The 72,089-nt window shown below is 43.4% G+C and overlaps 3 protein-coding genes across 4 annotated transcripts in view; 1 reads left to right on the top strand and 2 right to left on the bottom strand.

Moving 5' to 3' along the window:
- Positions 1 to 4,271: 4,271 nt before the first annotated feature.
- LOC306922853 (glycine cleavage system H protein, mitochondrial-like) lies at positions 4,272 to 13,905 on the bottom strand. Its single transcript, XM_079500718.1, has 5 exons — positions 13,709 to 13,905; positions 6,938 to 7,020; positions 6,781 to 6,844; positions 6,204 to 6,335; positions 4,272 to 4,872 (listed from the first exon to the last, which is right to left on the bottom strand). Exons 1-5 carry the CDS (start codon positions 13,863 to 13,865, stop codon positions 4,775 to 4,777), a joined length of 534 nt encoding a protein of 177 aa, XP_079356844.1. The 5' UTR covers positions 13,866 to 13,905; the 3' UTR covers positions 4,272 to 4,774.
- Positions 13,906 to 16,771: 2,866 nt separating this feature from the next.
- fam107b (family with sequence similarity 107 member B) lies at positions 16,772 to 44,185 on the bottom strand. Of its 2 annotated transcripts, none has more exons than XM_079500783.1 (4): positions 43,928 to 44,185; positions 23,172 to 23,343; positions 18,944 to 19,100; positions 16,772 to 18,339 (listed from the first exon to the last, which is right to left on the bottom strand). In XM_079500783.1, exons 2-4 carry the CDS (start codon positions 23,297 to 23,299, stop codon positions 18,220 to 18,222), a joined length of 405 nt encoding a protein of 134 aa, XP_079356909.1. In that variant the 5' UTR covers positions 23,300 to 23,343; positions 43,928 to 44,185; the 3' UTR covers positions 16,772 to 18,219. The 2 variants fall into 2 exon arrangements, with proteins under 2 accessions (XP_079356909.1, XP_079356908.1); XM_079500782.1 differs by lacking the exon at positions 43,928 to 44,185 and adding an exon at positions 25,069 to 25,244.
- Positions 44,186 to 68,280: 24,095 nt separating this feature from the next.
- LOC306923496 (endosome/lysosome-associated apoptosis and autophagy regulator family member 2-like) overlaps positions 68,281 to 72,089 on the top strand; it is a 30,498-nt gene continuing 26,689 nt past the window's right edge. Inside the window, exons 1-2 of the mRNA XM_079501623.1 lie at positions 68,281 to 68,680; positions 71,579 to 71,699. Of these exons, the coding sequence (XP_079357749.1) occupies positions 68,555 to 68,680; positions 71,579 to 71,699 (247 nt within the window). The 5' untranslated portion in view covers positions 68,281 to 68,554. The remainder of the gene's footprint in view (positions 68,681 to 71,578; positions 71,700 to 72,089) is intronic.

Raw genomic sequence — 72,089 nt, forward strand, 5'->3', positions numbered from 1 at the left:
TAGATTGTGCATTACATTCACCCATTCACACACACATTCATACACCGATGGCGGCGGAAACCATGCAAGCCACCAACCAGCACATCAGGAGCAATTAGGGGTTCAGAGCCTTGCTCAAGGACACTTCGACACTAACTCTTTGAGGGCATCTCTTATCACTGTTATGCCGACGACATTCAGCTGTACTGCTCAGTCAAGCCAGATAAGATCGACATAATCAACACTCCATGAATGGCCAGCAATTTAGTATTAGTTGTTGTTGCCCCAGATAAAGTCGCTGTAGATGTTTCCAACAACCTCGGGTCACTAAAAACAAACATTTGCTCCAACCCTAGAAACTTAGGAAGTATTCTAGATCAGGCCATGCTTCTGAATAAGCATGTTAAGTCTGTTTCCAGTGCCTGTTTTTTCCACCTTCGCAATATCACCAGCCTCAGATCTGTTGTTTCACACCCGGAGTTAGAAATGATCATCCATTCATTTATATCATCTCGTCTAGATTACTGTAATTCCCTTTTCACATGTCTCTCCAAATCCTCATTAGACCGCCTGCAACTGGTTCAGAACGCTGCTGCCAGATTGCTGACCAGGTCCAGGAGATCCTGCCACATCACCCCCATCCTGTTTTCCTTGCACTGGCTCCCAGTAAAGTATAGAATTAATTTTAAAATCCTTGTCATCACCCACAGAACCCTCCATGGCCAGGCACCCACATATATCTGTGACTTACTCCACCTATATGTTCCCAGAAGGTCCTCATCACAAGCCCTGCTGATCGTTCCACCCACAAAACTAAGAACTAAAGGTGATCGAGCCTTTGCTAGTTTTGCCCCCAGGCTATGGAACGACCTCCCGGACCACCTGAAATCTGTGGCCTCTGTGGACCTTTTTAAAAAACATTTAAAGACCCACCTTTTTAAGACAGGCCTTTGCAACATAGTGCTGTATTGATTTCTTGATTTTTACCAGTGCCGTTTGTCTTCTTTTTCTTTGCTTTATATTCTTTATATTCTTAAGCATGTGCAAGTCCCCCCCCCCCCTCTCCATCAACATAAAACACCCAGGGTCTTCGGGTCTTTTTGACCAAACAGGGTAAAATGTATGTCTCTCTCTCTCTCTCACACACACTCTGAAAGGGGTCAAATGAGGTGTGTGTGTGTGTGTGTGTGTGTGTGTGTGTCTCTCTCACGCACACACATGCGAGCGCACATGGCCACGTGCACACACTCACTCGCTGAACGCACACACATGCGAGTGCATGTGCGCACACACACACACACACACACACACACACACACACACACACACACACACACACACACACACACACACACACACACACACACACACACACACACACACACACACACACACACACACACACACACACACACACACACCTAGATGCATTCTGAATTCTAAGGATTCGGATTACGCTCCATCTGAAGATGTTCCTGTTACTCCTTTCTTCATCTCAAAAAATGGCAAAATACAATGGTCATCAACCCCTAAACATCAAGGAAGACTGAATGCTGAAAACATCAAGATACTGTAAAGCCAGGGCCCACCAGGATGGCAGTGACTAAAATCACTGACGTCAGATCAGCTTTCGAGCTGCTCATCCCCAGATCTTTGAAGAGGCTCATACTAGAAATGACCATATTTGCACCATATTGATTGAGAACTTGATCATATTGATTTAATTGAAATTTTGAAATGAACCAATACACAAACTTGAGTAGCTATGAATGGTAGATGGGCATTTGCCACAAAGCCCTTCCATTTCCTGCCTGACACAAAACAATATTGACTGAATTGTTTGTAGTTATTTATGAATAACAAACTAGGCTATATTCATTAGGATTTTGGGGGTTTCTAACTACTTTAGAACGTTTAACATGAGCCGGGTCAAAGTGACCCAAAGACCCTAGGAGGGTTAACTCACTTACCTTAATGTTGTACAAGTTGAAGGGTTGAAGTCTGCATAAATGGGTGGATACACTGCCATCTGGTGGGTGGACAATATAGGCTATTTAAGATTGTTTATTAATATTTGTTAAAATGCTAATGTAACCCCAATGCTGATTTAAAGCGTTTTATCTGTCATATAATGATAGGCTATAAACAAACATTACCCTAGCTCTGGTCCATAGCCTTCTACTGCTTCTACGACTCTGCCCTGCAGGGCAGAATCGTAGAAGGCTATGGACCAGAGCTATGTTTACCCATAACTAAGAAAAAACAATTTCGACTTTATAGTGGGCAAATTATCCTAATTGGCCTGTTGACATAATAGCTTAGCCTCGATCGTTGTCGACAAAAAAAGTCGGACTAAAACCAGGAGTAGATCACACAGTGACAGATAGTTTGTAGTTCTGTAGTTTGCAGTTCCTAACGCAAATCTAGGCACGTAAACCACGTTTGATATACTAGAGGGACTTTTGTATTAATCATTAGGCCTTACCTGGTGCAGTGAGGGATATCACTTTTGTGAGTTCACAGCATGCATGATGCAGCAGATTCGCAGAAGCATTGCATGATCCATATTCCACATGAAGCAGACGAGGAGGCACACAGCCACACACTACACGGGTAGCAGTAGAGATCACTGAATGTTGCTTTAAATCTATAAGGTCAAAGGTCAGCAGCAGTCCAGAAGACTGCAGATCTCAAAAAGCTATTAGTCTCCATTGTCCCTAATGCAGTGGTTTTCAACTCTTTGAAATGAAATGAAATGATTACTATATTTACCCAGGGTATCTGGGCTAAGCTCAAGAACTTGTTTCCAGCCAGGCCCTTCTCATAGAACATTTCATCGTAGTGGTTCAATGCCTTGTTCAAGGGCACTTCAGCGTGGTAATTTTAACGTGTCGGACCGCTGATTCGAACTGGCGACCTTCCGGTATCAAGACCGCTCCGCAATCCGTTCGGCCACCGCTGCCACTTATCAAGGTCCATTATATATTGTGTTTTTGAGCCACGGACCACCATTTGATGACATTTAGCCTCAGACCGAAAACTTTAAAGAATATTGTTGTCGTTATATAAGATTTTGTCCACAATTCCAAGCTTTGATGTTGGTACCATTAGGAGAGATAACAAGCAAACGATCAAAAATAACAATTCTTCTACATTCTAATTGTGTGTAGACTTCTTGTAAATTAACTAATGCAGTATGTTTAGCAATAATTGAACTGTTGAGAACGTAAAATGAAACCAAATGGACCCGTAGGGATCCATTTGGTTTAATTTTACACTCAGTTAAAGATCTTAAGGGTCCATTTGGTTACCAACTATCCTCCCACCTCAAGGACCACTGGTTGAAAACCACTACCCGAATGGAAAAACTACAGACTGGAATCCGTGTGAACTTGTAAATCAGCGTTCGACAAAATTCGGAAGAAATTGTGAAATAGGTCACTCATGAGTATTTTTGTAGTTGGTACTGTAGCCTAAATAAAGTAAAGTATTTTGATGCAAATAGTTTTGTACTCAAACCCTTTACAGCATTTTGATTAGGCTTTTTACAGAACAACCCCAGCTATACACAAATAAATGACAAATTAGCAGCACATTGACTTGTACTGCTGAGCCTTGACTGCTTTATGACTTAACGCAGCACGCCATTGTGCACATGGAGTTCAAGCACCAGTATTATTTGTACGTCTTTAAATGTTCTGATGAATTGAAAAAGGTGGACCCTGTTGTAAACTAGTGTAATGCTTAATCATGGTTCGTCCACAAAGGTACGTTTTTGTATTGACTTGTGCTTTCGTTTGAAATATACCCATTCTGCATACTGTGAAATAAGAATTTCAATCCATCAATCATTGAGACATACATATAGGACCTAACAAAACCCATGCATGAGCCACAAGCAGGACTAGACCACTGCCTGTCTCAGTGAGACTGTAGTGCCAGCATGTTCAAGTGAGTACAGAGAAGAGAGTTTAGTGCTATGGCAACATGGGAGGGATTTCTTCAGCCTCCTGCAGAAATGGGGCAAGGCCAGACAGAGCCCTACAGCTAAAGGTTCAACATAGTTCCTGGAGGAATAGTAAATAGTTACTTTACACAGATTAGGAAAAAAGGTCATAGGCCTCACCTCAGATCTAGAGAATATTTCTGTAATATAGAATGTTCATTGTTTTACCAACCAACCAGCCTAATGGAGTTTTACATTAAAAAAAAAAAGAATCTCCTTCTACAACCCTATTAGTACATGAGGCATAATGAACAAGGGTTACAGTGGTGGAAATCAGACGTAATAATGTGTGTAAAGAAATTTTATTTTCTACTGTACAGGTCTCGTTTCCATACTGTAGCTTTAGTACATGCAGTATAGACCGTCAACGATATTAACATCAAGACCAAAGTGCTTTTGTAAGTTTCACAGCCTCCCATTCATATGAAAGAAATTCACAGTCTTGTGTTTGAAATGCTTACACTAGTCTATTGACTGTGATTAATAGTCTGTCCCTTCAGTTTGGGACGCTGAGGCCACAGTAATCAATACATATTCTTCCACTTGTCTCAACACGGGGTGGTTTGTCAAAAAAGGCTGACACTTGGTCATTAACAGTAGACTGAGGATCGCTAACGTTCACATCTATATACAACCGGAAGCTCAATACTGGTCGAGGCCAGGAGCGCCACGCCTGTGATTGTGGATGTAGTGTCAGAACCGACACAGGCACATCTTATGCACATCCGTGCCAATATAGTGGCTGAATTGAGAGAGAGGGGAGATAGCCGTAGATGAAGTAGCCTTGTGTTAGTCCTCGATGGAGCGGATGTATCTCTCATATGCCGTCTCGTCCATTAGAGAGTCGAGCTCTGCAGGCTTGGCAATGGTCATCTTCATCAGCCAGCCTGCAACACACGTCAGGTTACAGGTCAGAGTGGATGAAACTAGCGTATTCGAATGTCCCATATCAACCAGTACGTTACTTATCAAGACCATGCAATGGAGCCAGTATGTTCTACTGGAGCAGAGAAGTTGTGTTGTCGACTACTAACCCCAACCTCAGTCACGTAAGTAAACATAAAGCTAAGTTGTTGTAGCACAGTTTCACAATGTTTTCATTTCGGCACAGTAATTTTACTTCTGCGTTTCCATATCGCAGGCAGTAGGCTCCAGTAAAGCCTACAGGCTATATTGCATGGTCTTGATAAGTAACCTGCTGGTGATTATGGGTTGATATTGACAGCATTCGAATCGGGTGATGAAACACTATCCTAGTTCAGTTTAAATGGTGTGGCAGTAGCTCAGGAGAATCAGAAGGTTCCGGGTCCGATCCATGGCTACCCCCATGTTAGTGTCGACTCGAGGTCCTGGTGTCCCCGAGGATTCTAACCCCCAACTACTTCCGATGAGCAAGTTGGTGCCTTGGAAAGTTTCCACCGCCCGTAGGGGGTGTGAATGCGTGTGTGAATGGATGAATGTAAAGCAAAACATTTGAAATTTTCAGAAAATACTGATCTACTAGCGATTTACAACAATCTAAAAAGCTAAAAAGGAATAGTCCTATCGATTACTCCCCCCATGGACGTTTTTATTTCCAGGGAGGAAAAAAAAAGAGTCTGGGACCGAGTCCACTTCAATTCGGCATAGAGTAGCACAAACATCTATCACTCTCTGCTGATTTCTGATCGTCTGCTAAATTCATGGTGTATGAATGTGTGTGTGAATGGGTGAATGTAATGCACAATCTATGTAAAGCCTTGGATAAAGGCGCTATATAAATGCACCATTTACCATTTAGATTCTCCCGGCGGATCCTGCCGGGAGCTGCCTATGCCATAGAAAGCATAGGTTGACCCTAGGCTAATAATTTGATAACCGGCGGAGGAGACTCAGGTTGTTGGATCAGTAATGCAAGAAAAAAAAGTCCATGGATTCAAGGCTTCATAGGATAATTCATTGATAGAAAATAAGTCACTTTTGGGGTGAACTATCCTTTTTAGGTGGTTAGTCAGACTACTCAATTTGATCGCTAAAGATAATCGATAGTTTAGATTATTTTTTTTACTATGTAATGATGTTTTATATTGTTTTTTTATTAATGAACTACAAGTCTGAGAAGCTCCCTGACAAATGAGCTCCCTGACAAATTAATTTCACTCTTTTTACTGTAAAATTTTTTTTAGGTGCGACAACAAAGTCTTTCCGATTCTGATTGTTGCAGCCCTAATATCCTCACCATCTTCGAAGCAGGACTTGTTGACCAGGCCCGGGGTGTCTGCCAGTCGGGTATTGACCTCTACAACTTCTCCAGTCAAAGGAGAGTAGAGCTCACTGGCTGCCTTCACGCTCTCCAGTGCACCAAATTCATCTGGAACAGAGGTCTGGATTTTGGCTTGATGCATAATTCAGTGCATAAAAGTCCAAGTCACAGAACTACAGACAGGGTCACAGGCCCAGTGCCAGTAGAGCTGCATGGGTCACAGATGCCTTTATAGAGATGGAACTGATCTAAATGTGATTGTAAAAGTAATTTGTTATATTAGGTTAGAAGAAGCAGCTTGTCCGGCGTTGCCAAGGGCTATTGCACAATGTCTGTTGACAAGCAGTTCTTCGTGGCAATGTTTACAGGGAGGGAAATGCATAATCAGGTGGGCATGCATTGCATTTCCAATTTAAATTGTTCCCGACATGTGTGGTCTCCAGTAATTGAACATTATCTGTAGATATCACAGGCATTCAAGCCTTTACTAATAATCACACTCGAGTCTAAAACAAATCTCCCATGGTGCCAGATTCTGACATGAGATTTTTACCTTGTTGAGACAGCTGTGTGCCCACCTCTGGCAGTCCACAATAAACTACATCTCCCAATGCTTCCTGTAAAGGATGTGTAAGAGAGCAGTGACAAAGTTAGTCTCTTTTAATTCACCCTACAGTTAATTTTAACAGTCTCTGTCCTCTCGGGCTTACCTGTGCAAAGTTACTGATACCGACAGTTCCAAAACCACCCTCTTCTACTCGGATCCATTCATGTTTGTCTGTGAATTTGAGACCTGTGGGATGACAGAGCACGATTAAAGAATGAGTCTTAAATTATTACTGTGGTGATTCCTGTGCACTGACAGACCGTTTTCCCTTAGATAAGTTTATTTTAGATACGTTTATTTTACTTTTATATTTTATAATTATATGGAAGTGACTTAAAATGAGAAATGTTCTCCTTAACACCTGAAAAAGCAGTTGTCCTGTATGAAGATCATGACATCACGGCTTCAAGGAAGTTGCTAGTTGTCAAGTGTATTGATGTACGGTACTTTGTTATTGACCTAAAAATCACGTCTAGCTTTTTTTTTTAAAAGACAGCTATAATGTGCCTCGTATAGTTATTAAAGGTTTAATTAAATGTATATAATAATAAAACTTTATTTATATAGCCCCTTTCAAAATTGCTTTACACAATCAGACAGGAAAATAAGCAACAGAAAACATTTCAATAACTCTTTGGATGATGATCTCAGGCAGCGGGTTGGGACATAGGGGGAGATTAGATCGGAGATGTAGGGTGGAGCGAGACCGGACCTAGCCTTGTATATGGTGAGGAGGAGTTTGAAATCGATTCTGAAGGAGATTGGGAGCCAGTGTTGGGATGCTAAAACAGGGGTGAATTTCCTGAAGCCAGTTAAAAGGCGAGCGGCAGCATTCTGTACTAATTGAAGACAATGAATAGATTTCTTTGTGAGGCAGGTATACAGCTAGGTCAGGGGTGGATAGAAATTATCTGATTTTATGTCAGGGGTGGATAGAATTTTAGAAATGATTTGATTTTAGAGATGTTTAGTGATAAAATGAAGATTGGATGACTTTCTTAACCCTTAGAAGGTGAAAGACGCCAATTGGCGTCTTCATCAGAATTCCGTAAATGATCAATGACGCCAATTGGCGTCTTCACAGTTTTTGATGAATCTAAACATATTAATATGCTCCGAAGCGCTGTTTAAATTCCTGAGCTTATATTCCAACTACATTACCCAGAAAACCCGTGTCACGTGACACACGTGTACGTGTTGCCATTGGAAGCTGGTCCCACCCCCTGTAAACAGTGGGGGCAGAGGGAGTCTTCATAGTTTTCATTGTTTTGCCTGTTTGCCGTCTCGCCCGAGCGATTTTCTAGCAGAAAAAGTTGAAAGCAGTACTATTTATTTGAGCGAGTTTTGTGGTAGTAGTATTGATCCATACGCGTCCCAGTCGCCTTCTCCAGGCGGAGTAGCCCTGGTCCAGTGCTTACAGCGAGACTCGCTGCTCCCTCCCTCCTTTTTTCATTGTCTCCCCATCGTCGTCCGATGAGCTATACCGGGAAACCATTGAAGAAGACGATCAACCCGGAATGTTTTGAGGTAATCTTATTGTAGAAAATGCCCTTCTATAGTGATCAGAAATCATAAGATGATCGCTACAAATAGATGCTTGGATAATTACTACTACTAGTCAGATCATGACGCCAGAATGACTCACCACGATGGCCCCCAGCCATTAGCCAACACCGAAGGTGCTGGCTAATGGTGTTGGTCGGTGCATTGGTGCTGGCTAAGGGCTGGAGGGGGGGGTTGGTGTCGATCGGTTGGTTGGTGCAGTACAAATGTATCGTAGCAGGCATGCACGCATGGCAGTACAAGTATTTTATATTGTAGCGTGCCTTATAGGCGATCTGATCTTTAGAGTAATGTTCGCTCCTTTTATTTACTGTCTACAAAGACGGAGAACAAACATGCATCGTTTACTGAAGCAACGCGTGGTTATGATGACGTTGCTACAAGGATCGGAGGGGGGACGTGGAGTGAAGCTAACAGTAGCGTATTATATAAGATCTGTATGACGTTTCATTGACGTCTGAGCTTGCATGATAATTGCATTCATTGTATATAATCATGATTGTACATTGTTTAGTGTGTCTCCGTGTGATGATGATGATGACGATGATGTCAGATAGCTTACGTCCCCCCCCCCCCCCCCCCCCCAACTGGCTATTGGCCGGGCTGACTACAGCTAAATGTTTATTTTTATATATTTAGAACTGGCATCGGAGGAGGAGGATGATGATGATGATGATGAAGACGAAGAGTCAAGACTGCGATGGAGTTCTCCGACACTGAACCGGATGCATTCATTCATTTCAGTTGTTGTTTTTTTTAAATTTAGCCTACACACACACACACCGTCAAGAACAACTGGAATGCAGTGGTTTGGGGACACTGGGGAGTTTGGGGACAACTGTTTTGTATGTAGGCCTATTTATTTTCTGTAATATTTATTATAATTGTATTATGTTAGTAGTCATAAAAAATAAAAGACAAGCTTTTACAATGAGTTAGACCTGTCATGGCTATTTTGTTCACTAGTCTGAGGTTTATGGTTTGACTAAGCGAGTTTCAACTGTGATTTACTCTGTAACGGTAGATGGTAAGAACCCAATTTTTTTGTTATAATACAGTATACATTCAAGTCTATATTTTGATACATATCATGGGCACAAAGTCATATCAAAACAATGTCCTTGGATGAGTTTTTTATCAAAACTGTTTCTTCACAACAGGTTTTTGAGATACATGCATGAATAGACACGGTACTGGTAAGACTATGTAAACATGGTATATATCAAAATGTGCGTTAGAATGTCTAATTTTACCCCAAAAAAGAATTGAGTTTATATGATGTTCCATTTCAGAGCTAGGGGGACTTTTAGCTGGATAGGTCAGATTGATCATGACTGACCATGCTATTTATAGATGGCAAAATATCTACAGTGGTACATGTGATAAACTTTTTATTTTATTTTAATTGAACTAGACAACTCACCCTTTAAAATGAGATATTGCATGGCTATGTACGCCCAGCAGAAAAAAAGTTATTTAGAAAATAAAACTTCAACCGGTCATAACTTTTTTTGTTGTCCTAGAAACACTACCCAGTGTAAATGCAGGCTCTTTTAAATGGCTTCCAACACCACAACTAAACATTTTATCAACTCAGTTCATTTTTTTCCTGGAAGCAGACAAGCCAAGCTTTCTCTGAAGGTCTTTCGTTGTCACACATTCACAGCAGAGAATTTTCAATAAATCATTCAAAAACGCCATTCTGCCATAGAGAAGTCTAAAAACTATATAGAAATCCTTGAAACTCTCAAAGAGTTAAAGGGTAAGAACACTTTAGAGGGTTGGGTTGTTTTCTTACCTTATTATGGGCAAACCAGCCCATTCCATGAGTTATTTCGCTCCGTTGTGTTGTCTATTAGCAATTTAATAAATAAAAATACCAGCCCATTGACTTCTATTGTAACAGGGAAACAGCTCTCAAAGTCACTCTTGTAGCACGTAAACCAACCCAAAAAAAATAAAGAATAAAAAATAATCAGGAAAACTCATGTGGTTTTATTTTCGTCTTTTAAGATAGATTTATAAAGTTAGTATTTTAGTCGGAGATATACTGAAGCAGTACTACGGTGTCCCCAACTCTGGCGGTGACATCTTGTGAGGTTTCGTTTGTAAACAAGTCTCCACGCTGTTTGAGATACGAGCAGTCCCAGACACAGACACTTCTTCTAAAGTGTCTTCTAAAGTGTCTCCCTCAAACACGTCCATTGTGTATGTTTTTAGTGACAAGCGGACGAGATAAAATCCATTTGTTTACATCCCCGTTGTGGCTCAACAGCATTCCAATAATACGCTTCAGGAGTGGGTGTACAGTTTTGGTCCAATCAGATCGTTTTTGAGTGGTGTAAACCACTCCTACAACTGGCTTTTGTGTGCATAAAAAAATGACCGTGGTTGCTATGTTCAAAATAATTTCTGACGTAATTAAATCACACCCGGGTGAACTGGATGACCGTAGCAACCGTGGTCATTTTCTCTGCGCAAAAAAAGCCAGTTGTGAAATCACATCCAGGTGTGATACATACATTTATCAAAAATGATAGCTTTTTTTACTTAACATATTTTGTGTGATTTCATTACGTCAGACATTACGTCAGACCACAGCTGATCATGCTATATAAAACCTTACACCACTCAGTTCACACGGGTGTGATTTTTTTTTTACTCAACGCGAAGTCGCGAACAGCAGTGATTCGGTCGGTGTAGGCATACCTACCGGATCTTCTTTCTACACAAATTAGTCAAAACAAGACAAAATTGACATTTATTAAAAATAAAACCGCATGAGTTTTCCTGATGTCATTAAACCTGTCAGAATCAGCTTTTGTTGCATTGGTTTATGTGCTAAGAGTGACGTTGAGAGCCGTTTCCCTGTTACAATGGAAGTCAATGAGCGACTTTTTTATTTCTTAAATTGCTCATTTCTAACCACAACGGAGCGAAATAACTCATGGAATGGACTAGTTTGTCCATAATAAGGTAAGAAAACAACCCAAACCTCTCAAAAAGTAGTCTTGCCCTTTAAGGTGCGGTTCAAAGTTGAGGTCGGGATCAAAGGTGACGCCTAGGTTCTTGACAGTGGGCCTGAGATTTAAGGTTAAGGGGGCAAGGACCTTTTCTATTTTGGCGCCGGCGAGAGGGGGGCCAAACACGAACACCCCAGATTTTGAGTCGTTAAGCTGGAGGAATGTATATCGTCGATATAGTAATAAAGTATCCTTGTTTTTTTAATGTCAGGACTCTGAGTGAAGTTCACCAGCCTGGTAAACAAATGCATTATTTGCAGGATTACATGCGCCACGGGATGTTTTCCATTATGTAGAATTGCCTTTTTAGATGAATATTAGTGCTATATAAAATTGCCTTGCCTATGTGATGGTGTGTGGATAGCTGGTAAAAAAAAATTATTGAATACTTCTATTAGCAGTTTGCAAAAAAGCACAGGGAAGTACAGTTCAATAAAAAGGTCTGCTAAGAGGATTTTAAATCTAAGAAAGCCTATGGCTTGTTTCCATTGGGGTCCTTTTGTACTTGATTCACTGAAAGATGAACTATGTTTATGATGAGAAATTATATATTATTAGGTACTATTTTTCCATATAATTAGAATTTTCTGCATTTAAATCATGCATCTGTTGCCGTATTGAACAGACACATGAGTACATGAGTCTGCCTGGCTGTCAGATAATCTCTGTAATATGAATTTACTAGCCTTGGATCAAGACTATCAGATGTATATTTATGAGTCTTGATCCAAGGCAAGACACGAAAGTAAGTCAGACTCGATAAATTACATCTTATCGATAAAATAGTATGATAGTGTTGATCCAAACTAGTAATGTACTAATGTTGCAATTGGTTGCAGGCAGCTTTCTAAAATGTTATTTTTTTTAAAACACACCCGTGTGAACTGAGTGGTGCAAGGTCTTATATAGCCTGATCAGCTGTGGTCACTGACGTAATGTCTCATTCCGGCCAATCACAATGCACCATGCTCATTTTTTGGTACGAACAGATACGTAGACTAACAAAGCTGAAATCACACCGGGTGAACTGGGTGACCATAGCAACCATGCTCATTTTTTGGTACGAACAGACAGACACCTAAACTAACAAAGTTGTAGGAGTGGTTTACACCACTCAAAAATCACACCCATGTGAAGTGACCCATCATACATCATCATACCGTACTCATTCCGGCCAATCACAATTTGCATCCTCACTTTTGTCTTCAATGTTTGTGTTTACGTAATGTGCTTACGTAAAAACACTTGAAAATGGCCATTCATTATCATTTCAATGGCATTCAATGTTTGTGTTAGGACAATGTTTGTGTTTACACACACCCTCAAAGCTGGACATTGGAGGGGCTAGCGCCCCTCAAAAAACAAACTAAAAGGGGGATGAGTGAGAACTAAGTGGGTGGTTATGGTTGAGATACAAGTGACAAGGTTTGTAACATATGCTCGTTTCCAAACGTTACGTGCAATAATCAATGATTATTCCAAACCTAATGACAGCAGAGGTGCATTGCTGCTAGACTCAGCCTAGCCATGGTTCACATGACGCTTGTACTTCACGAGCGTCATGGCTTAACTGTTAACTACATTAAAACATTTCGCGGGGGCGAGTTGGTAAAGGGGCGAGTCGTTTGGTATTCTGAAAGTCATGTTTCAGGGCTAGCCTCAGCCTGCTACAGCAGTGGTTTTTAAACCACCAGTCCTTGAGGGGGTTCCAGCTAAAATATTGGAGAGTTGAGTTGTTAACCAAATTGATTAATTCATTCAAATGGACCCTGTATGGATTTCTTGTCTTGAGAGTTACCGGTCCATTTGGTCTCATTTTACGCCCTCATGAGTTACATTATTGTTAACAGCTGCATTACTTATTTTTCAAGAGGTCTCTACACAATTAGATAATGTAGAATAATTGTTATTTGATCGTTTGCTTGTAGTACCACATCAATACAGCATGGAATTGTGGACAAAATCCTATCCAACAAGGAAATATTCTAAAGTATTGGGTCTGAGAGGCTAAATCCCATCAAATGGTGGTCGGTGGCTCAAATTCAGAATAAATAATGGGCCTCGATATGAAATATGTTGAAAACCACTGTGCTACAGCTACAGTTCTGCCTCAATGACGTCCTCTTTGCGATTAGCTGAGGCTAGGCTAGCTCTGGTCCATAGCTCCAATGCGTCGCATTAGAGCTATGGACCAGAGCTAAGGCTAGGCTAGCAACCATAATAATACTTATACAACAACATGCTAACGTGCATGTTGTTGGACTAACGCAACTCTTTTTCATATTTACCTGCGAACAGTCGACTGGAGGTAAAAAGAGTCCGTTGAAAAGTTGCATTAGATGTTAGCCGCAGAGGACAGCGAGACGCCGCCGTGTAGGTAAACAGCGGCAAGGCTGCAGAGAAGTTGGAAGACACGCAGCGAAGGAGCATCCCACTGGCCGCCATCTTGTCGCGTTCTTATGATGAATGATGTTGTTAGCCACGCCAGGCGCATGCGGGAAGTGTCATCAGCAGTGTTGCCATGTCCGCTTCGGGCTTGTTTTTCTGTAAAGTTTTTTGGGCTTAATCCTAATGTTGTTTAAACCCAAATTAATACTATATTTGTCTGCGGACAACCCCATCTGAAAACATGTTGTGCCAGGAATCCCCACACAAGATTTGTGTTGTTTAATATTCCACATTTTTCACATTTCTTCAAGCTTTATTTGAAAATAGTAGATCTACAAGCTCACAACGCGTCACATCGTTACAAATATCCTCAACTGATTTTGTCCTCATCGTGATGTCATCAATGTCACCCTACTTTGTATAATTCCTCCTCTTCTTCAGTCTTCAGTTCCAAATTTGCATTTCCACTTTGTTTACAATGTCCACCATTGATTTTCCAAGCTGGCATGGAATGGAAACAAGCCTGGTTTTATCTAACATCAGTATTATAATGACTCAAATATTAAATAATCTGCATATCAGCACCCCCACCACCTCAGGACATTGTGGTACTGCAGCTAAAACTGCTTTCAAAGTCCAGAAAGAAATGACAGCAAGATGGAGCCCTTTATGTAAAAGGGCGAAGTGCTTGCTTCTTTTTGGGCTTGTTTTAATAGACCTGGACCTGGTTGCTTGTTTCTCTCACACAATCTGGCAACCCTGATCATCAGATGAAGACAAACCACGCCCAGACTGTAACTGACAAGACAAAAAAACACGCCCAGACTGTAATTGGAGCAACAACAACAATCACACTTTAACAGATGTGCAGCGATTTCATTTCATAATGACTTGTTTTTGCACAGCTGGCTGAACTCATTAGAGGGGCTTTACATATGTCTACAATATATTAACTCAACATGTTCCTACGAAATACATCATTTATTTGTTCATTTGATCACACAACTCACCATTCAACAAACCATGTGCAACCCAGATTCGGCTCAAAAAAGGGATTAAATTAATTCCGCTCCTATGCCACTAAAATGTGAAACGCCCTACCAACAGTCATTAAGACATGACTTCTTCAAAACAAAACCACTCTCAAAGAGCACCTACGGACGGGTGCAATTCGAAACTGGCCCCCATAAATAAAGTCTGAGTCGTCGTCCCATGCAGTCCCCACCTGCTTTCCCCCCATACTGTACTTGTTTTCCCCCCTTTTTTAACTTTTTTTTTTTTTTTTTAATATAAAAGTGTAGGCTATATATAAGACATATATATATAATATATATGTCTTGGACTTTAAAAGTTCTGATGAATTGAAATGGTGGACCCTGGCCTTTTGTAAGTTTACAGTCTAGTGCCAGTTAGTGCTTCATGGTTTGTCCACAAAGTAACAGTTTTTGTATTGACTTGTGCTTTCGTTTGAAATGTACCCATTCTACATACTGTGAAATACAAATGTCAATCAATCAATCAATCAATCAATCAATCAATCACAAAAGCAAATCCATGGCGCTGCCTGCTGTTGTTCTTGTTCCCATTCTATCACGTTTACAGCCAGCAAGTAGAGCTGTTTCTGTCGCCCCCTTGTGTGTATCTTTGGGCAGCCACTGTAATTGCCTTCAGAGAAGGAAAATGAGAATGAATGAAGTTGGAAGTTTTTTTGTGAAGCAGGATCTTCCTCCTGTTATTCAGCTAGTTATTCAGGCGGAAGGGCAGGCCCAATACGTTTGTTTGTTTGTCAACCCCAAATAGAGCAAATAGTTTACAAAACCACTCTCAAAGAGCGCAGGTGGACAGCTGCAAAATTCACTGGCCATGTAAATTAAGTCCGAGTTCAAGCCTGCAAATCAAATAATTAAAGTTATATAATCTGGTATGCTGTTGATTGTTCAGCTATGCACATAGATTGCTCGCAGGCACACAAAGCACAGCAGTGTACACTGCCCAGGGTAACGCATTACAGTTCTTTACTCATTCATCTGTTGTCCAGATCATGTTTATTCGAGAGATGACTCAGTCATGTTAGATGAGTCAGTCTCTCTTTAAACTTCCATAACAAGATGATTCACTATATTCACTATTGCATTGGTTTTCAACCTATTTCATATCAAGGCCCAATTTATTCGGCATTTGAGCCACAGAACACCATTTGATGAGCTTTAGTCCATGCTGTATTGATGTTGGTACCATTAGGAGAGATAACAGGCAAACGTTGATTAAAATAACAATTATTCTACATTCTCAAATTGTGTAGTCTTAAGTAATGCAGAGTTTAACAATAATTTAATACTCAAGTGTAAAATGAAACCAAATGCTATTTGGTTTCATTTTACACTCCATTTTGTTACCAACCTTCCATCATTTAGCTGGGGACCACCTGGAACCCCCTCAAGGACCACTGGGGGTCCCCAGACCACTGGTTGAAAACCACTGCACTATTGGAATGGGTCAAAGGTGGTACTGCAGGCCCAGGTCACATTTATGAATGAATCGTGACGTAGGACATGACGTAGAGGTACCACAAGAACAGTGCGAGGGGTACTACGATAGGAGCCAAACCAATCATATAAACGCTTGAGGGGTACTACGATAGGAGCCAAACCAATCATATAAACGCTCAAGGGGTACTACGATAGGAGCCAAACCAATCATATAAACGGTCGAGGGGTACTATGATAGGAGCCAACCAATCGTATCAACGCTCGAGGGGTACTACGATAGGAGCCAAACCAATCATATCAACGCTCGAGGGGTACTACCCGGAAGACTTCGTCGTGGCTTCAAAACGTCACTGAGCAACTTCCATTGAAGTGAATAGCGGGGGGCGTGGCTATCGCTCCTCAATCCGTTCTCTAGATATAGCATAGCTCTATGGTGAGAATAATGTTTACAGGGTAATGAACATAAGACAGAAATAATGAATAGAACATGTTAAAATATTTATTTCAAATAAAAGGTTGAAGGGGAGAGGGACAAAAAGAATATACTTGTTCCCATGAGAATAACGATAGATCAGTGCTTGTAAACATACAGACTAGAACATTAGGCCCATCACATTCATTCATGTGATCTTAAACTCCACTTGGATATCAAGAACAATATGATTAGAGTTCGTTCTTAAAGTTGTGATAGCTCAACATACTGATTGTTTTGCAGTCCGCAACGGGCATTCATCAACCACTGAATTACTGTTCCAGTCCTGTATGTCCTGGCGCCATTACAAAACAATGATAACCATAGTGGAGTCACGCAGATTAAGGAAGTTTATCAGCACGGTTTGGGTACGTGTGACATTTCAAGGGCCCCACAATGATACCTTTTTTTTTTTATCATAGTACTGTACACACTTTCAAGAATGCTTTTTGACATCTATCAAATCTTTTGTTCATTAAAAGGACACCAAAACTGATAGAAAAACTGAAACTATACTCTCACAGATCCGAAGGAAAAAAAAATAAATTATTTATTTAGTAACACTTTTATTTGTTTAAAAAACAAACAGAATATATAAAGAAAAGAACACGCCTTGGAATTCTAATATTGCTCAAACTTTCAGAGGAAATGGCATGTTTGGAATTTAAAAAATAATAATACAAAAGACCCTTAAGTGTGGAATACACTACACCCCATTCCACCCCACCCCTCCCCCTTTGTCCTGGCTTCACAAACTAAGCATAAAACAAGCTGGAACAACCAAACGTGTTCTCCCTATATCTGGGCTAAAACCTATGAACATAAATAACAAAAACAAAACAAAGCACAGTAATTTGGCTTTTACAATACACAGCTTTGAGAGTCCATCCAGTGTCCACTTTTCCTTCCTCGATTATGAAGATGAAGAAAACAACAACGACATAAACAACATCAACAACTACAAACAGAAAATGACCGCCTTCTGTGGAGAGGGAGAGAGAGAGAGAGAGTGGAGCGAAGAGAGGAAACTCAGTCCATTGTTTGTGTTTGCTTGCATCTCTGTCGCACCTCAGCGGAAGCCTGTTTTCGCCGTCGTCACGGCAGCAATGTACCAACATAAAGGTGTCCGTGTTTATGCCTCTGGGGCTAGAGGCGCCGTGTGGCAATGGAATTAGGTGCAAGAAGGGGTAGGTGGGGGGAGGAGTGCTGGTGGTCCAAGGTAGGTAGGGCGGAAGGGGGGTGGGTGGGGGTCTTTAGTCTGTAAAGTTTCAACCCTCGCTTGTGGGAAGAAAAGTCGGGCCAGGGGGGAAAAAGAACCAGGAATTCCATCTCACTCACTCACACACACACACGCACACACACTCTCGTACACATGCAGCTCCTGGCGCCTCCGTGTCCACGAACACTACTCTCACACGCAGCTGGACCCAAACAACACCCCCTGGGGTCTCTAGGTGGTTCGCTCCTCACCGCCCGCCTCCTGCTTTGTCCTCCGCAGGTTGCTCTTCATCTTGATGAACTCGGGGGTGTTCTCCTGCTCCTCCTCGTTCTTCTGTTGCTCCAGCTCCAACTAGGAAGAACACGGACATGAGGGAAATTCAGTTGTTTTCAAACAGTGGTCCGGGGACCACCAGTGGTCCTTGAGGAGGTTCCAGGTGGTCCCCCAGCTAAATGGAGAATTTGTAACCAAATGGACCCTTAGAATATAGATCTTTAACTCTTGAGAGCGTGAAATGAAACCAAATGGACCTGTACGGGTCCATTTGGTTTTATTTTACATTTGACATGCTCTAGTATGTGAAGAGTCTGCCTGTGCTATTAACTCATGAACTCGTGAAAAGCTGGAATTTGCACGATGGCAGGCTCTCAGTCAAATCTGGTCACAAATGTTGGTCAGTGGCTCAAGTGCCGAATAAATAATGGGCCTTGACATGAAAAGGGTTGAAAACCACTGGGTTAATTCACAGGCAGATGTTTGTGTTTATGTATGTTCAACTGACCGGCCTACATAGGAATGCTCTCTCTTTGTGCAGATGAACATTGCTCCTAATTTGCTCATTCTTTATGTTTTGTTTAGATATAAGCACCTGAATGTGTTGTTCTGTGTTGCAGTGTAACAAAGTCAAATTCCAGTGCATTTTGTTGTAATGAACAGTTTCCTGAATCACATTCACCTGCTCTAGTTTCTGTTGTCGCTTCATGAGCTCGACCTCCAGGTCGCTCCTCTTCTTGTGGGCCTCATGCTCCTCTTTCTGGGCCTTGAGAATCTGCTCCCTCTTCCTCTTCTCCAGAACCTTCTGAAGCTCTGGCTTGTTCTGGGCAGCCAGACCCCTGGGAGAAAAAACGAACAGCGAGAGAGCACGTTACTTATACAACAACTTAAGTAAACTAAATAAATAAATAAAAAACACACAAGAGGCATGCCCTGATTCTACTCTGACATGGAGATCTGAAAGCACGGTTCCGAATGAAAACGTCAATCATAGTTTAATGTTGACTTTTCACATCCCAGATTAGTCCAGATTTGTCCGTCTAATCTGTGGTATAGGCACTAGTAGGTTTTATGTGATGATGCAAGGATCATGTATTTTTCTTCTGTAAACATTTGTAGGGATAAGACCATATCCACATCATTAAATCTCATTTAGCCACAAATAACATCTGTTACATGGGCACTGCCATGGTTTAGAAATGCATCGCGACATAGAGAGGATTCTTTTTTTTGTAGTGAAACTGAACTAAGGAGGGCAGGGTCCTTTCTGTACAGTACGGGGATTTCTTAGATGAGCTGAAAATGTCATAACGAAGGAGGTGGGGCTGGTGCTGAGGATTAGCCCATAGAGTAATGGAGAAGAGACAGAAAGCAGAAAAAGATGCTTATATGTGGGAGAAGAAGGTTGAAGCGAGAGAAAGAGACATGCGTCCAGCTTCAAAAGACAATGGAAACAAATATCAAAGTCTCAGATTAGGGAGGAACAGTAACGCGCACACATATGAAGAACCCTAGGCCATATGACCCAGTGTCCTTAAGGTCTACTCTACACACAGAGCAGCATGAAACCGATTACTCAACTCATTCAAAGAAAACTAGGTGTATTGATTTACTGTCATCATGACAAGACTCATGGACTGAGAATGCAAGTAGACGGAAACATACTGCAGCTAGTTTGAGCTCAGCACAACAGCGCCTTGGTTTAAGACGTTAATAAAAAAAATCACACCTGTGTGAACTGAGTGGTGTAAGGTCTTATATAGACTGATCAGCTGTGGTCTGACATTACGTAATGTCTGACATAATGAAATCACACCCGTGTGAACTGGGTGACCATAGCAACCGTGCTCATTTTTTGAGCACGGACAGACAGACAGACACGTAAACTAACAAAGCCAGTCGTAGGAGTGGTTTACACCACTCAAAAATAAAATATCACACCCGTGTGAACTGAGCGGTGCACGCTGCTCAACAACACAGCTGGCTGGCTTGCAGCCGTTTGTACTCAGACATACAGACATACACACACGGCCAGTCATTGGTAGCGGTTTGGCACCGCTCAAAAAATGCCAACGGTTACATAACCCTCCTCATTGTTCTAATAACAAATAGGTGGGAGTTCATTTTCCACCAGGGTGGTCCCTGCTGTAGTTAAACATGTCCTGGTTTTCAGTGACATGGAGGGAGGGGTCCTACGAAAACACTCAGCCGGTGCCTCGGCAGGGTAATTAATGTGATTAAGTCTGAGGGAGGAGGTCAAGGTTACTCTCTCATGGCAATAACATCCTCCACTGTGACAAGAAGAGATGCTGCTCTGCTTCTCTCTGGCATGTTACATAAGCATTAGACCCCTGACCCCGCCCACTCAGGAGACCCTCTGGCACTCTAGGAAGTTACCTAATACCTAATGTGTATATATATATAGTCCGAGGACTTTCATAAGTGCCTACTACCCCGGACTTGTAAAACTGATGTCATGCTTTTCCTGTGTGTTTATGTGGAATGGAATGTGTACTTTGATGTGTGTGTCAGTCTGCTGCTCTGTGTGTATTTGAGTGTGCTCGACTCGTGCGTGGTGTATATGCATAGGAGGGGTCATAACATCGTGTATATGCATAGGAGGGGTCATAACATCGTAGGTAACTAAGGGGGAGGGAGAGACGGACACAGACCGACCCACAGCTGGAGATGGTTTTGTAATCCTGCTTACATAACTTAGTTTTTTCCCCCTCCCCATCCATCCATCCAGCCGCCCCCCAACCCCAGCCCCCCCACCCCCCCATCTCTCTCTCATATATCGCCGTGACTAATCCACCATGAGGCGAAGCATCCATTGTGTTGCATTACAGCGCAGAGAGCCCAGTCATAACAACATTTACCCCTATTAAACCCACTAGGGGCCGATCTATAGGCCCCCTACTGCACTGGTTCCCAATTATTTTAGCCTGTGACCCAAAAGAGAGATTAGACGTTTGCCCGGGACCTAAACTAGTGAAAATAGCAGATCTACAAGTTCACATGAGCTTGTAGATCGGCTATTTTCACTACTTCTGAAATATGTTTTCTAATTAATGGAATTTCTTTCATTTTCTTTGTTTAGTTATTCATAAAATTACTGGGAAAATAAATCATAAAATGTTGATTTTAATTCATGAAAATTCTAGCTTTTTTTTGGGAATTTTTTATTGAAAACGTTTTTAAGAAATAATAATTAAAAACAAAATGTCGGAAATAAAGAATAAAGGGACCCATGAAAATGTGTCTGCGATCCACCAGTGCCCTACTGGGACCCAGCCCATAGCACCCCACCCCATTGTGCAGTTCAATGACATTGCTGCATCTCTTTGGGACAACGCGAACACAACATCAATGAAGGGCATTCCTCTTCTCTGCTTCGGCTAAAATACAGTACAGCGTGTACTCCCTCTGCTTCGCCTCTGCACTGAGCATATTGTTGTGGTTTCTCTTTTTCATCATAATGCACCTCCGTCTCTGACCTGTGTAAGGCTGAAGCTTCCCGTCTGTGATGTAACAGCTGATATGTGCGTGCGTGCAAACATGCGCAAGACTGTGAATTTATGAATGTTATTTATAGCTCAGACTACAGAGCCGCAGGCAAATGTCCATAAGAAAACACACAGGCACACACACACACACACACACACACACACACACACACACACACACACACACACACACACACACACACACACACACACACACACACACACACACACACACACACACACACACACACACACACACACACACACACACACACACACACACACACACACACACACACACACACACACACACACACACACACACACTTTTAATATTGTGCATTCCAGACTTGGGTTTGGATCTAAATGTCTTTAAGCGGTTTGTGACGCAGTAATATACTGAAGGTTTTATATAATACCTCTTATTAAAGTTTCATTGCAGAGCTTTACATAACGGTGATGCATCCCCCCTTGGGGTTGGAGGGACCAACGTCAACAGGCTAGATAACAGCATGTCCAGAAACAACGATAGACGGTAGTCTAAAATCATACATTAGACTAGACCAGTGGTTTTAAACCCTTTTTCTTTATTTTTATCAAGGACCATTATTTATTCAACATTTGAGCCACGGACCATTTGATGACATTTAGCCTCTCAGACCCCAAACTAAAGGATATTTTGTTATCAAGATTTTGTCCACAATTCCATGCTGTATTGATGTTGGTACCATTAGGAGAGATAACAGGCAAAACGTTGATCAAAATAACAATCCTTCTACATTCTCCAATTGTGTAGACTTAAGTACCCTAATGCAGATGTTTAACAATAATTTAACTTTTGAGAACTCTCAAGAGTTAGAGATCTATAAGGGTCCATTTGGTTACCAACTCTCCATCATTTAGCTGGGGACCACCTGGAACCTCCCCAAGGACCACTGGTTGAAAACCACTGGATTAGACTACTAGAATGAACCAGGAATACCAAAACGGTCGCCCCCAAAACAGTCACCACAAGATCCTAAAAGTAAAGTACAAGAATACAAGAACCAGCGTGTGGTCGCCGTACAAAAAAAGAAGGGGGGCGAGCGTGTTTTTGGGCCTTTCGGTTACCTGAACCAGTAGTATTAGCTATAAAACCTTGTAAATCGAGAGAGAGAGAGAGAGAGAGAGAGAGAGAGAGAGAGAGACAATGAGAGGCATGAGCCAAACTCCAATACTCTCGGCCACTCACTCACTCACACTCGGTCACTCCAGCATGGAGTGTTATGGTGAAATGGGTGACCTGCTGAAATATGTGACCATTACAACATAACACCGCCATGCTGGAGTGATTGAGTGTGAGTGGCCGAGATTTTGGGTTATTGGAATTTGGCTAAAGAGTCACTGGTGTTCCCGAGTTCTGACCTCTTCTGGTTCATGAGTAACTCTCGGTGGAGGTCCTGATGGTTGCGGGAGGTCTTGACCGGGTTGATCAGCTTCTTGGGTTTGATAAGTTCATCACAGTCTCCCTCCAGGTAGTCTGGCTCCGCCATGACACTCCCCCCCCGTGACAGAGATAGACCAGGGTCACACGGATCTGCACGCACAGGAGAGAGTTTCATTACAACACTGTCGTTAGAAGATTCAGGGATGCACCGTTGTGAAAAGTATACAAAAACGTAAGCTCATAAAGCAGTCTCAGTTTCACCTATGTGAAGTCATTTTAAAACATAATTTAATTTACTCAACTTTTAAAGTAAAGTAGCAAAGTCAAATGTTCACCACAGATAGCATTTGTCCAAACAAAAGTGCACACCAACATGTTTATGTAAAGGGAAATTGCTCACGGTAAAGTAATCTTTTGTGTGTGCAAATAATTTAAGTCAGTAGCGAGGCATAGATATAACAATTTTACTTTAATCAGTAACAGATATTTGGTTGATAAAACAGTTTCAACTGTGGAGACTCGAGGGTCTGCCAGGAAAAAGCCACCGGCGCCCACCGTTTAAGTCTCAGACATTTTGTCTGCTTAACTGATTTAAATACAAAGGCATATGTTTCCCAGACAGTTATTTCCGCTGAAAGCACAAGTCAAAAAGTTACAGCTAGGTATGTAGCCACTAGCCAGGGCTCAGATGCTTTTGCTCGGCTGTATATCAATGAGGTAATCAATGTTGGAATTATGTAATTGTTCCACACCGCAAGGGGAACATTTCATCCTCCTGTCTAATGCTGGCCGATATGGACAAAATTAACCCATTAAAACCTGAGGACCCGATTCTACAAATGTCTTCTAAATCAGTTTTCTGAAAACCCATTTTCATGTCAAGGAGCCCAAATATATGTATTTGGCCACCGGACCCCCATCTGAATATATGTTGTTCCTGGGACTCCCAAGAAGCAAATATTTGAGTTAAAACCCTTGCCACGAAAGCATTTATATTCAAAGATTTGTGCCACATTTATAAGCTCATTTATAAGCTCACAAAGCCAGTGAGCTTGTAGATTGTCTATTAGCAATTTCAGAACATTTGTGAAAGTATAAAATAGGGCTTAAGTGATTAAAATCACGGAAAGACAACATCTCAGGATATTATTAATTCCAGACAATATCTAGTCTCATTCATATCACAACATCAATATAATATCTATATGCCCAGCTCTACTCCTGCCAGATGATGTGAAATCCATATATTACAGCCAAAAAATGAAATCAGCACATCAGTCCCTCCATTTAATAGAATGTATCAAAGCCAGCACTTTCCCTAGTTGCATATAGATGCCTGAGCACTGCAAACATTATAAAGCCCATAAATAACTGTGAATGTCTGACGTCTTAAATTAACTACAAAGTACATGCAATACAACCTTTTATTGCAACTTCAAACACAACTTAATTATTACATTTTATGATACGGTCGGCCACAACTACAAGAGAAATAGGCTATTGTTCTTCAAAAAGAAAAGCATTTACCTGTGCATCGGACTTGATCGAACGGTCTAGCCTATTCATGTACCTTACAATCCAAACTGTATTTGTGTAAGCACGTCTAATCGCTTGTCACATCACAACATTGTACATTCACCACTGTTCTCCAGACATGTTTTGCTGATGAACAATGCAGACCATCTTGCAAAGAGCACATAACCTCATGGTTCCACTTCCAATCTAAACGCCTTAAACAGCCAAATCTAAATAAGCCTTTTTTTATCTGTGTCAATGTCCAGCCTTTAAAAACAAATATATACATAAGTCTTTTGTACACTCAAATCCACAGTGATGAGATGCACACTTGCCAATAGCAACTTCTGTTCAACTCACCCTGCAGATGAAAGACGGGGTATCTGAACATAGTCGCCATCTCTGCTGCTAGTACGCACGCGTTTGTCCAATTTTAGGAGAATGATTTTGTGAACGGAGTGAGAAAACGGCTTCTTTTGAAGTGCACCAGCTGCAGTTTGAATGAGTCCTGCACATCAGCCTCCTGCTGAGGTTTGAGAACAGTCTGCCCTGAGCGAGCTTTATTATGGACCACAGCACAGCCCACTCACATAACACGCCCCTCCCTTCTCCCCCTTCCTATGCATTCACCACTCTGGAGCAACACCTAGGCTTAAAGTGCAGTGCCTCTCTCCAGATTCCACAATATATAGTATCAAGGACAGGCTTCAGACGTGCCTCCTCAGGAGACTTGGTTCAGATCTGAAACCATTTGTTTTGGCGTTAGGAACCCGTTGCGACCGCATGCCCTTGCTGACGTTGTGTGTGTGTGTGTGTGTGTGTGTGTGTATATATATATATATATATATATATATATATATATATATATATATATATATACACACACACACATACATACATACATACACAAACTGTACACACACACACACACACACACACACACACACACACACACACACACACACACACACACACACACACACACACACACACACACACACACACACACACACACACACACACACACACACACACACACACACACACACACACACACACACACGCTTCCCGTTTAATAATGTATTAATTAATTGTCACAAACTTGTCTTTGCACGTGTTGTAGTGTAGTAGACAATAAAATCCCAGAGACCTGCGATGGATCAATTAAAAACAAAGCACAAAACCTCTGTAATGGTCCTTGGGTGCCACTAGAGGGTGACATTCACACACACCACAGAAGTCAAACTATGCCAGTTACATAACAAAGACCCCACCAGATAAACATGGGGTTTTGGCTGCACATAACATAGAACAAAGAACAGTGGCACAAAATGTCCCCAAAAAAAGAAATCACGGAATATACTGAAAGACGCACATTATCATCACATTTCCCAATGTATTATAATGCTGCATTATATAATAATATGAACCCACTGTAGAAAATTAATGGCAGGCAATTACTGGAGGAACCGAGGATATTGCCTACTGGGTAAATTGCCATATGCTGTTTTGTAGATACAGTATGTGTGAGTGTGAGAGAGCGAGAGGAGGGGAGGTCAGTGGCACGGCTTGTGATGTGGAGAAAGAGGAGGCTGTGTCTTTTGGCTAGAGTCTGTGTGTGTGTGTGTGTGTGTGTGTGTGTGTGTGTGTGTGTGTGCACGTGCACGTGCGTCTGTGTGTGAGCGTTATGTGTAAGAGAGAGAGAGCACACGTGCTGGGTGCTTTGGGTACATCAAAGGAGTCCTGTGTTGGTGCTAGTGGCGGGGGGTGGAGGAACTATAACAGTCTTGACGGTGTTGTGAAAGTGTCCGTTAGCTTAACACATCTGCTGCCACTTCCTGTATGCCCCGAGGGAGATGGGAAGTGACATAGGGAGTTCAAACAGCCCCTGCATGCTGCAACCCTCAAATTGAAGCCCAGTTAAAAATCCGGCCTTTTCATCGCTCAGTCGCGCCCATATAATTTGGTTTTCCTATTCTGTCGCAGCTGGGAGCAGTGCAGACGAATGTGTGTCAAGAGGGAGGGTGTACAGTACATTAGTACACACTGGTCACTGGTCATTCAAAACCCAAACACCTTCCTGTTTGTAGATGCAGTGTGATGCAGATCTTGCCTTCACAGGAAATAACATAGGTATTTTGTTCTAGCACGTGTACGTCTTTGTGCAGAGCCATCTGTACAGTCAGTGACGGTGCAAATCGTGCTTTACCACTGTGTGTGTGTGTGTCTGTGTTTGTTCCTTCCGTGCGTGTTATGGAACACCGCGTTTGGGACAGTGTACACTTTGAGTGTACACTGTCTGCTGTTCCAGGAATCTCCATTAAAATGGTTTGTTTATTGGTTTTGGAAACACACCCCTCTCAGGAGTGCACACGTGCACACGCCGCACGCACACACGCACACTTAATGAGCATCCATAAGAGCGAGGACTCCGCCAGCCTCCAGGGAAACAGACGCGGCATTGAGGACTCTCTCTAAATGTCTGAGCTGCTGAGCATCACTGTTAAGCAAGCAGAGCCAGGTGAAAAGGCAGGAGAGAGACTCGGGCTCATGGGTCAACTCAACAGAGAAAGATCTAAAAGTGAGGAAGGCACTTGCATGGAGGGCCCTGAATGGCATAGCCAGTGTATGGAACTCCAACCTCCCCCGACAAATCAAACTCGGCTTCTTCTACGCAACGGTAGAATCTGTTCTCCTATATGGCAGTGAATGCTGGACCCTGAAGCCAACTCTGCAGAAGGCTCTAGACGGGTGCTACACCAGAATATTACGACTTGTTACGTGTAGTGCACTGCTCAACATCAGCAAGAGTACACATGTTACCAACGAGAATCTGTATGCCGGAATATTCAGGGTGAGCGACAAAATAGCAGCCAGGAGAATGAAACTCGCAGGACAATGCCAAAGACACCAAGAGCTCCCAGCCAGCAAACTGGTGCTGTGGGAACCAACACATGGGCACCGGTCACGAGGACGTCCCATACTAACATATGTGGATGTACTCAAGAAAGATGCAGGAGCGCAAAGCACCAATGAGCTGGCCGGATGTATGGAGAACCGGGATGACTGGAAGCGACGATGGAAGGCTCGTCTGAGGACGACCTAGAGAGAGAGAGGTGATAAAAGTGATCCAAAGGACATACACCTAACGCCTAACGTAGTCTCTTCAGACTCTATTTTAGCCCGTAGCACTTGCACTAGCCTCGACGACCTTACAGGCGTAGGCAAAGGCTAAGCTTATGTAACTTAGATAGCATATTATGTAGACATAGGATTCTAGTGTATACTCATATCGTTTTAGGGCCTTAGCTTGCTTATGATACTTGATGATTATGTATTTGATGTATTACCATGTGTTGTTCTTGCTTACTACAAAGTCGCTCTGGATTAAGAGCATCTGCTAAATGCATAATATTGGATCTATAAGCTCACATCGCTTCACGGATCGTGTTGCAAGCCCATGTTTATTTCAGTGTACAACATAAGCGTACGATGAGCCGATTCCATGCTGTTACCATAGGCGGGATCGTGAGGCTAGTGCCAGTGAAATGTACGACATAAGCAAAGAAGAAGAGCCACATCCGCCCGACCCAGAAGTGATAGCCCTCCAAATCTGTAGTCTAGCCCCACTCTCTAGGCTGTGTACTAACTTGCGGACAATTAATTGTCTTAGCACACGCTCAGATTCATGTTTTATAAGGTCCCAAACATGGTACTTCATCTCATTTTGAGCAAAACAAAAATCACACCCGTGTGAAGTGAGGGACGCTAATATATTAAAGTCTAACTCATGTTGCTATGATTAGGTGATGTAATGGTGATGTAATGGGAGGCCTGTGGAGGCTAGCAACTGAAGCAAAAAAAAGGCACCAATAATATATTTTTTATATTTTGTAATCAAATCTCGCGTTTCTTGTGGATGGCCCAGATGGTAATAATAGCTTTCCTCGAGATATCTCGTGGATGGCTTGGATTGGGTTAGGATAGGATAGGAGGATCCTCTGTGTACGCCATTCTCACTGTCGTTCTCAGGATCCATCTGACCTTTATGTGACCAGGAGGAGCTGGAGCTCACATCCTGTTGGGTGTCATACACTTAGACAGCTAGTTTTATGGTCATGGGACTAACCAAACGTCCGAGAAAATAAGCAAACTGTCACACATGGCACTGGAGGAAAACAGACCATCTATTACAAATCAGTGGACGACCAGACCAATGTCAACATGTCAATGGCAATTTTGTACAAGTTATTGAAAGGGTCTTCTTTGTACCTTTCATTTAAACCTTGTGTTTTCCTGGGTAACCTCTCTTCCCTATAGCAACAGAACTAGCTCTAAAATGTATAAATGTATAAGTCCTATGTTTTAATATTGCCTATGGCACATATTGCATGAAATCTAGCATGCCGTCATTCACCCATCTATGTATATGCGGACGTATGTGTGTTTAACTGTTTTTATGGCATAGTGGACGGCATGTGATAGGACGTGTGTGTGTGGTTACTGATCAAACACTTGTTTGTGGCAGAGAGGGTGTGTCAGAGAGAAAGAGAGAGAGAGCATATCCTCGTTGTAGGTTGCATTAGAGCTAATTGAATTATGGCCTTGGCAGGGCTCGGTACCCACACTACACTGCATTGTTGCGTCAGCAATACTTGCTCTGTCCAGCTACAGTGTGACGTAAAATAATAGGCTGCGCACGCACGCACGCACGCACTTATTAATACACTTGCTTTAAGTGATTTCAAAACCAGCGCTTCACTGTGACACCAATTGCACAAAGTCAGAAGAACATCTGACATGCACAAAACACACCCTTATCATTTCCTCTCCACTATCATTTTTCCACTGTCACCATAGATCATCATCACACTTCATCAACGGAAATAACACTCAAAACAGGAAATACTGTAGCTTAATACCAACTTATTGACACTATGACTCTCTCATTTCCGTTGCATGTTTTCAAGAATTCAATTGCTGAACCGTCCAAAAGGCACCTAATTTGCAGGTACTTTCCAGGAAAGTAGGGGTCTGATCAAATGAAAAGTAGCAGTAGACCACACACACACACACACACACACACACACACACACACACACACACACACACACACACACACACACACACACACACACACACACACACACACACACACACACACACACACACACACACACACACACACACACACACACACACACACACACACACACACACACACACACACACACACACACACACAGAAGGGGACAAGACTAGAGAGGTAGACAAGAGAAGAATGATAAAGATCTGCACTGAAAGAAGAGTGAGTAGAGTGAGAAAGGCTGAGGAATGGGCCAGATCAGACGAAAGATTACGAAACATCGCCAACTACAGTTCGAGTTGTTCAGCATCCCTTTTTTGGAAAATAAAGAAAAGAGCGCGAAAGATGGAAAGAGAGGAGGAGGAGGTAGAGAACAGCTGGTGGCCTGCTCCAGCATCTGACCCCATGTCCTCTATGACACACACACACACACACACACACACACACACACACACACACACACACACACACACACACACACACACACACACACACACACACACACACACACACACACACACACACACACACACACACACACACACACACACACACACACACACACACACACACACACACACAGCGCTGCAGGGGGCTGGTCATAACCGGTCAACCATCATTGGCTCCAACGACATGTCTGTCACCAGACTACTCCCAATCTGTCACTAGTGAGCCAGCCAGGATCACAGCCGTCTTGACTGACACGCAGGTGCCTCAGCTTAAGACTCAATATCCATTTTTGGGATGAGTTTGATTGAACATTCCCTGCCCAATACATATCGTTGCTGTCGGGAAGACACCAGTGACAAAGCACCCAACTCCATTCTTGAGGTTTTCGAGCAGGTTTTTTGTGCATAAATCAGTGCTATTGAACACCCTTTACGTCTGTGTGTTCTGTTGGTTAAAAAAAACATTGAACCAATGAAAAGTGGTAAAAAGCGCTTCGGACAAAACCTCTTAACTCCATTGGACCCTCAAACTGTCTGCTAAAGCATCTAACTCCACCACCTCTCTCCCTCTCAAGTCACAAAACCAACTTTGATGTGCCAATAGGCTATTGCTTTGTTTGTTTTTTTAAATCACACCCGTGTGAACTGAGTGGTGTAAGGTCTTATATAGCCTGATCAGCTGTGGTCTGACGTAATGTCTGACGTAATGAAATCACACCCGGGTGAACTGGGTGACCGTAGCAACCATGCTCATTTTTTTACGAACAGACAGACAGACACGTAAACTAACAAAGCCAGTCGTAGGAGTGGTTTACACCACTCAAAAATCAGTGAGGGGCGCTCTTATCATCGTACATCATCATGACTTAAATAGACACTACGCCCTTGCTCAGACAATGTAAAATTATCCATACATTGTCAATGGGAATTTAATGTTTGTGTAGGACGGAAATCTACACTAACAGCTGAATATAGAGGCCGGGGGGCTAGCGCCCCTCAAAAATATAAGGTTTTCTTAATTTCTTTAAAAAAATAATCTCTTTTTCATTTCCTGAAAAATGAACATTTTGGACATTTTGGTTTCTTCCCGACACCATCAGAGATATAATAAAACATGAACCTAGCAAAAGATTGTTCCCATCAAGAGAAAATTATGGCAAATATTCTAGCAAGTCAATTTGCCCGCATACACTTCCCTGTTCAAACCCTCCCTCTCTCGTCCACTCATTCACTCTCCCTTTCATTCAGCCAGATCCCATGTCTCTCATGCACACAGATGGGAGGGCGGCCCACCCCTCCAGGGAAATTACGTCATCAATACCCCTAAAGCAAGCCCCACACCCACTTTCCCTCCCTCTCTGACACACACACAGTCTCACACACACACAGTCTCACACACACACAGTCTCACACACACACAGTCTCACACACACAGTCTCACACACACACAAGAAGAATCAGGGCTTTTGGTTAGTCTGCGACTCTGCGTGTTAATGAAGCGGTCATTTAGCCATAAAGTGGAGAGGCCCTAATTAAAACACAAGGATACATGGCCTTTAAACTGACAGCTGCTGGGGGATGGGGGCCAGGGATGAAGGGCGAGAGAGAGAGAGAGAGAGAGAGAGAGCCAGCTTGTGACGCCAAGCGCATGTCCCACGTCGAGTCCGCACCGCTCATTTACACATAAGACGCATAAATCATGTAGACGTGTACGTACGTACGTACGTACGTATGTTTACGCCACTGTGACACATTGCATAAGCTTTGCCCCCAACAAACATCCGCCCACTGAATTTGTGTTTGAATTGCATCCACGAGTCAAAAAGGGTTTAATGACCCGGCCTCTCTGGCTTATTAGGCCCAATGAGCCTGTCAGTACCTGCCCCGGATATAAACCAAGAAGACAAGCGCTGAATTCCAGAAGAACTGTGGTAGAAACATCCACTATGCAAAACGTATGTGTGCCCGTCTGCCCGACCGACTGCCCGTACACATTTAGAACAGATTATACCTGGAAATTAAGGCCCGGTCCTAACTGGGACCGGCCCGGCTAATTAGCATAAAGTTATGCCCGTTCTTGGGGGCTACCCAGTCACACCCAAACACAGAGAGATAGCACGGAATTGCAATTCCGTACATACATGCCCTAGAACACCCCCAAATCTGTACATATGACACTGAAATCCTCCCCATAGACAATGACGGAGGGGCGCCGTCTCTACCAAACTTCAGCCACGGGAGACACCACCGAGCCGCGAGTTGCCGTGTCGAGCGTTGCGAAGTTCGGTAGAGCTGACTGAACAGAAGAGAATAGTAAGTAATGTCAAACCCGAGCCCACCCAGCCACGGTGAAATAGCACTTCCATATTAGTGAAAGTCGCAGTCAAAACAGTAGTCGTGTAATGTGTACAGATTTTAGGGTTCTCTATTCTGTTCGCTATTTCGCCGAATTTCTGTGAGATGGGGTTGAGTATACTGTACAGTATTTGGGTCAGGAGAGACAGAAAGAAAGACAGAGACAGAGGGAATGCAACGGTTCAGCGAGAATATGCTGGGGGTTTGCGTTTTGGGGGTTGTGGTCTGTTTCTTATTTCCTGCCTGGGAGAGGGGAACGGGCGCCTGGAACGGAGCAAGGTTGAGCAGTACTAGTCACCGTAAAAAATCTGTGAGTGTTCATTTAACTATCGACAGTGTAAAAAAGGATCCATTTGTACACACTCTGAGTCAAATGAACACTCTGGCTGTATGTGAGAGCGAGGGGAAAGAGCAGCTGAATCCTGGAGAGGCTCATCATCACTCACTGACCCCTGAGAGCTACTCTCCATACAATGTCGTCACCGAGGGAGACCCTGGGTTGTGAGAAATTGTAAGTGGGGTGTTAAAGGTTCATAACACCCACACCATGCCTACGTACGTACAACACAATATATTATGTTTTCTAGCTTTAGCTGTGCAGTGTGGACTGTATGGAGGCAAAACGTTGCTGCATCTCTCTTCATAATTAAATTGTGCTCCTGTACAGTGTGGTTTGCAGTGTACAGGCCCATTCTTATGGTTGATGTGCACTTTCTGTCTACGTCGTTTTATCTAGGTGTACAAAAGGTGTATGAGGAAGAAAAGAAAACAAGCCTATCTTGTAATGTTTTACACAATGAAGACAATGGATTTGAGAAGTATATTGTGTGTCCGGCAACAGTACCCCACGATACATATGACAGGCATTTCACTGCAAGGGCAACACAAAAATATTTATTTTATAAAAACTTATGTTCAACCGTTCATTACCGTTCATTTACTTTTGTGTGATTTTCCAGCGATCAAAAAAAGAAAATCACTGATGGTACAAAACAAACTTTAAACGCCTATCCTAAGCTGAAGCCATTGTGATTGTCTCTCATGCACACGTCCAAGCCAGAGTTGAATAGCATATTTGTTTTCTCTGTGACAGGTAAAGAGGGGTTGAATGGGCTGAACGTGAAAACAAGCTATTAAACGCTTACGAGCAAGGAGAGCTGTTTGTGAATGGCTGGATTTTATCTTTACATGTGTGTGTGTGTGTGTGTGTGTGTGTGTGTGTGTGTGTGTGGGGGGGGGGGGGGGGGGGGTCATATAACTTTTTATCCCTTTTGTGTTGTTATCTTGCATGTTCATTATATTATGTAAATAACAATATGATAATGATCATACAGCCTTAGTGCATGGCACGCTCTCCTGATGGTATAGGCCACGGCCTGTGACAAGTTGGTGTCATGTACATAATTAAAACCACATGATTTATTGAGGTATATGTTTCTGGTGCTGACCAATACAGCCTTGGCAAATGCAATGGTGGGGGAAACCGTGGACAGTGCTGCTGAACCACTGTCTGCTTTCCTCCACAGAACTTTCACAGCTGGTTGAACAACACTTTGCTCTAATTACTTTGGTTTTGAGGAGTACGCTGCTCTGACTGGATGACAAAGTCGGCCGCCAAAATAGTTCCCGCACTGCCCCTTCAAATGTATCGCAACATCCCATCAATGGCAAGGTTGTTCCCCCAAAAAGAAAGAGAGCTTCCCTTTAGCAGGCCAGCTCTACAAAAACTAGACGCTGTTTTCACTTTTCTGTCAAGAAAACATACTATACCAACATTAGACTTGTGGCCTAGAGCTTTTAAGAGGACTAAAGACTTTCCTTTTTAACAAAGAATTTGGTTAGCTATTCGGGTTTTAACCCCTTAGGTTTTCTTTTCCCTCCTCTCTTTTTTTTTAACTCCTTTTTAGATTGTAGCACTTTGAGGTTTGTAAAAGTGCAATATAAATCAAATGTATTATTATTATATTATTAGAGAGTGGGACTTGCCAAACTTGGTCCTTTTAAAGATACAGTACATTTCAGGCCAAGGACCCTGGCTTAGCTGATAGAGATGAAGCAGGGACCCTATACTGTATACAGTTGTTTTGCATATTATTTTAACAAGATACATGGAGGCTGCCAGAGTATAAAAACATAGCAATGTATTTGCCACTGTTGACCTGCATTTTTGCCATGAAGATAATTGTGTAAGTGTTGTTGCTGTTTGTTTTCACTGTTGTTTGAGACCGAAGACAAATTTCCACACGTGGACAATAAATGAAACTAACTAACTAACTAAGTTGTCAGCACTGGTTATGCAACACTTTTAAAAACGCAGAAGGCACATGGATGTGAAGTATGGTCTACAATAAAGGACATTATGCAAGTAACTGTGTGTTGTTGTGGAATTCTGTATCAATTTGACAATATTGATGAGGTAAATTGGAGTCGAGTCGAGACAGTATTCTAGCTGGTGATGGTTATGTTTATATACATCATTGGTAGAAGTAGCTCTGGTCCATAGCCCTAATGCCCTTGCTGCTCCTTGAATTAAGGCTATGCCACTCTCGGCTTGACCAGCCTCTCCTCTGTAGTGAAAATAAAAAGAACGTTTTCGCTACTCACCAATACAAAGACGGGTGGTGTCATTACTTTCCTTAGTGGAGGCACTCTGAGACCCCCACCACACAAATAAAATTAACTTTTTGGCCAGAAAGAGTTTTTTTTTCACCGGAAGGAAAAATATTGTCTTGAGGTTTTCTCTTGGCAATAGCGGCAGAGGGCGCAGTGGAGTAACTAAAAGTTACTGAATCAAGATATTGAATCAAGCAACTTCAAAATTGTCTGGGGTGCTCTTTTATGTCCAAGTAGACGTTAAACTTACTTGTTTGAAAGTGAAATATCCCTTTAATTATTTCTTTCCCATGTCCGTATATACGTACCCCGACGCTAGGTGGCGTCATATCCCAGGAATGTATATATACGTACCCTAACGTATACTCCGTCTATATAATGGTTGAGTCCAACCGCAGCGTTTAACATTGGTCCGGTTCCTATGGCAACGCCCCACCGTTCCCAGCTATGGGATTGAAAATATAATCACGGTGTAAAGCAGTTGAAAGGAGGATTTTCAAACCTCCATAAGTCGGATTCCAGTAGAGCTGTCCTTGGTGGATCTTCTGCCATCCAAATTTCGGATTTAATTTGTGCCTTTGTACCGCGACGCTCCCGCCATGTAAAAGCTTCTGAAGAAAGGTAAACAGTGTGTGCTTGTTCCAATGATACTAGAGTGTGTGTGTGTAGCGAGTGTGTGGCGGGGCGGGCAAAGATCCGACTGTTAAAGTGTGGCCCCTGGAACTGGGGTTTATGCTAACAGCAATAAATTAGTTAAGTTGGGTTCCTCAGACACTCAGAAACATTTATTGAAGAGTGTCAAAATGGTATAGTGAGCATGTTTGCATTTTGACCATGTTAAAATGCTATATTTTCCGTTTCAGCAGCATGTACAGACAAGTCTTAACATCACTGTTTTGCATTAAAGAACTGTCAGCACTCAGCAGCATTGAGGAATCGATAAGCTTGTCAATGATTCAAAAGTCTGATTCTCGATTCCCATCCTTATTGGGGGAAACAAAATGGAAATGCAGTACAATGCAGTCCGACAGCCAACAGTGGCTCCCCCAGCAGCTGTATTCATTAGCCAGCCCTAAACACAGGAACTGGAGCTGAATCAATAGATTAAATAGTAATAAATGTAATTGTAAGGACAGTTGAGATGTGTGCGTTTGTGTGTACGCGCAGTCGCGCACATGTGTAATGTGTGTAATAGACAGAGATATAACGAGAGACAAAATGTGAATGAGTGTTTTTTTCCCCTTCTTAAAATGTAGGATTTTTCTTCATATAGAACAGCACTTTTTGAGTGGTGTAAACCACTCCTACGACTGGCTTTGTTAGTTTACGTGTCTGTCTGTCTGTCTGTCTGTCTATCTGTTCGTACCAAAAAATGAGCATGGTTGCCCAGTTCACTCAGTTGGTCACCCAGTTCACACGGGTGTGATTTCATTACGTCAGACATTACATCAGACCACAGCTGATCAGTCTATATAAGACCTTACACCACTCAGTTCACACGGGTGTGATTTTTTGAAAACAAATACCGTGGTATAGATAGAACATCAAGCTAGCTTGAGTGTCAATGCTATGGACAGTGAACCTTTTGCATTAATCTCTGTGGGAAGTATACCATTGAAACATGCCTGGGTTACAGCCGGTTACTTTGTACTAATTATTGAACAATGTTATTTTTTTGTAGCTTTCGCTAGGGCTCCTGTCGCTGCATGTTGCGAGAAGGGCCCCGGGGGGCCACAGAGGCAGATTACACAATGAATGGGACAGGCACAGACACCACGTTGAGTCACCCCACGGGAATGTGATGAACCGGCAAACTCCCATTATTGAGCTGGAAAGCACACACACACAGACACACACACACGATGGTCAACATAGGTGTTTACATACACATGACATATGGATGTCATTTGGATACATACTAATCTGTACACCCGTCTTTAAAAATAAAATAAATAAACGAATGAAAGTGCTTATGCTGGTCTGCCTGACCAAGGACTGGTGTGTGTGTGTGTGTGTGTGTGTGTGTGTGTGTGTGTGTGTGTGTGTGTGTGTGTGTGTGTGTGTGTCAGTGTCAGTCTGAGGTCACAGCTGCCAGTCAGATACAAAGGCTGTCCTATAGCCCAACTATACTCTCCATACAACTGGCAGTGACAATTGTCCACCTATATACCGTATGTTGGTCTGAGGGCAACAGTTGTGGTGTGACAGGCGTGTGAGTGGGGGGGGACGACGACGACTGCAGTGCCACATATGCCCTCACAAGGACAAATACATCTTAACAAGATCCAAAGTTATAGATCTACTATATCTAATAAGTAACTATTAATGCACCAAGTCTCTGTACGTCTGTACATCTACAGTATACGTGTGGAATCCACGTAACTCGAGAACCGTTCACCCCACAGACTTCAAACTCGACACACGTGTTCCGCACCCCCACAGGGAGTGCAGTGCCCGGTGTCGAGTTGGTCGGAGCCACGGTTGTCCAGAACCGCCACAAAAGGCCTCTGCCGGGCCACAAAAGGCCTCTGCCCGGGCCAGACTCCATATTTGGGCATGCCTGACAAAGAACTGTTTGACATCATTCTGACGTCTGCATAGACTCCATATTTGGAGTCCATTCTCTGTTTGGATTCCTGTACCCACACACAGTATTATTTAGTGTATTATAATTGAAATCTTTAGAGAACTAGAAAACGTTTGTGATACGTGGACAAAATGTGTAGGAGTAATATAAACATTTATTTGTATTTATTTATTGTTTAATGTGCCTCCCGGTGACGCTATAATGTATAATGTTAAAAGGGTGGCATTAATTGTTCTTCAATGTAGTGGAGGAAGTTTCACAGCAATTGGGCACCGAGTTCATGATTTGAGGAATTTTGTTCAAAACGGGCCACACCTGCAAACTTTAGATATCAATCTTAGCCAACCACCATAGAATATTTTAAAATAATTCACACCCGTGTGAAGTGAGGGGCACTCTTATCATACGTCATCATTCATCATACATTATACGTCATCAATGTTTGTGTACACACTTTTGTCTTCAATGATTGTGTTTACACAGACCCACAAAGCTGGACATATAACTATAACCTATAACTGCACATATCAAAAAGGCAGATGTGGAAAAAATGCATGGCAAAGGTTTTTCCATGGCATCTAGGGAGTGCAGTGACCTATAAACAGGCAATTTGGGGCAGAGGTTCGGAATTGGGAGTGTGTGTGCACACTGCACAGTTTGGCAGCGACCGGGTCAACGGGCATTAGCTTTTCACAGACAGACGGAAATACGGACGGAAGTACGTGGTGCAAAACATAATCTCTCCCCATGCCTTCGGCCTGGTGGAGACAAAAACAGTTTGGTTTTATGAATGTGAAGAATCCTTTAGCCATAAAAGAAACCTCCTGTTGAACAATGCTTTGTGTTCTGCTGTGATGTGTGAGACCCCTATATAAAGACAGGGAAAAGCCAGCCCCACTCATCCATTGGCTGAGCACAGCTGGGAGTCCCGCTCTCATTGGCAGAGGAGCACATTGGGAAGGATTAGGGAGAGTCTCCTTTGTTTACATGCTGGTACAGAAAAAAAAGATAAGAAAAGGAACCCCAATAACAACTGTTACCTCGGGCAACCAGGCGATCTCCTGTTAAAGACGGACGGACACGTGGGAACACTGACAGAGCGCGTACACTCACACGCACAGACGTGGATAACGAGGTAACCAGGTGCCCCAGAAACAGACTCAGAGAGTCTTTGTTCTCAATAATCTATCCTTTGTGTGCATACAGACAGAGCCACTTGAGAAGCTTGCACGCGCACACACATACTATATACTGTACATGTGTGCACCCTCAATCGTGCATGCGCCGCCATTGCACACACACATGCAATTCTATGAATACCTTACGGGACAGCTGGTAATCATAGGGTTTCGTGGCACGATAAAACTTTCCGAAGCCATTACGAGTGTATACTCTGCAACTTCGTCTGACCTCAGGCAGCAAAGATGTGGCTCTGTCTTTCCACAAGATCACGTCCGCATGCTCTCCTCTCCTCCTCTAATAAGACAAGTACATCATACGTCTTGATTCAGACTTATACTAGGAGCTTAATCCAATTCATGTGATCTCAAGACTCCCACTCTTCCCTACATTTCAACCTAACAAGCCCCGAAACAGGACAGCAATTACTGTATGCAAGCGCACACGCGTGCGTGATCCATTCTCTTCTATGACTACATAAGAGTGTGTGGCTCCGTAATGGTACTTTATTGTGATTGAAGCTCCTGCAGAACAGAGAGAAAATCAATGGGATGCATTGGAGTAGCTGTGCGTGTCTGTGTGTGTGTGCGTGTGTGTCTCTGTGTGTGTCTGTGTGTGTGTGTGTGTACACAAACTAGTGCGTGTAGCGTAGGTATGCGTGTGCGTGTACACAAACTAGTGCGTGTAGCGTAGGTATGCGTGTATGTTTACTGTGTGCATGCAGCATTACTCTTTGTTCTATGATCTAAGTCTTGTATACGGACCACATGCGCCTCAAGTCCTAAACATGCTCAAACAAAGGAAAGTATGGTAGGTAACATCCAGACATGTCTGACTGACATTGTACAGTACGCCTGATGCCGCGGGGCAGTACGTACCCCCTGGCTGGCTGGCTGTCAAGAAATTCAATACCTGAACTGTGACATCATGAGCTAAAAACCATGGCAACAAAACCACAATGTGGTGTAAACAGGCCCTTTGTGCTGTTGCTGTTGGTGGAGGTCTGTGATTTCATCACTGCTGTGTGCATTGCATCATTGGGTTATTCAGTCCAGATTGAAACCTATTGTCAGGACTAGTAGAGTCCAATCGATGTATCAGTTTGCCTGATAATCGGTTATTTGACTTTTTAATACATCCGTGTCGCCAGATTCGCCAATTATGCAACCGATGAGCCGATATGTCCCGATTTTTTACCACTGTCCTCATTTTGGGCATGACATTCAGGTCGACAGTTTTTTCCCTAATCTAACAGATCTACAAGCTCACATCTTGATGCATTGTGAGCTTGTAGATATTTTGTTTATTTTTTAAATATATATTCAAAATGATGTTCATAATTGGTTGTCTAGGACTTTCCAAAATCAGGATTGGCATCGCTCCCAGAAATATGGTATTGGCTGTGCTCTAATTGTCAGTGAGTGGACAAATGGTAAAATATATTATATTTAAAAAAGAAGAAAGGGCATTCAACTAATCATTTAAAAAAAGTAAACATCTTTATACCCGCCCAAAATGAAAGTCCAAGTGATGAAGAAAGGCCAAACATGTTCTACAGAATAAGCCAAGGAAGTGTGCAAGCAGGTGGATCGAAAATCAATGTCCACTAATACTACTACAGTCAGTTAAACAGAAAGAAAAAAAACTCTTTGTTGCAGAACTGAACAGGGAAGTGTGTGTGTGTGTGTGTGTGTGTGTGTGTGTGTGTTCGTGTGTGTGCACTTAAGCCTCTCCAACTGATCCAAAATGCCGCAGCTCACTTGGTCTTCAACCAGCCAAAATTCTCACACGTCTCCCCCCTTCTCCGCTCCCTCCATTGGCTCCCGGTCGCTGCTCGCACAGAATACAAAACTCTGATGCTGGCATTCAAAGCAACCAAAGGTATGGCCCCCACCATATCTTGCAAGTATGATCAAACCTCAGATCAGCACTCAGATCAGCCAACGCAGGGAAGCTGGAAGTACCTTCAATAAAAACGCCGGGACAACACTCCACACGTCCCAAACTCTTCTCCCTTCTGGCTCCAAAACTATGGAATGCACTTCCCATCACAATCAGAACTGCAGCCTCACTCCCAATCTTCCGCCGTAGTCTGAAAACCCACCTTTCAGACTCCATCATGGCTCGTAGCACTTGCCCCAGCCCCTTAGATAGCACTTTATGTAGACTTAGATAGCATTTTATACAATACAGACTTATAGCATGTTACGTAGACAGCACTAAAATTGCATTTTATGTAGTCATAACACTTTATAGTATAAATGAATAGTATAGTTTATATGTATAGTTTCATTATATAGATATTCCACTGTTACGTTCTTAGCTTAGGCATGTTTCATGATAACTACTTTTTATGTACTGTATGTGATGTATTGCCATGCTTTTTGTTCTTGCTTAATGTAAGTCGCTCTGGATTAAGAGCGTCTGCTAAATGCCTAAATTGTAAAATTGTAAATTGTGTGTGCGTGCCACTAAACATCTTAAGATACTGAAGTACGAACCAAGATGTCAGCAAGCTGCTGCTGCAGTACACATGAAAGAAACTCAAACTTACTAAATGTACTCACTACTCATACACAGCAATTAGCGGAGAAATGTTTACAGGCGGATGCAACAAGGCAACTGTAGTCTCTTACTAGCCTACCTATGATTTGAGAAGTGACGCATGCACGCACACACGCACACACAGTAATAGTGCAGCATGGGCTTGATCTAGGCTTGGGCTCGGTGCATTCTGCTGACTAATGAAGTCTGTAGGCACAGACAGAGCAACACCGCTGATGGATAAAGACCACCAACTCCTGTGGCTGTCTGTATAACCCCCCCCACACACACACACACACACACACACACACACACACATGGCCTAAAAACCTCGGCTCAACTTTAGGAGTAAACATTAATGGCCACTACTGTGATGTGATACGCTACTTTATTACGTGGACAGAAAACATTTAGATAGGGAGTCAGTGGGACACAGAGTGGACACATTCCACTGACTGGTGTGACATTCCATTCCACAATGTGCACATTCCATTCTAGAATGGAGCCGTATGGAGCACACATACTTTAATTGTCATGATTTGTCCTCCTTGGAGTCCAATGTAGGAAGGGAACATGCCAGGACGTTCCATAATGCATTCCCCCAACCCCACCCCACCCCACCCCACAGTCTGTGTGTGACAGTATCAGCTCTTTACGGGAAGTAGAGAGGCAGCAAGAGAGACAGAGAGCAGGAGAAAAAGGAGAGGAGGAGGGGAGTTCAAAGATCAGAAAACAGATGTAAATCGTTTTGCAAACTCTCCACCAAATGACTAACACATGTGCGGGGCCTTTCCCCTCCTCTCCTCTCCTCTCCACTCCACACACACACTCATACTCACTATTTGGCTCTATATACTGAGACAGGGCAACTTACTCATTCATAGCATTATTCTTTGTCACTTTCTCTTTCCTTTGAACACCCCATATCATTGAGACTAGACCGGTGCCCGGCTGTAGAGCACCGAGTCGGTAACGATGGAAGTTGAAGCCCCACACATGGCCCACACATGGAGGGTCCCAGGGCAGGGGCCCTGTCGAGAGCCCGGCCTTTTGTTGGCGGTTCTGGACAACCGTGGGACCGACCAACTCGACGCCGGGCACTGCACTCCCTGTGGGGGTGTGGAGCGGGCATGTCGAATCTGAAGTCGGTGGGGCGAACGGTTCTAGAGTTACATGTCTTACAGCCGTACACACAGACAGACATGGTGCCTTTATAGTCAGTTAGATCTGGGTACAATTCTATTTACCCGCTTCACCCAGCAAATCCCCCCCACAACACACACACACACACACACACGCGCACACACACACAAACACACAGCACATACTTGTGATACTACTAGTGATAAAATGTATAGACTCTAGTCTAGGCCTATATAGTTAAATATTGGCAGCAACTACCTGCCTAGCCTAAGATTTAGACTCTCGTAGATGTATTTTATCGATTCTGTCATTTTCTGTCAGAATCGATAAAAAACATCTACGAGACGAGAGTCTAAATCTTAGTCTACTACCTGCCAATCTTTTTGAGTTTTAACAAAGCAAACTATTTCATAATAGCACTGTATAAACTTTATCCGTATACAGCTGAGCTGACATCCCTGTTATATCAACGACAACACACCCCTCCTGGCCTCCTCCCTCACTCTAGGGGTGACAGTTAACTTGGGAGACATTTCACTGATGACAGTACAGTAACAGGCAGGCAGTGTGTGTCAGAGTGAGATGATGACTAAAGCCATGTGTTTTATCGGAGTGGTCATTAATGTTGTCATGGCTGGCTGCGCTGTTATTCTTACATACACCATGAATTCAAACCAGAACTAACACGAACCCAGTCTCCTTTCTAATCTAAACGATTCTCTCATAATGGAATGACCCAATTAAAAAACAAAGCCAGAAGCTATCATTCTGTTCTGTTGCACATCTGTTCTCCTCCTTAAAAAACTGGTCAAGACAACACAATAGTGTCCGCACATGCTGTTTAATGAATTATACCAAGCAATCTCAGTTTGTCTGTCCCGTCGGTCAATCGTGCGCTGCAAGCAAGCAACAAAAGAAAACAACGGAAGGTTGAGTTTCTTTTTCTCTGCAGCCAGCCAGTCTCGTGCGGTTGTTTCTCTTCTTACTTTCGGTCAGATCGGGGGGGTCCCTACTCCCTAGCCCCTTTCGGAACCCTCGGTTATACCTTTTCTGTATTTCCAAAATACAGAAAAGGTATAACCGAGGGTCCCGAAAGGGGCTAGCACTAGGGGGGGTCCCACTGTCCCACATGCACTGTCTGGGCCGACGGGACAGACAGATAATAGCAGAACGTGCTGCTTTGTTGTTGGTGCGCTCATGAAACAATAATAGGACTAACACACACACAAGCACACACACACACACACACACACGCACACCTACCTCAAACTCGATCCCGACGACACTTTTTCCAACTCGGCTTCTTTCTTTAATAATATTCAAAATGACAAAGAAGTGTTTGGAGCCACATCGGCGCGTCTTCTGCTCTTCTCCCTCCCGAATGAATCACTTCTTGGGCTATTATAATAAGGTGTGTCTGCGTCTCTCCAATGCTTTTCTATTCTCCCTCTCGGATTGGAAAGTGTTCAATAGCTACTAGCACACACACACACTCTCAGTCAGGACCCATAGAAAATGTAAATGAATGCTGGTCTGGGAGGGCTGATTGTGATGTCACGTCCAGGGGCTCCTCCCTCTAGACGGGGGAGACCCCCTCGCACTGGGGCGGGGCGTGCACGGATACACGCACGTGCTATCATGCACGCCACCACGCACACAACCCCTCTCAGTCTCTCTCACACAACATAACATAACATAACAAAAAAAACACACACTACACTTGACTTCTTCTTCGCTACACCACCAAGATACCCATGTGACTGTTTAAAATATACTTCCTAATGTCAACGAAGTCCACACCCACAACACCAGAGGGAGTTCAACAAACCATGTGCAACCCAGATTTGGCACAAACAAGGGACTAAATTAATTTCGCTCCTATGCCACCAAAATGTGGAACGCCCTACCAACAGCCATTAAGACATGCAAATCCCTTGACTCCTTCAAAACCGCTCTCAAAGGGCACCTACGGACGGATGCAATTCCAAATTGCCCCCGTAAAATCTGAATCGCCCCAGGTATATTTGTACCTCTAAATGTTCTGATGAATTGGAAAAAGTCCCCTGTTGTAAACAAGTGTAATGCTCTATCAGTGTGTCGTCCACAGTATTGAGTTGTGCTTTCGTGTGAAATGTGCCCATTCTGCAAACTGTTAATAAATACTTCAATCAATCAATCAATCAATCAATCAATCAATCAATCAATCAATAATTATCCTGTAAACTACTACAGTACACCTTACCATTATGGAAATTTCCAACAAAGCAGATCATTTGTAATTGCTGGCTTTGATTCAAAGAGAACATCATGCAGTCTCTATTTCCCCTCCTGGCTTTTGTGAGAGCCGAGGCTCTCCTCCTGAGCATTCATACTGATAAAAGAGTAATCTTCTTACTAATGACCAGGGGATAAGCTTATCCACTATCCTTCTGTTCAATGTCCTACCACACACACCAACACTGATCTGACACTTGTGCTCTCAGGTCTGAGAGGTCTCCCATTGAAGAAACACTGGCAGTAACACTACACTTCCAACCATCACCATACAGACTAGTCCATAATACTATTGGGTTTGAGGAAGGATCTACCGGTATTAACATCCCAAGATCCGGAAAACAAAATAAAACTAGTGGGAATATGCATGCACAGTTTCACCGAAATCGGACGCTGCGTTGAGTAGTTGTGGCAATTTGTACAAAACCAAGCGGGTACCAAGCGGGCTACTCCTGAAAAGTTTAGAAGCCAATCGTAGGCAATGAAGGTGGATTACATGACTATGGAGAGCATGTGTACCGATTTGCGTGCAATTTGGATAACATCTGAAGGAGTAATATTAGAAAATGTGTTTTACATATGTCGGCCTCCTGGTGGCGCTATAAAGAGCAGATGTGAAAAATTCCAGGCAAAGGTTTTTCCTTGGCCTCTAGGGAGTTGGCATACAAAGTTATCCACAGATCCGTGCAGTTAGAGGTAAAAACACTTTTCGGCCAGTTATAGCGCCACCATGAGGCTGAGTTGAAAATGTTCACGTGGCATTTCTTCCTCGGCCGAGTGGGAATGTGCATGCGCAATTTCACGGAAATCACACGATGTGTTCATGATTTGCAGCATTTTGTTTGAACACTCCTGCGAACTTTGGAAGCCAATCTTAGCCAATCAGGATGGAGTCTGGGAAATCTGAAAGACCCGTTTGGTTGAATGGCTCTAGAGAGACTGTGTACCAATTTGCGTGATGTTTGGACAAAATCTGTAGGTGTACTGTCCAAAAACTTGTTTTGCACAAAGCGGCCTCCTGGTGGCGCTATAACAGGCCGTTCTGGAAATTTTGGGGCAGAGGTTCATCGTTGGCATCCAGGGAGTGTGTGTGCAAAATGTGGCATCGACCGGGTTAACAGTGGCGGAGATTAGCTGTTCACAGACGGACACACGGACGGACACACGGACGGACACACGGACGGACGGACGGACACACGGACGGACGGACGGAGTGCAAAACATACTCTCTCCCCATGCCTTCGGCCTGGTGGAGAATGCCTTCGGCCTGGTGGAGACAACAATTAAGTTCATCATAGGCTACTAAGAATTTGCATCAGTGTGTGGTTCAGTACAGACAACTGTCAATTCAACAAATATTAAATAATATACATATGTCTGACACAGCAGACAGCACATGGACAAGCAGAGTGCAATGGGATATTTAAAATACAGACATCCTGTGTACATCCACACAGGAAGACAGGCCTATAGTTACTCCAGACCAGTTATTCTCAATGTGGGGTCCGGGGACCCCCAGGGGTCCTTGAGTGGCTTCCAGGAGGTCCACAGAAAAATGAGTTAATAATCGCCTCAAAATCAGTTTAACAACTTTAACCCTTGTATACATATAGGCTATCTGAGAACAGCCTATACAGCTTGTAGGTGGGCTATTTTCAAAAGAATCTCAAAATAATGTGAAACCTTTTGAATATTTCTGAAACATTTTAAGTTTTTAACAACACAAATCTTACACACTCGCACATCTTTTCAGGTGGGGGTCTGTGGCCAGATGCTATTCTATTTGGGGGTCCTTGACATGAAAAAAGTTGAGAACCACTGCTTGTCTATAGGGCAGGCTACTGTGCTTGTTGAGAAAGCTGTTACTGGAAATGACACAAAGACCTTGCGGGCCTACAATGTCATGACGTCATAGCACATGGAGGGAGTCACATTAAGACATTCCTGAGTGCTGTCTCAGAATTTGGGAGATCGAGGGGCGTCTGAGATTGTTGGACAGAACAATCGGATGAGTCATGAGAGAGACCAAAAACAGTCCTAGAAGAGACCCCAAGTTTTAGACTCCCACCATGCAGGAAACAGATGTTTTGGTGTGTGTGTGTGTGTGTGTGTGTGTGTGTGTGTGTGTGTGTGTGTGTGTGTGTGTGTGTGTGTGTGTGTGTGTGTGTGTGTGTGTGTGTGAACAGAACAGGGACACAGAACTTCACTTGACACAAACACACATTCAAGGGAACCTTGTTATCGCTGCACATCCATTATAACAGCAATGTGAGCAATGATGAAGTCGCTTTTATTCCAGATAGAACATTACCTCAACCTCAGTTCTACTGATATAAATGCTATAAATGCTATTTTACAGCTAACGCATTTGTCATAACTTTCAGAAATTGTTTTGTGAGTGTGTGTATGTGATGCAACTTCTCCTATCAGCCGAAATATATGCAGTTTAATTCCTTCTGGGTGTGAATGGTTGAGATTCTTTTCCTGCTTTTATCCACAACTGAGATGTGAGAGTCAGGCATGCATACCAGTTTGTGGCATAAATTGTGAAGTCGCTTTATACAAAGATGTTGTGCTTGCAATGTTGTGCTTGCAACATCTTGGAATAGATATTTTGTCTCAACTTTAACTATTTTTTTTTGGCAAATAGGTTTTTATTGAGAACAGATTATACATTGTTGTAGATTAAACATTGTGATATGAATTACATTTTTCTTTTATAGAAAACAAAAAATGAAAGGACAAAAAAGAGAAAGAAAACCCTCAACCCTCCCACCCATACTGCTCAGTGACACCGCATACTATAGAATAAAATAGTAATTTGAAAAATGGAAAACATCTGAAAGAAAATGTCGTACAGTCAACCACATCAGTGGTATCCTGTCTATGAATTGTTTCTACTCAAGTAATGGACAAGGGGCAGCCAAACCTTATCAAATTGTTTCTCCCTGTTTCTCAGGAAATACCTTATTCTCTCAAGATGAAGCGTACTAGTCATTTAATTTAGCCAATGCTTAAATGCAGGAGCCTCCTCCTTTTTCCAGTGAGTCAAAATTAGTTTTTTTGCTGTAATCAGACCATATGAGAAGAGTTGTTTCTGTGCTCTCGTCAACCTAGGCATGGAGTCTGACAAACCCAGAATAATTAGTACAGGATCGGGGTCAATATGAATACTCATATCAGAGAGTGTTTCAAATATCTTAATCCAATATCTTTGTATCCGAGGGCAAAGGGCGAAGCTGTGGAGAAGATTTGCATCTATTGCATTACATTTGTCACAGTGCGAAGAAATATCTGGGAATATGTTATGTAATTTTAATTTGGAATAATGGAGTCTATATGTATGACTCGAAACTGGATAAGGCAATGTCTGGAGTTGATAGAGCACGCATTCATTTCTTCAAGGCTGTCTTCCCAGAGCTCGTCTGAAATTGAAGTCCCCAGCTCATTTTCCCATGCCAACTTAATAGCTGATGTAGTAGGTAGGTTTGCCACTTGAAATGATTCATAAAGATGTGACACCCTCACGTCTGGTACTATATTATTAAGAAGGAACTTATCTAGGGATGAAGGTGTAGTTCTCTCAAAAGTGGGAGAAAAGTTACGGATGTAGTTCCTAACCTGTAGAAACCTAAAAAAAGTTACTCCTAGGGAGTCTATATTTTTCCTGCAGTTGAGCAAATGAGGCAAAAGTTTCACCTATATATAAGTCACCAATTGTGCGTATACCCAAACCCTTCCACTGTGCAAACGTGTCATCCAGTTGGGATGGTAGAAATGAGGGATTATCAACTATAGGGAGCAGAAAAGATAGTGAGTTGTTCCTAAAATATGTTTTAGGAACCTGGGACAAGAAGACTTGTGTTGTATATAGATGATCTCCAAGCTCTTGTGAACTTCTTTATTACAGCTAATTTGACTGGACCCCTGGTGGTCCCCAGACCGTATATTTGAGAACCACTGGCTCAAAGACATTAACGTTTTTTTGGAGGAATCCCTGGTGTCTGTTTTGTGTAAGCCCTGCATGACCTGTCGATAAAGCTGAGGTGAAATGGTACAGGTCATCCTGCTACCTCTCCAGTCTTCCTCTGTGTACATGTGGGTTTCCTGACTGTCAGTGCACAACATTTAGCTGCACCCCACCCCCCTTATCTGCCTCTGTGTGGGTGGGTCTCTCTCTCTCTCTCTCTCTCTCTCTCTCTCTCTCTCTCTCTCTCTCTCTCTCTGTCTCTCTCTGTCTCTCTCTCCCAAGTTATCCTTTGGCCCAGTTCAACAGTCTAATATCTCAGACAGATGTTTCTCTTATCATCCTTTCCCACAGAATCTGTGTGCATGTGAATGGATGCCTATAGACCTATAGACTGTGTGTGTGTGTGTGTGTGTGTGTGTGTGTGCGTGCGTGCGTGCGTGCGTGCGTGCGTGCGTGCGTGCGTGCGTGCGTGCGTGCGTGCGTGCGTGCGTGCGTGCGTGTGTGTGTGTGTGCGCGCGTTTGTGCATTTGCATGTGAACCTCCTCGTCTCTCTCTCTCTCTTTTGCTAGGCCTCCAAGGGCCTCCACTTTAAACAGGAAGTGACAGTTATCTGAAACCATGGTGATGCATGTGTCTTCCTGTAAGCGAGGGCGGGCCCGCAGCAGATGACAGTAAGAAGTCACCGTGGCGTGGGCGTATTATTTGGGGTGTCTACTGTAGAACTGAAATGTGGACTTTTTGAAGTCACATCCTATCCATAAACTATTGCGAGGCGCATAAAGGGGATTTGGTTATATATGATACAGTGACAAATACACCAAATACACGCATACACATACAATATATACAGCATTTCACATACTTATTTTTTTTTTATTATAAATTTGTGTCAATTATCTAATGTAGTCCCATGGGCTCTATACTCCCTCCGCCAACCTGGGGAGAGCAACGGGCTGACCTCATGCTTCCTTCAATGCATGAGCGTCCAAGACACTTCTTTTCACCTGACAGGGGGAGTTTCCCCGGTTGAACGTAGCGTGAGGAAGGAAGACGTTATTCCAACCAGTTCCTTTCCCCTCCATCAGGCGCCAAGGCTGGCCAGACGAAGGCAGTATAGAGACCAGGATTACTGCACGTTTTTTGTGAGGTTACCTACCCTAGGTATTCCACACACTGAATTAAATCAGTGGTTTTCAACCTGTGGGTCGGGACCCTCAGGGAGGTCCCCAGTGCTCCCCACATGATTTTGAGGGGCTCCTCAGATGACTGATTTTAAGGACTTTAAGGACCTTTTTAATACAAAAAAGAAATGAAAAATGACCATTACTGCATCAAAAGCAATCAACAAACTACTATAAAAACTGGTCAAACATTGGCCAAATTGTAAAATTATTTAAGAAAAGAGGCATACAAAATTGCTGATCTACAACCTCATAGATCAGCTATTTTCACAATATTCTTCTGTGCAAAACTAAATGTAATGGCTCAACTAGGCTACTACATACATTCCAAGTGCTTGTCAGGGTCAAATTTATTTTGGAGGGTCGCTGCCTGAAAAGATCTGAATTAAATGATCAGCACACAGTGAATTGAATATTTTGACTGTGTGGAGCGCATTGAGTCAATTTGTTTCTGCATCATCACTGTATAATGACACGTGTTTAGGTAATGACAACAATGGCTCTCTCACAATTCTAAATGCCATAACTGAAGGTCGCAGACGACCGAAGAAGAAAACACATATGATGTGGTTCGGATTATATTTTAAATTTTTAACTCTACTTTTGTTTTCTACTTTAAGAGAATGGAAGGTTAATATGTAACTAAGGCAGAAATAATTGTTTGCTTTTTGGAAATTGACTGTCCTGTAATGTCATTCCTGTCGAATGTCATGTTTTTATGTTCTCTGTGGACCCCAGGAAGATTAGCTGTTGCTTTGCACCAGCTAATGGGGATCCTAATACCAGTAAGACGCCCTAGAGGGCGAGGTCGCGTGCACGCATCCGCCTGGGTGACGGCAGACTGCTGGGTGAGAGCTGGTGCTTTGGAATGGGAGGTCAGATCAACATATGGAATGTTAGAACAGGAAGGACGGGTGGGGAAGGATCAACATATGGAATGTCTGAACAGGTCAGCTCCATATATGGACATCTAAAGCCCAAAGGGTCAAGACGGTTTTAGCGTTGTTCCTGTGGTGTGATATGTCTTGTTGCACGTTGACCCACGTTGACCCTAGTGATTCAACGCATGGAATTCAATGGCCCAAACCACACCAAAGGGTCAAGACGGTTTTAGCGTTAACTCCTTGCAACAGTTTGGACCCAAGGAGTTGCATGGTGACCCTTTGGTGTGGTTAGGGCTTAAGGGTTTGAGGTCAGATCAGATGTAGAGTTGCTGGTCGGCTCCATATATGCAGATCTAGGTGATGATCCAGTCTTTTCCATATGGTTATCCAGTAGAGGGTTTGATGATGTCAGATTGACATATGGAGCGTGTCACGAGGCGTGATGTCACGAGGCGTGATGTCACAAGGCGTGATGGACTGACAACCATATATGGAGATCTAAGGGGCTTCATGATGTCATGTGAGGCGTGACCATATATGGAGACGTGATGTCACGAGGCATGACCTGTCATGAGGCGTGACCATATATGGAGGCGTGGGTGACTAACTAACAGCCGGACGGACGGGAGATGCAGGGTTTCATAGTAAATGTGATAAACATCATGGGAAAGAAGAATGTTTTAATGCTGTGCCGAGACCTGGAATCCACACATGCTTTGATACCAGAAGGCGAAAGGAGCAGATTGTAAATAATTACATGTAACCGTGGCGTACGTACCCCCACCATGTGTGTGACCTACTTTTGGGTGACTGGGGGCTTTTTACACCACCACCAGCACGCCCACGCAATGCTATGGCAGTGTGTGTGTGTGTGTGTGTGTGTGTGTGTGTGTGTGTGTGTGTGTGTGTGTGTGTGTGTGTGTGTGTGTGTGTGTGTGCGTGTGCGTGCATGCATGCATATGCGCGTGTGGGCGAGGGTACAAGGGCTCTCTGTTAATTCAGAACCTTGCACTACCTGCACACAGAATGCAGAAGGATGGGGTGAATGACAAATTGCATTTGCCCTTTCACTTCAATCTGCTCTTATTCCCCTCTCTCTCTCTCCTTCTCCCTCCCTGTCTCTTTGTGTGTGTGTGTGTGTGTGTGTGTGTGTGTGTGCGTGCGTGCGTGCGTGCGTGCGTGCGTGCGTGCGTGCGTGCGTGCGTGCGTGCGTGCGTACGTCTATTAACTATTCAATTAATTTTGAAAATGTATAATAATCATGAAGAACATGAAGGGTACTACTGGCCAATCTGGACTGGAGGGGCACAAAGTCCAATCTGGGTGGGCAATGGGCATGCAATGCCCCCCAATGCCCCCTGTAGAGCCACCACTGAGTTTGGAGCCAAAACATCATTGTCTTATACAAATACTCGGACCTCAATGTATCTACATGCACATTCACACAAACCCACAGATGTCTCTCTCTGTTTCTACCCCCCCATGTCTTCATCTGCATGTGTTCTAATTTGCTTTAAAACAGACTTGATGCATTCTTTCCATGACTTGTCCTCCTCCCTGTAGTCTGACCCAGCTACAACGAGGGCATGTAACCTCAGTGCACTGGTGGAGCCGCCACACTTTATACACAACTGTACTGCTTGAGCAATATGCTAAATCTATGACACATGTGACTTTGGAGGAAAACAAATATTGCCAATGAGGTCACTGTTAGTGTGTGTGTGCGTGTGTGTGTGTGAGTGCATGCATGTGTGCGTGTACGTGTACGTGTACGTGTACGTGTACGTGTACGTGTGTCTGTGTCTGTGTCTGTGTCTGTGTGTGTGTGCGTGCGTGCGTGCGTGCGTGCGTGCGTGCGTGCGTGCGTGCGTGCGTGCGTGCGTGCGTGCGTGCGTGCGCGCATGTGTGTGTGTGTGTGTGTGTGTGAGTGAGTGTGTGTGTGTGATTGTGTGAGTGCCCACATATGGAAGCATTCCTCTGTGTGTGTGTGTGTGTGTGTGTGTGTGTGTGTGTGTGTGTGTGTGTGTGTGTGTGTGTGTGTGTGTGTGTGTGTGTGTGTGTGTGTGTGTGTTGCATGCTTGTGCATTTGTGCATGTGTGTTCGTGTGCGTGCATGCCTGGTTGTGTCTATGGGAGTGTAGGCTACAGACAGACTGGTTATGTGACTTTACTGTATGTAATTAAACAGGGTGATTTTATTTTAATAAAAACAGAGAGACACGCCCACGATCAGCCTGCCCATGCTGTAAACTAAGTTTGTTTACCAGTTCTTGTGGTGGATGGTAATACCGTCTCCACAGTTCCTAACTTCCTGCCCTTCTCTCTCCCTCTCCTCTGTTATGTGCCAGGCCGAGAGATCAGCGAATACAATCACTACACTAACCCTCTTCTCTCCCTCCATCTCCTCTGTGTGCCAGGCGAGAGATACACAGCTAGTACAGTGGTTTTCAACCCTTTTCATGTCAAGGCGCACTATTCAATTGGCATTATGAGCCACGGACCACCATTCAATTAGAACCCTCTCAAGGACCACTGGTGGTCCCGGGACCACCGTGAGCTTTGAGCTAATACAATCACTGGTGCATGTCTCATCCCATGTGGGGAGCATACACACTCACGCACGCACAGTATAGGCACAGATGTAGTCTGTAGACTCTCGGACATGAAGTTTCAGGCGTAGACACACCTGGCAGCGGTGGCCGAACGGTTTGCGGAGCGGTCTTGATACCGGAAGGTCGCCAGTTCGAATCCCCGGACCGGCACGTTAAAATTACCACCGCTGAAGTGCCCTTGAGCAAGGCATTGAACCCCAACCATGAAATGTTCTATGAGCAGGGCGTGGCTGTAAACAAGCATCTCGAGCTTAGTCCACTTAACCTGGGTAAACAAAGAACTTTGCTTTGCTTTGCTTTGTACTGTAGGTATGTGCACAAATGTATAGATTGTCATGCACGCAAATGTACTTTAAGTACTTTCAGACAAGTGTGCATACTCTCTTGCACACAAACGAACACACGTGTGCACACTACACACAGACATACTGTACTAGCCATGCATGCACCCACCATGGAGCCTCCGTGAATGACCTCTTCTTGCGAGGTCAGAGCTGAGTCAGCCTCTCACTCAACACTTGTGAACAATCCTCTTGTTCCCTCGTTTCATCTCTCTCTCTCTCTCTCTCTCTCTCTCTGTAACTGAATTGCCTGTTTCCGAGAGAGATATTGTTCTCGCTAATGCTTTTGCCATTTTACTATTATTGACTTATCTTGTTTTGTCCATCTCTAAGTCGGACACGGTCAATAACAACAAGAGGAGGTAAGTTAAATAAGGACAGAATTTGTTTCTAGGGAAACAATCATAACTTAAGCAATATACTCCAGTCCTCTCACAGTGTTATTTATCAGACAGAGGCTTTATATTCTTTATATTTGTTGTCTTACCTGTACTTTTTAAACTATGTATTTCTTTTACCGTTTTTACATTTCACTACTTATACGTGTATGAGTGAGTGACAAATAAACCCCTCTTGAGTTGTGATTCTAAAGGACAGAATGCATTCTGGGTAAACAATCGAAAGTAAACCACTGTACTCCTCGTGTTGAATCTATCAGACACTCTCAGAGTAAGAGTGGCTTTACATTTGTTGCAAATTGATGAATTGATGAATTTCTTTCATATTTCATCATGAATACTGCTTTTTGACTTCTGTCATTAAATGTTTTGATGAATTGAGTACGAATGACCCCAATGAAAACAGGCCATATAGGCTTTCTTGGGTTTAAAATCATCTTCAAACTGTACTTTCCTGTTCTATTTTTCAAACTGCTCAATCAATCAATCAATCAATCAATCAATCAATCAATCAATCGATATACAGTAAATACCTCCATCATATTAACCATGCATGTACTGTACGTGTACAGTATAGGTATAGTATAGTATAGTACAGTATAGTACAGTATAGGAATAGAAAGAAAATAAGGCAAGAAAGATGAGGAAAATACTGGCGTTCTTTTTATAGGTAGGGCACATTTAGAATGATGTCAGCCAGCTCTACAGAACCATTCCACTTAGCTTAATGAGTGCCAGTATAGGAATCAGAGCCAGGAGTGCAAAAAAAACACACAGTTCAACTGAGGCTATAGCGGCTACATAGCCTTTGTACTGTCTGTTGTGTTGTATTATTATAGGACCCAGACACTTCAACTGCACACGTGAGTACCGCGTGTGCATGGGATTTTACGTATCAGGAATCAGATACATATGTCTACTAAGTACTAACTGACTGAGTGACTTTGCACATTTGCAACTTGAGTTGCCAACATACTCAGCTCATCAGCAAAATTGTAAGTTGAATGAGAGTGGTGTAAAGGAAGGAAACGTATCATCGCTGTCGGGAGGAAACTCCACTTTTGAGGTTTTAGATTTTTTTTCTCCATAAATCAGTGCTATTGAACACTGAAACTAAAAGTTTGGAACCAATGAAAAGTATTAAAAAGTGCTTCGGACAAAACCTCTTAACTCCATTGGACCCTTAAACTGTCTGCTAAGCGCTAAAGCAGCAAACTCCATTGTATTGCTTTATTTTAAAAATATAAGCTTTTCTTCTTTTCCTGAAAAATTTACATTTTAGTTAGGTGGTTTCTTCCCGACAGCAGAGATATACATTTAATGAAGTATTTGTGATAGAAATCATAAACCCTGTAGAAAAAGTCACCATATTTAATTTGTTCCCACACCCATGGCTCCACGGACGTCGTGCATCCAAGCGTGTACAAACGTCTACACAGCTGTATATGTACAGTCTTTCTATGGTCTTGACTTCGGTTACATGCAAACTGCACAGCAAGAAAACACAGCACATCAGGAAACGAGGTCAAATGTGGGAGGTGAAAGGGCCCGGGTCAGTCCTTAGGAGAGACGCTGTGAACAATGGAGAGCTATCTATCTGTCTGTTCCACTGTACCCCCCCATCCGTCCATCTGTGCGTGTGTTTGTGTGAATAAGCTGGATAAGCAGGAAGGAATAGATGGAAGGCGCTTTCCAAAACTCACACAGACGCACACGCCCACACACACACACACACACGCGCGCGCACACGCCCACACACACACACACACACGCGCGCGCGCGCGCACACGGCACACACGCACACACGCGCGCGCGCGCGCGCGCACACTCACACACACACACACACACACACACACACACACACACACACACACACACACACACACACACACACACACACACACACACACACACACACACATACACACACACACACACACGCACACACACACACACACACACACACACACACACACCATGACCGGGGGAAATCAAGGACAGTGTGTGACAATGGAGTGTGTGTGAGAGACAGAGAGAAATATATAGAGAGAGAGACAGAGAGAGGTCTGTTTGTGAATTCCGTACGTCATAATCTCCCTATGCGACCATTCGCAGGGGACACAAAGTGTGCCTGCCGTGCATTGTTAAATGCTCTTATGAATGACCAACTTTCTAGTGACCACTGAGATAAACAGAGCTTCTCTTTTGCTCTGTGTTTTTGTATATGTTTATATGTGCACGCGCCGTGTGTGTGTTTAATCCTTTAAAAGCATCTATTCTAAAACAATGACATGTCATCCTGAATTACACAATAATGTCATAGTACAACTGTCCTATCCTGCCTCAGTGACTCTCTGCATAGTGAACGAGCAGCACCATGGCAGTTATCATGTAACTGCCGCTCATTTTGATAGGTTGGAATGGCTTAGGTTTGACAGGTTTGTCAGGTTTCAGTACAGATCTACAAGATTTGCTACACAACTGAGATACCCATGAATGAGTGAGTGAACATTTTTCACTCATTTTTTATTGAGAAAAAAAGGATATCAAGGACGGGAAAAAAGACAAAGAAAGAAAAACAGTACTAAATACAAAACAAAACAAGACAAAAAAAAAGAAAAAGGCTGCCAAAATACTTCCTGAATGTCAACAAAGTCCACGATCACAACACCAGAGGGAGTCCCACAAACCACGTTCAACCCAGATTCGGCTCAAACAAGGGTTAAATTAAATTAGCTCCTATGCCACTAAAATGTGGAACGCCCTACCAACAGCTGTTAAGGAATGTGAATCCCTAGAGTCCTTCAAAACCGCTCTCAAGTTGCAATTCGAAACTGGCCTCGTAAAAAAAGTAAGCCTATTTTTCTATAGGCCTACTGTACACTTTTCCCTTTATTCCCCTAACCGGGTATTTGATGATTTCTTCTTTTTTTTTGCATAGAAGTGTATATTTGATTGTCTTTAAATGTTCTGATGAATTGAAAATGGAGGAGCCTTATGTAAACAAGTCTTAGTGCTTTTTCTGTTTTTTTCCTCTTAGTATGATTTTGTATTGACCTACAGCAGGGATGTCAAACTCAAATACACAGTGGGCCAAAATAAAGAAATTGGTCGAGGTCGAGGGCCGGACTGTGTTTCAACACACGGGCACCGCGGTCATGAGGACGTCCCAGGCAAACAGCAAAAAAGTAAATGCATTTAAAACTGAAAATGCATTATTATTAAGCTCAGTTTCCTGTTCTATGATCCTCACCAAGCACTGCTTTCATAGTATGTGATAAGTGCCAATGCACTCGCAGTGCATTGTGGGACTTGTAGTATTATGGTGGTCCGTGCAGTATATCAGAGGGCCAGTTCTAATACTAATTAAATATAACACACTGTAATGCTAAGCCGGCCCAGGCCATAAAGATTTCAATCAATCCAACAAACACCAACTGAAGATGACTTTCTTATTAACCACCCTAACCCTCACAACATAACACGTTGCAACATGGTGCACTGTGAGTTTGTACAACTGCTATTAGCCTATTTTCACAGAATGTTCTGACAGTTTATGTCTGTATTAGGTCTCTCTTGCGAATGAGACCTCACGTCTTAGTGAGATTACCTGTACAAACAAAAAATGTAATAAAACATATTTGGACATGCCCAGAATAGTGACGGTGATGTTCATGTGGTTAAACATGTCATCTTGCTGTTGGTAACACATGTTGTTTTCACTCTGATGCACACTATATGACTATGGCAAAACCCCCCCAAAAACCAGTGGTTTTCAACCAGTGGTCCGCGGACCACCAGTGGTCCTTGAGGAGGTTCCAGGTGGTCCCCATCTAAATGATGGAGAGTTGGTAACCAAATGGACCCTTATTAGATTAAATTATTGTAAAACATAATGCAGTACTTCATTTACAAGGAGTCTACACAATTACAGAATGTAGAAGAATTGATATTTTGATCAACGCCTCTCGTACCAACATCAGTACAGTATCAAGCATGGAATTGTGAACAACATCCTATCCAACGCCAACAAAATATTCTTTGGTCTCAAGTTGTGGTCCGTGGCTCAAATGCCGAGTAAATAATGGACCTTGACATGAAAAGGGTTGAACCACTGCTCTACATGCATGTAAGAGTCCACCTGACGTCTTTCCAGTCAATGAACCCCGACCAGTGCGTCAGGGATGCAAATCCATCCTTTGTGACATCATCAGCAAGGGACTGGAAACAAAAGAATAAACTGGACTGTAGCCACAGCTACACAAATGCAACTCCCCTTGGCCTTCTGGCAAACACGTTCTCTCTCTCTCTCTCACACACACACACTCACACACACACACACACGCACACGCACACGCACACGCACACGCACACGCACACACACACACACACACACACACACACACACACACACACACACACAATTGCAAATAACCAACAAGCACTCAGCTCCCCCATTTGCCCATTTGAACCCCCACCCTCTCCCGAGATCCTTTGCCCCGAGATCCATCTCCACGGTAACCGCCACCACTCAGCCTCTACCAGACATCCTGGCAAGGTGAATGAACACACACACACACACACACACACACACACAGTCCATGCATGCACACGCACGTGCACGTGCACACACGTGCACGCACGCACGCACGCACGCACACACGCACGCACGCACACACACACACACACACAAACACACTCTCTGCTCTTTGCTACATCCTTATTTTACTATCGAGGCAGAAATGTCCCTAATCACTCATAACCCAACAAGCAGTGGAAAACGGGCATTCTTTCACAATGACAGTTGGGAATTCAGAGACAAAACTATGGGCAGAGCTGTTAAAACCGGTAATGTTCCCATTCTGTTTGTGTATTTTCCACAACTATGTGTCTCTCCACAAAGAATAATACATTTAAAAAGCCTCTGTTGTTTTTCCATTAGCTCTGAGGCTGCAGGGAAAAGCCAGGACATCTCTATTCCTAAATCTCTGTTCAGAAAGAGTAGAGGAGAGAGGAGGAGAGCTGGGTTTGAGGAGGGAGGGTGCAGTGTGTTCCTTCCTTACCTGATAACCTTCCATCCTCTGTCTCTCTATAATCCCACCTGTCAGGCGGCGTTTCCTGGAAGTCTGACTCCTGATTGGACGGCCGGGAAGGGAACACAAAAGGAATAGTGTCAAGTCTCTGGAAGGTCACTGTTGAATAAACAAGCACATTAATCTAATGGACGTGTCCACTCGCAGATCAACAGGCTCATGGTGGACGACACAGGGGACATTTATTAGAAGGGTGGTCATTTATCTAAAACAAGTGACGCAAATACGAAAGCAAATGTGCATAAAACAAGCACAGACATTTGCATTGCATCGACAAATAAGTTAGGGCTCAACCAGAGGCGTATCTACAATAAGGCGAGGGCAGGCGTCCGCCTGTCCAAATCCATTTCTGGCCTGGCCAAAATCCATGAGAAATGAGAAAAAAGAGGACAAAAACAAGACCTGAGAACTATTAAAATTGACAGCTGATTGGCCGTCGCAGTAGAGCGTGACACTAGATCACCCATTTGGAATGTAAATGCATGCCTTTCAGCCTTTGTATCCCACTCGTCTGGCAGGTATATCTCTTTGAAAACCTTTAGTGCTACGATTGTGTGCGGGCCGTGGGGAGACGAACATTTACATATCTTGCCTGGCCAAAACTTAATTCCTGGATACGCCACTGGGCTCAACATATGAAATAAACAAGGTCAAGGTCTAATGCCATCACAGACGCACATATACAATATTTCCCCATGCTGCAGGTGCTGTAGGTGCTCACTTTACCCGTTTGTATTTGTCAAATGAGGTTCATTTTATTTTACTCGTATAAATCTTTATGACATATTACAGGCCTATTGAGTAAAGTTAACTGCCACAAAAACAAACAAACACTTGGTGTGTTGAAGGGACTTTAGTGTATTACTAGTATATAACTAGCCTATACTGAGCTTTGATATATAAAACTTCGGTCTCAGATGTATGATATTGGTTGAAGGCCCTAGCCTGGCTCCAGCCCTGAATCACTAGCCACGCCCATTAAAAAATCACACCCGTGTGAAGTGAGGGGCGCTCTTATCATCGTACATCAATATGACGTAACATGTCGATTTGCTCAGACACATATGACGTAAATTATCCATTCATTGTCAATGGGAATTTCATCTTTGTTTAGGACAAAGATGAAATTTGTGTAGGACAAAAGTAGACGATTTGCTCAGACACATGTGACGTAAATTCTCCATTCATTGTCAATGGGAATTTAATGTTTGTGTAAGACGAAAATCTACACTAATAGCTGAATATAGGAGGGGCTAGCGCCACTCAAACAATATGTTCTGGTGAAAGTGAAACCAAATGAAAATTCATGGCTGAGTGTCAGGCTATCAAGGCCCACTTAGGTGGTTGAAACGTAATTGAAGGCAAAGTTAAGTGTAGGCGAACAGCTGATTCTTCTCTTAGGAGAATGTTCATGTTCACTGCTCTGTCGCTTCCTTTCTATTCAGAACAAGCCCTTCATTTGCCTAATAACAGCGGTCAGGAATCTGTTCTTTCTGTGTGTGTGTGTGTGTGTGTGTGTGTGTGTGTGTGTGTGTGTGTGTGTGTGTGTGTGTGTGTGTGTGTGTGTGTGTGTGTGTGTGTGTGTGTGAGAGAGAGAGAGAGAGAGAGAGAGAGAGAGAGAGAGAGAGAGCACGCCTGTGTGTACTTAATGGTTGAGGGTGTGTGGTTGGATCTGTGGGTATTGTGTGTGTGTGTGTGTGTGTGTGTGTGTGTGTGTGTGTGTGTGTGTGTGTGTGTGTGTGTGTGTGTGTGTGTGTGTGTGTGTGTGTGTGTGTGTGTGTGTGTGTGTGTGTATGTTTATGTTTCTGGCGTGGCATTGTGAAATCCATGATCTCGACCGCGGTTGAAACATGATGATGATGATGATGATGATGATGTTTCTGGGTATGGTTGCATGTTGCATACGTGTGTTTCTGAGTGTGTAGCCTTTCATCTATCTGACAGACCTGTTATTATGATTGTGAGATGCTATTGGTACGTCCAGTTTTCAATGGCGTTCGTTTGTGTCATAATGAGTGTTCAGATATGACAATAGCTTCCGCATGTATAGATAAAGGGCTCCTGAAAACATCCGCCTCTGAGGGAGAGGTCAGAGATAAACCATGATAACAGCACGTGCACACGCGCGCGCGCACACACACACACACACACACACACACACACACACATACACACACACACACACACTTAAGCACAGCAGATCAAAGCTACCGTATACATCTGTTCTCCTGGGCGGCGATCGAGTGGCGACGATGATACTGATAATAAGGTCAGGAGAATTAAACACTGTGTGGAATGATTATGCTGGACTGGTGCAACATGAACGGATACCAACAGTGCTTTTAGCCGCCCTCTGTTGAGTCATGCTCGCAGCGCCAGCGTCTTGTTTCTGGTTTATTTTTGTCCTGCAAAATGCTATCATTACTAATGCCATTAGCTTATGATGTTCAATCTCTTAAAAGAGTCTGCACAGTAAACTCCTCGGTGTTCATTTAACTCTTGTGCAAATGTAACCATGGGGTCCACTTGGTTACACGCTCTGATCGAGTTACTCATGGATTACACATGGGGGATTTCACAGTGTGGTAGAACCGTGGTCATTAATTGGTGCTCCGACTGTAGGGATCAGAAGGCACTGGGGTTTATTGGAGAGAGAGGTCAAGCGGATAAGAAAGTAGAAAGTTATAGGGTCACTGCACATGCCCAGACCATCCATCTTTGCCCCCCAGTAGGCCAATCAATCTTCTCCCTCTAACTCTGCAAGAGGGGGTGTCACAGTTCAACAAGGACATTATTCATGTTACACATAATACCTTTGCCTTTCCCAAGGTAAACATTGTGAAACCTGTGTTCTGTTAGCACAGAAAGCCATACTGTAGTTAATATGTAGACCAAGAGGTCTCCTTTCCGTTTTCCAAACGTCTCACTTCACATTAAATGCTAGCCCAAATCACTGTACATTCCCCATGTTGCCATTAACATCCCCAAACAGGCCCCTCCCTCCCGCCACATTTCCCTGCACTGCCCGCTACTGATCAGCATTATTGATTGGCCCGAGGGCAGCTCTCATGGCTCTGCTCACATGATCTCATCGTTATTCTTGAATGGGGAAGAAAGAACACATGTTGTTGTCCACTATAAGCCAATGTGTTACAAAAAGACAGACAAATATACCATGGAAACGCACACACGCACGCACGGGCACACACGCACGCACGCAGTCGCACACGCACGCACGCACACACGCACACATACACACAAACACACACACACACACACACGGGTCATGTTGAACAGGAGCTAGGGACACACTATCACTGACACCCTATACACAGTCACTGATGAGATCGATGACCGCAAAGGTGTTTGAAGCCAAGATGTTTCTCACTCTAAATACCTGATCAGTGAGAGTACCTGTCCTAGCCACAGTCTGTAGGGAAACAGTTCAATTAGATCTCACAATTGAAGATAGCCCATGTACATAGAGCCTGTACACTCATAGTCTGACCCAATACAGCATGTACAGAGGACATTTGATTTGGGTTGTACATCCCTCTTGTGGTCACTTAGTATAATACATAGAAAGTCAGTACTGTCCTACCCAGATGTTTTATTTCCTGGAAGAGTACTGTCCAGGCAGCTCTAATTCGCAAGAGAGACCTATATAATATAGGCAAAAACTGGTGAAAGTTCAGCAAAAACTGTCGGAACATTGGGTGAAAACAGCACACCTACAAACTCACAGTGCATCATGTTGCAGATTATTACCTTGGGGTGTCTGATTATTATGGAAGGCCTGGGAATGTGAGGGAACTTGCTCCTCAGCTCAGGACTATACTCCAACTCCAGCTCATCATCGTCTGAGCTTTGGGAGAGACTATGGCGTGATTCGTCCTCTGTCTCTGTGTCCCGCCGGTGGCTATTTAAGTTGGAACCGTTCTGATTTCTGGACCTGCCGGGGGAGACGAAGCTGACAGCTCTCTGGTGTGGCTTGTTGTGGTGCTCCGTCGTCGGGCTCTTGGGCTTGGGCTGGGTGACAACCGGGCCAGGAACCGGATGGTCAGTCCCACTGCACCGGGAGCTGCTTGGTTCTTCTGAGGAAGATGCCGGGTCTGATGATGTGGCAACGTCGGATGGATTTCCAAAACAGTGCTGCAGAGCTGAGCACGGTAACCCGTGCATACTGGCACAATCGATGAGGGCTCACCAAGACAGAGTAAATGTGATGCAAACTATATTATTGACGTCATTCAGTAGTATTGGATGAGGAACAATTCCAGGAGGTGAGATAAAAGCCATTCGGTCGCTCCAGGATAGGTCCTTACACATCATTAAGAAATTGTAGTGTAGGCCCATTTATTATGGGCATCGTGAGAAACACTATTCAGTACTATTATGAAGGCGTCTGCACTTCACGAGGCCAAAAACAAAACACTGTGTCATACACTCAGTGAGGGCAGGCTATAATTTCTATAATCTCAACAAAGTTCCGTTATACAGTCCAGACTCCAATGTATAGATGGTGTTCCTCTACCAAAGGTCCAGTAGGCTGCTTACAGGTGTGGCTTCACAGAGACACGACCTGTACGTAGTCCACACTGTGTTGACGGGTCAAACGGTCAGTAGGTCATCCTGTCCTCACACCTCTCTCTCTCTCTCTGTCGGTGCGCTGCGCTCCAGCCAAATTGGTTCTCTGTACTGTAGCTTCTAGATGCCTCATTCTCTGTAGTGGCACAAACAAGTAGGTGAGGATGACTCTTCTCTTCAGCCCTTCATACTCTTTCTGCCCTGACAACCAGAGTGTGTGAGTGGGCTTCGTTTTCTGCCTGTGTGTGTGTGTGTCACTAGATACACCAGAAGCATGCGTGTGTGTGTGTGTGTGTGTGTGTGTGTGTGTGTGTGTGTGTGTTGTTTAGGGGCATTATATGTGGGTGTCTGGTTACATGAATAGGTAGTCCCTCCCTGTATAGGTTCAACACAGGGGCTGCAGCACTCTCTGATCCAACAGGACTCCGGTTGCCATCTCATTCAGGGTCAGCTACTGTTACGCACGGCCCCAACTGCTATTAATTAATGAACTAACTCATCACATCTGATCACAGAGCGCCTTTTTTCCCCCTTGGAATATAAAGTTTAGCGGGGCTATGCTATGACAGGTAACTGACTATGGAGGTCCATGAGAGATAGAATTACAGGTAAACTAAACACGGTACATGATATAGGCCTCAAGTGGGAGAGGGAAAGGGGATAGATAGAAAAGGAGATAGGGAGAGAGTCACAGAGAGGACGACAGACAGGTGGAAAAGTGAGGAAAGCGAGAGGAAGGCTGAGCTAGAGCTAAACAGGACACAAGGAGAGAGTTTGTGTGTGTGTGTGGGTGGGTGTGTGCGCATATGTGTGTGTGTGTGTGTGTGTGTGTGCGTGCGTGCGTGCGTGCGTGCGTTCGTGTGCACGCAGGGTAGGTGAGACAGGAGAACGGCGATAAAACCTACTTAAATATTCATACAGCCACATAAAGCCAGTGTTTATCTGCCATTCATCGAACCTATTCTGACAGTGACCATGCATTTTTCATGAGGTGTCATTACAATACCTAGTATACAAACTGTGAAGACAAATATCCTTCGGAACAATAAAAAGATAATTATTATAACAGGTCTGACCATGTGTTAAATATTGGGGTAGTTGGGGGAGTTGATAGAATTTATGGTGGTTGCACAGTCCGCTGTTTAGGACTCTCCTGCACTGCCCGCTGCTGATCAGCATTATTGTTTGGCCCGAGGGCAGCTCTCAGACCCAAAACTAAAGAATATGTCCACATTTCCATGCTGTATTGATGTTGGTACCATAAGTGAGATAACAGGCAAACGTTGATCAAAATAACAATTCTTCTACATTCTCTAATTCAGTGGTTACCAACCTTTTTCATGTCAAGGACCCCCAAATTGACACTAATTAGGCCACGGACCCCCATTTGAAGAGATATGCCAGGGACCCCCATAAGAGAAGATTTTTACGGCTCTAGCAGTGATACTCAACCCGTTTAATTTCAAGGACCCCGGTTTGACATGCATTAGTCTACGAGCCCCCATTTAATGGCATTTCTATCTCTGAGACCCCAATTTATATTGTAAAATCAATGTTAATTTAACTCTGAGAGTGTACAAAACTATCATTTAGCTGGGGACCCCCTGGAACTCCATAAAGGACCCCTGGGGGTCCCCGGACCCCAGTTTGGGAACCACTGCTCTAATTGTGTAGACTTCTTGTAAATGAAAGTTAATGCAGATGTTTAACAATAATTTAACTCTTGAGAGCATATAGTTTCATTTTATGCTCTCAAGAGTTAAAGATCTATAAGGGTCCATTTGGTTACCAACTCTCCATCATTTAGCTGGGGACCACCTGGAACCCTTTAAAAGACCACTGGTTGAAAAGCACTGGTTTAGGATGATACAACGGCAGAACCCATTCATAAACCACTCGATCAAAGCAAAATGACCCGATAAGACATAATGTAAACCAACTCCCATTTATTTTGCTCCTCTCTAATATGATAAGGTGTTATGCAAAGCAGGTCTGCCGTGGTTAAAAATGTCCTAATTTGTATATTTCTCGGTCTTGCTCCCACTCTCTCCTCTCCCGCGGGCACCCTGTTGTTTAAGCAGCCTTGCAGTGGGGTGAGGGTCTGATACACCTCGACACATTGAACAATAGTGTGATGATGAAAAATGCATGAGCTCATTTGTTTGGTCATGTAAACTGGGCTAGTATTCTGCACTCACCAGGGGGGCATGGGTTTCAACTTTAAAAATGGTGTGTGTTCCATTTTAATATATCACATAAATAAAAAAATCATCATTAATTGCTATTTAGAAATGATAGAGAAAGATCTTGCAAGTATGCTAGTAACTTAGTAAGGCTACACATTCCCTGTGGGCCTGATCATTTCAGAATTTTAAAATTTTACTGGTATCATTTAAGGCTAAAAAAAGCTTTATTTCTTTTATTTTTCTTTTAATCCATGACCGTGTACAGTATAGTTCAGAGGGCAGAATCTGGTCATCTGCCAGGCCCTTTCAGATCAAGGAGATTTCACAATCAGGGCTCCCAGACTCTGTCCAGGCTGTCAAGGGAGTCAAAATGATATATATTTTTTGAAAAGCTCATTTATATATTTTGACAGTATAGCTGGACAGTTTTGTGACATGGTTATCCTTTTGAATAGCTAATTTGGATGACCTTTTTTATATATTTTATTTTTTTATACAGTTGAACTTTTGTATGATTACTTTTCATTTCGTATTTTTTGTCACAATAAATGTCTGTTGGCAGGCGTCTACCCCAAAGGTGTTGGTCTGGCCTACCTGACTTGAACCTCCTTGACTTGAACTGTATGAATTGAATTACCTTTTTTTTCCTTCCACAGGCAGACTTTGGGTTCCCTCTGGCGGCCAAGAGTAGAGCTTGCAACTGCCAGAAAGACAGCTTCAAACAAAGGGAGTAAACACTAGGTTACTTTTTGATAGATTCTAATTTAAATATTCTGTTATTTATACAGATGCTATTAAAGTCTGATTAACCTGCTATCCTTACCGCCGGCAACCGGTAGCTACTTGTTTTCTAGAGCTGTTGACCCAGGGCTCCGGTTCATGACGCTTGTTGCTCCTCCAGGGCCAGGCTCCAACCTAACCCTGCAGTGCACTGTAAAATTATTATTCTTCAGTTTCTGACTGTTCATAAGATAACGTTTTTTTTTTTAGAATGTTTTCTGACGTCACGGCCGCGTGCGTCAGAGAGCCTGTCGAGCACCTCGGGCAGCACCATAGAGTATAAAGAAGGAAGGGGCTTGGGGCAGCACACGCACACATTCTGGCGGCCCATAGCCCGGAGGGACTGTCGCGCTTTGATTGGCTAATTCGTTTTCAGTCAACCACGACTTATGATTTGTACTGTATCGTGTTAATTTGTGTATATCAATTAATTTGCACAATCAGTTGCCTATAGGCTATATATCTATATCCACTGATTGATTGATTGATTGATTGATTGATTGATTGATTGATTGATTGATTGATTGATTGATTGATTGATTGATTGATTGATTGATTGATAGATAGATAGATAGATAGATAGATAGATAGATAGATAGATAGATAGATAGATAGATAGATAGATAGATAGATAGATAGATAGATAGATAGATAGATAGATAGATAGATAGATAGATAGATTGATTGATTGAACATTTTATTAACTGCATAATGGGTACAGTTCAAGGAAAGTACACAGAATCTGCTAAGAATATTGTTAGTGTCTTGTCTGAGCACAAACATATATGAAAAAGGCTTAGAGGATAAAATCAGAAAAAGCATTAGGGTCCTCCATTTTCAATTCATCAAAACATTTAAAGACATAGGCTACATATATAGCCTGGCCCTGCCCTGCCCTACACTACTATGCAAACAAAAGAAGAAATCATCATATACACACGGTTATAAAAAAGGAGAACGTGTACAGTAGGCTACAGAAATAAAGAGGGGGTGGGGAGACTTTTACATTTGACCAAATCTCTGCTATTTACTAACCTCGCGTCACTGACAACAGAATGGCCAATCAAATCACAGTGCGCGCGACAGCCCTTCCAGGTCATGGGATTTACCCAGCCAGAGCCATTGAAGGAGAGTTACGACATCTCCGTTCACTTCATGGGGCCAGTCCAAGCAGGCGGCTCTTGTGACAAAGGACTGGACCGGAAGTCTACGGATTGCATTGGAGTCTATGGGCTCGCGCCCGAGCAAAGTGACATACGAGCGCACACGAACCACGTGACCGGGCTGTTTTCTGCACCCTCATTGGCACAACTCTCCTTGGCTTCAATGGCTCTGTGTAGACCTGCCAACCATGGATGGAGGGATGTAGAGCACAGTGCACAGTGAGGCGCACAGTATCATTCAGCCAGTATCCTACTATCATCATCATCATAGCTGACTCGCAGGTGAAAGGGACAGAAGTCGATCAGCTGAGGAAGGGGACGACGAACGAACGCACGCATGATCGTTCACATCCCGGCGTAACTGTCATCATTCCCCTACCGCGGGATCGATTTGGGTTTTATTCCCTCGATGAGCTGCAATAATGTCTTCGGCTTGGTTTCTTTATAATTGCGCTCTCATTCTCCTCTGCACACTCCTCCTCCAACAGACTGACGGCGACAACAACACCGACGGAACGAAAGAAGGACAGCAGCGTCAGTGTATTGAGGTGAGACTGAGAGTCTGAGAGAAGCTATATATGTGTGTGTGTGTGTGTGTGTGTGTGTGTGTGTGTGTGTGTGTGAGTGAGTGTGTGTGATGATGATCAGTGAGTTTCCTACGATTTATGTGTAGGCCTATTTTATCGATTCTGACATTGAAAACGTCAGAATCTACGAGAGTCTAAATCTTAGAGTGATGTTATCATTATCAACATTGAACATATTGCTATTTGATTAAAAAGGCTGCATGCATGCGTAAACCTGCGTTGTAATATAATTATAAGGCTGGGAATTAAGAGAAGCGGCACCGATTCGATTGGCTGGACGCTGCACGCATGTGACTGACAACATGTTAATCCAGACACAGAGACCAATCAGCCCATTTAATAACGATTGATGATGACATACTTACGGGAGAGACAGAGACCCCTTTCGGGACCCTCGGATACCTTTCTGTATTTTGGACGGTAAAACACAGAAAAGGTAACCGATGGTCCCGAAAGGGGCTTAGGACAGGAGAGACCCCCCAACCCCTGTTCATTTTAATGCACAAATACAAATACATCGGAGACTCGATCGGACTCAACCCTCTACCCTCTAACCCTCTACCCCCACAAACAAACCTACCCCCACAATCACAGTCAGTCAAGTCAGCAGCACTAGCAGTATGGTCATAATAATACCAATAATACCCCCGTCAGTATGATTAGGCTACTGTATAGAGATCATGGCACAGGTAGCCTACTATGCTGCTGCTTTGATTGATTTATTGAAATATTTATTAACAGTACATTTCAAGCACAAACTCAATAAAGACTGTTAACTGTGAGTGGACGACCCAATTAAGCATTACACTTGTTTACAAGAGGGTCCACCTTGTTCAATTCATCAAAACATTTAGAGACGTACAAATAGACACTTCTATATAGTCAAAGAACAGAACAGGAATTCATCATAAGGGAGGTAAAAAGGGAAAAGAAACATATACAGTGAGGGGAAAAAGGGGTGGGCCAGATTTTACGGAGGCCAGTTTCGAATTGCAGCCGTCCATAGCTAGCCTGGCTAATAAGCCAGACTAATATCACACAACACTGTCGCGGTACGGCTGATTCGGTCTGGTTTATTAACCAGGCTAGTCCATAGGTGCCCTTTGAGAGCGGTTTTGAAGGAGTCAAGGGATTTGCATGTCTTAATGACATGCGAATCCCTTGACTACCCTTGACTATCCCTTGCTACTACTACACAGTCAAGATACTACATAAAGTGAGACTTGACTGTATTATGATTGATAATAACTGATACGTGAGGTGAGGGTGTGAGTGACTGAGTGAATGTGCAAGTGATTCTATGAGTGGGAAATTCTAAGGCAGTCTGGTCTATGTTGGGACTCACTCCACCGCTCATGTTAATTATCGTGTTATCAGTTTCCTGCATGTACTGGTCTTTCCTCTCAGCTCAACACTTCGCTTTCCGAACAACTAAACACACAGCAGCAGGTTCCAAGATAAATTGGACCTCCCTTCTTGTAAGCTATCGGCCAATCATTGTTTTGTTTTTACATGGACATCCAGATCACTGTAGCTCTCTCTCTTTCTGTCTGGCCTGCCGGGTCATTAATCATTATGCTATGCACCTTCCGCTCTTGAACTAGGATCATATGACAATGTTCTTTTTTGTTTTGTTCATAAAAGGAGTGGGTATAGTCCCCTTTACATCCCCTCTGTTGTCTATTCAGATATAGACAGCATGTAACCTGATAGGTGTGTACACAGTAAACTATGGAGTGTTCATTTGACCCCGAAGATTTGATGAGAGTTTTTACAGTCAAATGAACACTCAGGTTTTCTATGTGGGAGACACTGGACAAAGTATCTGGCAGGACTTTTTCCTATAAAGGAGAAGAAGGAAAAACGGCGGCAGTGAAGGACACCTAGGGCATTTGCATTTACCTCCCCTTGTGGTCTCCTGACAGATGATTTTTCAGGCCAGTTTTGAAAGACAACATCCTTTAAGTTTACAGTAATGGATGGTGTCAGACAGTTATGGCATTCCACATTGAGGGAAAGCACCTAAACCAGGCCACAATAAATGAGTCATAAATTAGGCCACAATATTTCCCTTACAGACACAGAGGGTGAGAAACTAGCATCTAGAGGTCGTGGCAGCTGTACAAGCCAAGCCTCCCTTCCTGATCTGGGATCAGTGCTAGCTCTCTCATGCACTCTCTTTCACATGCATACTGTACCCACATAAATGGGCTGAAACAGTTACGATAGCTCCACATTACTAACATACAAGAGTCAAAGTGTTCGTCTATTTACTAACCCATTTAGACCTGAGGCTGCATAGGTGCTCCTTGACATGAAGCAGTTTGAGAACCACGGACATAGAAACATATACTGTAGGTTTTTCAGAAAAGACATTTGTAGAATCTAGTGTCGACAGAATCATCCGAGCCCTGCGGTTTCCACCTTTGTAACCAGGCCACTGCACTTGGCCCATCGCCGTGGAGATGGAATGTTTGTGTACCCAGCAGGGTTGGTGAGTGTTTGTGTCTGGAGAGATAACGCAGCAGCACCATGCATAACGGAGGGGAGGGGGCATGTTTTGCAAGTCTGGTCTGTCAACTTACTGATGAAGCTGAATACAGCACTGGCCACTTTATTCGATAGCGCTTTAATTAGCAAAACAATGGCATCTCAGTCAGAGCAGGGGCTAATGTTGGGTGGAGGCCTGTTGTGGTCGAATATTCTGACCTGCCTCTGGCCCTCCGCCTGCTGTGTAGCTGGTTTGTAGACTGTGCCCCTGCCCGCAGACACAATGTCTTATGCAGATGTTTTTGTGTGTTCGTCTGTGTGTTCGTCTGTGTGTGTGTGTGTGTGTGTGTGTGTGTGTGTGTTTTGCAGACAGACTACTACTATGAATACACAGAGTGTGACAGCACAGGCTCTCGGTGGAGGGTGGCCATCCCACAGCAGCCAGGAGCCTGCCTTCGACTGCCAGAGCCAGTACGCGGCACGGAGTGCAGTAAGTCAGATCTTGTGTGTGTACATATGTGTACGCATGCACGCGCGCACACACACACACACACACACACGCACACACACGCGCACACGCGCACATGTGGCCTTTACATGTGTGTGTCAGTCTCTTATCAGTGGTCTGGAAATTCTTTACACCACAAGCTGATTGGCCCTGTTTTGGACCTCCTCCAGTCAGCCACAGTGTGAAGCCACAGGCCAATAACCCCAGTGAAAAAACACTGTCACATAAACCACTCTCTACTGGCTAACTTCGTCACTTCCATTTTTGGCACACGTGTTTCTTCCCCCTCGTATAATTATGTATGTCATGCGTCTCCTCTGGCTATATACAGTTCTGGCTCATTATCAAGAGATGCACAGGTGACTCTGCACC

Source organism: Electrona antarctica, assembly GCF_951216825.1.
Source record: "Electrona antarctica genome assembly, chromosome: 5".
NCBI classification, from domain to species: Eukaryota; Metazoa; Chordata; class Actinopteri; order Myctophiformes; family Myctophidae; genus Electrona; species Electrona antarctica.

Coding starts and splice junctions, on each gene's coding strand:
- LOC306922853 (XM_079500718.1), bottom strand. CDS start 13,865: ATGGCGGCCAGTGGGATGCTCCTTCGCTGCGTGTCTTCCAACTTCTCT. Junction 7,021..13,708: donor CTCCAGTCGACTGTTCGCAG/GTAAATATGAAA, acceptor GTCATCCCACAG/GTCTCAAATTCACAGACAAA. Junction 6,336..6,780: donor CACACAGCTGTCTCAACAAG/GTAAAAATCTCA, acceptor CCTCTGTTCCAG/ATGAATTTGGTGCACTGGAG.
- fam107b (XM_079500782.1), bottom strand. CDS start 25,108: ATGGCGACTATGTTCAGATACCCCGTCTTTCATCTGCAGG. Junction 23,344..25,068: donor CCCCGTCTTTCATCTGCAGG/GTGAGTTGAACA, acceptor CTGTGCGTGCAG/ATCCGTGTGACCCTGGTCTA. Junction 18,340..18,943: donor GACAACAGAAACTAGAGCAG/GTGAATGTGATT, acceptor TGTTCTTCCTAG/TTGGAGCTGGAGCAACAGAA.